Below are 55,018 nucleotides of genomic sequence, written 5' to 3'. Positions count from 1 at the left end.
CACGCGAGAGGAGCCCGACGCTGTCCCTCCTCCCTCGCATTCTCTTCTCCTTCGCTTTCCTCTTACCGTCTCTTCCTTACCCACGACCGGAGCTCAGGGAAGAAGGCGACGGCGACGGCGGCGGCGGCGACGGCGGCGACGGCGGCGACGGGCGGCGACGGGCGGCGGCGACGCGGCGGCGCGTTGAGGTGAACCCTGTCGTCCCCTGCCTCTTCCTCTCTTCTCTTTTCTTCTCCTTCCCGTTTTCTTTCCCTTCTCCCTCTCCCACTGTCTCTCGTCTCCCCTCTCCACCGAACGACCCTCCCTCTCCCACTGTCTCTCGTCTCCCCTCTCCACCGAACGACTCTCCCTCTCCCACTGTCACTGTCTCACTCTCCACCGTCTCTCTCTTCTCTCCCGTCCTCTCCCCTCACTGCCTCTTTTCCCCTTTTGACCGAACCCTCTCCCCATTTTCTGACTCGTTTTCTATTTTTCTCCAATCAAGCACTTTCTCTCACTGATTTTCACTATGCTATCACTGTTGGATCCTTTTTCAGCCTGGGGATTTGTCTTCCCCCTCGTAACAGCAATTAGAGAAGGCCTTGGTAGTGGCGGCATTGGAGGATTTTAGCCGTTTGGGGACCACTTGGACGCGTGAGGTGGCTGCCGGGAGGATTACAGCAGTTTTAGACCTTCAATCGGGGTGAGCAAGGCGAAATTGAACCTATTTTATGATATATTTCTCTTTGGAACGCTCATAATTATTGGTTGAGCATGCTAGAGCTTTGAATTGATTATTTGGAACACATGTTAGTGATTTCGTTTTTGGGGAAAAGCTTGCGATTATGTTGGGAAGCGAAGATTCATATTTTTGGATGATCATTTAAGCATGATAGATTAATTTTCGAAGCATTAGGGGAGACATGGTAGAGTTTTGTGAGGTTGTGGGGAAGATTTAGGACCGTTTTAGTGAGCCTGTAGCACGCGTTTTTGTGAACGGGTGCATCTTGGAGTTAAATAGGGATAACGTACATAAGTTGGAAGTATCTTTGGGGTAAACGCCTTGATTTAAGAAAAAGGGAGTTTTGAGAAAGGCGTTAGTGATAGACGGATTGATGGCTTTGAGTTTTGGCATCTATTGGCACGGCTAGGAGTGGGAAGTGACCCTATTGGAGAACTTGTGGGTCGACACTACCCGTCGACACCCTCTTGAGGCGATGACGCGTGCCTCAATGACCTTGTTTTGTTTTTGTTTGAATTGTTGAGGTTGTAGTAGGAATCTTATCTTGTGTTTGTGTCTGCAGGTTCACCGGGTACGTCCCGTCGACCTTGAGTTACCGGATTCGAAGCTCGAGGCATTTTGAAGATTCTTGTGAACGCGCCACAGGTATGGCGACATTCCAGGCAAATCCCTGCCTGGGCAAGTGAATGAATGTGTGTTTCCTAGGATCATGGGATCCTAGGATTGTGATGTGAATTGATTGAGTGTTCCGTGAATGAATATGTGTATGCATGTACATAATTGATATATGATATGAATTGTTTTGAAAGGCTTATAGTAATTGTTTTGATAATGTTACGCATTGTATGTGCATGCTAGAATTGATAACTGTTTAGGACAGATGAGGCGGGGTATCGAATCGAGTGTCTCCTCGACCCCAATTGTGCATTAGAAAGCATTCTATAATGATAACTGCATAGGACAGCTACGAGCCACCACAGATTGAGACTACTCTCTGTGGTTTGGCTAAGTTTTCAAAGATGTGATTGTTATGATGATGAATGTGAATGTTATGTTTATTGAATACTCATTGCCGCGGGCAATGATGCAAATGTTTGCACAGTGGGTAGTTGTACCCATATTGTTATGACGGCTAGCCAAAACTGTTGTGGTTATGTGTAACCCTCGTGTGGAGGCAATTGGAGGTGTGAGTTCACTCGTGAAGTGAACCAACCTCAGGAGCTAGCCAGTTAAATGTGTTTGTGCAAGTATAAGTATAAGAATGAAAGAATAAGAGATGAGAGGCCAGTGGGATGTGACTATGTATATGGGAGTTGTCCCACTTTCGCCACTGGTCTCGCCTATTCGGAGCGCAGGCGGTGCAAGGCCCCAGGGTACTGTTGTGTGATGTGCTTGGAGCGTAGGCTCCCGCCTTCCCAACCTGGGTGTCCTAGGGAAGGCTGAGTATCTCTCCTTGGAATTCACACATCCATGGATGAGTGCTCTACCGCTGCAGCGGATAGATGGATCCATACTGTTCTAGGCCACCACGGGGTTGTCTCTCGGCTGTGGGCCGCCCGCGGTGTGCACGTGCCTGTGTTTGCACCCACAGGAACTGTAAATTCACTGATAGTAATGAAACTGCAATGTATGTGATTGAAATATATAGGATTGTTGTGCATGTGACTGTTGTGCTTATGAATGCAAGTGACATGTTGATGATGCCTTGCATGTGATTGAAATTATGTTATTGTAGCCATTGAGTGGCGTCTGCATGTCGTGTCTTGACACGACATAATGATAGATTGTTCTGATGTTTGTTTGTGTACTGAGCCCGACCTAAGAGGGCTTGGACTTTTCCTGGCTTGTTGCCATACTGCGAAGGCTAAGCCTTCAGTTGTTTCCTTTTTTCAGGTTTTGGTGTACCCGGGGCAGCAGGCTGAGCAGATGGCTACACTCACGTCCTACTGGGGAGGTTTTGGGTTTTGTTTTGTTCTTGTAGTGCCGGCGCGTCGGGTTTTTGGTTTTACTGATGCCTTGTTTTGATGAGGCATCGATGTTGTGATTTTGGGGCATTTTTGTCAAATGTACAATTGAATTGAAATGCTATATAATGGAAAGCTTGCCCCATTGTTTTGAATTGCTTGGCTCATTCCTTTTGAACTATTGTGTAGTCACACCTCGATGTTGGATGTTAGAAAAAAAAAATGTTTGAGTGTCAAAAAGGTCGGGGTGTGACAGTTTTGGTATCAGAGCCATGGCAAACCCCACTATGGATGTGAGTTAAAGCCTATTTGTGAAGCCGTGTTGCCCAGGTACGCATTCATTTGATTAGATTGTTATTGTGGTTATGCTTTTTCACGTATAAGTACGTAATGTGATCTATGTTTTGAACTTCGTGCTAATGCACGTTGTGATTTGATTTGTGAGATTAGTCATAGACTGGATTTGAGATTAAGGTTCTTGTTTGTACAGATGGAATATCATCGTAAGGGTAAGAAGCGAGCTGGGCCGTCCACAGAGGCACAGAGAGAGCCTAGTCCGGCCCATTCTGATGCGCATACCCCACGCGACGACAGTACGTCAGGGCACCAGTATGCCCAATTGGGTGGGGGTGCTCAAACCCCACTGAGGCAGACTCCACCTGTGGATCAACAGTCTATTTTGCTGACCACGTTGCAAACGCTGACCTCCCTTGTGCAGTCCATGGTCAGTAACCAGAGGAGTAATGCATCTCCTTCCGGAGACACCACTGCGCCACTTAAGGAGAAGGCATCAGCGGTGTCGTTTCAACAGTTCATGGCGATGCAGCCGCCTATCTTTTCAGGAGGGTGCAGTCACGATAAGGCAAAACAGTGGATTGAGGAAGTTGAACGCATCTTTGTGCTTCTGAAGATGCCTGAGGAAGACAAAGTGAACTATGGCACTTACCTGCTGAAAGGTGATGCCATGGATTGGTGGAAATCAACTCTTGAGATCCGGTATGCAGGCCAACCGTCAATTTCTTGGAAGCAGTTTAGAGATTCCTTCCTCAACACCTACTACCCAGTGCATGCTAGAGACAAGAACATGCAAGAGTTTCTTGATCTACAGCAAAATCAAATGAGCTTGGAGGAATATATTACAAGATATCGACACTTGGAGGCGTATTGCCCACACTTCTACACTACAGACGGAGCCAGGGCAGGCAAGTTTGTGCGTGGTCTGCGGGAGGGACTGCGAACCAAAGTTTTGACGAGCAGACCTCGTGACTTGGACGAGGCGGTCACTATGGCAAGATGTATAGAAGAAGACTGGGCGAGGACACAGAAGGATCACCAGAAGAAAGCAAGCCAGCATTCACAAGGTGGACGAACCCAGGTGAAGCGCCACCACTTTGCAGGTAGGACAAGGCCTTATGAGAGGTGGGATGATCGAACTTTCAGACGGAACCAGCCAACCCGTAGTGAGGCCACCCAGGGGTCAGTGGCTACTCCGACTTCTCAGAGGTGCCCTACTTGTTCGCGTGTGCACCCTGGAAAGCCGTGCTATCGAGAGATCGGAGCTTGCTTACACTGTGGAAGGATGGGGCACTTTATCAAGGATTGTCCCTTAAGGAAAGAAAGAGAGTTGAAGAAGCCAGAGGCCGGTCCTTCTAGCGCACGACAGACGACTGGACGTGTCTATGCTACTACCGTGGAGGAGTTTCAGGCACACGACCTTGTTGAAGGTACTTTACTTGTTGGTTCTCATATTGCTAGAGTGTTGTTTGATGCTGGGGCGACCCATTCATTTATATCTAGTCGATTTGCTACTTCACTAGAAGTGCCTGCTAGGAAGATGCTGTATGTTCTGAAAGTTGTTAGCCCTATGCATGCTCAAGAGTCGTGTAGTGGGTATCTATCTGATGTGGACGTGGAGATCCATCAACATCACTTACCTGCACAGTTGGTGATCATGAGTTTTAACGAATTTGATGTGATTTTGGGCATGGATTGGTTATATGCACATTATGCTAATATAGATTGCAGGAAGAAGCAGATACAGTTGTTGACTGATGAAATGCAACCTGTGGAGTTCCATGCTCGTAAGGCCAGTCGAACTGATAAGATAATGGTGTCTGCATTAAAAGCTAAACGATTGATAGAAAATGGAAGTGTTGCCTTCTTGGTCAATGTGTTGACCAATGAGCCGGAACCGGTGAGGTTACCGGATGTGGCAATTGTGAGTGGGTACCCTGATGTGTTTCCGGAGGAACTGTCAAGTTTGCCTCCAACACGAGAAGTGGAGTTCAAGATAGAGTTGTCACCAGGGACAGCTCCTATTTCTAAGGCACCCTATCGTATGGCACCAGCAGAGTTAGAAGAATTGAAGAAGCAATTGCAGGAGCTCTTAGACAAGGGCTTCATCCGACCTAGTGTGTCACCATGGGGAGCACCAGTGTTGTTTGTGAAGAAGAAAGATGGGACAATGCGTTTGTGTATCGACTACCGCATGTTGAATCAAATCACCATCAAGAATAAGTATCCGCTTCCTAGAATTGAAGACTTGTTTGATCAGCTTAAGGATGCAAAGGTTTTCTCCAAGATCGATCTGAGGACAGGTTATCATCAACTCTTGATACGGATGGAAGATGTTGCTAAGACTGCATTTCGAACCAGATATGGGCACTATGAATTCAGGGTCATGCCTTTTGGGTTGACCAATGCTCCCGCAGCGTTCATGGACCTCATGAATTGGGTTTTCCAAGAGTTCTTGGACCGATTTGTTATTGTTTTTGTGGATGATATTTTGGTGTACTCAGAGAGTGTGACAGAGCATAGAGATCACTTGAGAAGTGTATTGGGTCTTTTGCGCAAGCATAAGTTGTATGCCAAGTATTCAAAATGTGAATTTTGGCTAGAGAAGGTAAACTTTCTGGGTCATGTAATCTCTAAGGATGGAGTATCCGTCGATCCGGCTAAGGTGTCAGCTGTGCAGGACTGGAGGACGCCATGCAGTGTAACCGAGGTTAGAAGCTTTTTGGGATTGGCAGGATATTATCGCAGGTTCATACAAGACTTTTCGAAAATAGCTACACCAATGACTAAGCTATTGAGAAAAGGAGTGAAGTTTATTTGGAATGAAGAGTGTGAGAGGAGTTTTCAAACTCTGAAGGACAAGCTTACTGCTGCTCCTATTCTGACGCTTCCATCAGGTCATTCGGGTTTTGTACTGTACACAGATGCATCAGGAATCGGTTATGGTTGTGTGCTGATGCAAAATGGCCGTGTGGTGGCTTATGCATCAAGGCAGTTGAAGACACACGAACAACACTATCCCACTCACGATTTGGAGTTGGGAGCAGTTGTGTTTGCACTAAAGATTTGGAGGCATTATCTCTATGGGGCAACATTTGAAGTGTTTACAGATCACAAGTCTTTGAAATATATATTCTCCCAAAGTGATCTTAATTTGAGGCAAAGAAGATGGATTGAATACCTAAAAGATTATGATTTCACGATATCATATCATCCAGGTAAGGCGAATGTGGTGGCTGATGTTTTGAGCAGGCAAGCTAAGGCAACGATGTATAGTATGTTAGCATGTTCTTGGAATTTGTTACAAGATGTGATAGCATGGCAACCTTACCTTTGTGGCGAGAACAAAGCAACGATGAGTGCCGTGATACAACACCCTTTGATGGAAGAGCTTGTATTGAAGCAAAAGGAAGATCCTGATTTTGCTAAGAATGTGGAAGAGTGTAAGAAGGTAGATGCTTTTTGGCATCAAGATGAAGATGGTTCATTGTGGTTTCGACATAGATTGTGGGTCCCTAGAGATGAAGGGGTGAAGCGACGGTTGCTTGATGAAGCTCATAAATCTAAGTTTTCTATACACCCTGGCAGTACAAAGATGTTTCAGGATATGAAGAGAAATTTTTGGTGGCCTGGAATGAAACGTGAAATTGCAGAATATGTGGCAAAGTGCTTGGTTTGCCAACAAGTAAAAGCAGAGCATCAACGGCCCGGAGGCTTGTTGCAGAGAATCGATATCCCGGTGTGGAAATGGGAAGACATTACAATGGATTTTGTAGTTGGATTGCCTCACACCCGAAGACAGCATGATGCCATATGGGTGATTGTTGATCGACTGACGAAGTCCGCTCATTTTCTGTCTATTAGAATTAATCAGTCTTTGGAAAGTCTCGCAGAGTTATATATTGGCGAGATAGTGAGATTGCATGGTGTGCCAAGGTCTATCATTTCGGATCGAGATCCACGTTTTACCTCTAGATTTTGGGGGCATTTGCAGAAGGCTTTGGGTACCAAGCTTAAGCTAAGCACAGCGTTCCACCCCCAAACTGATGGGCAATCGGAGAGGACCATTCAGACCTTAGAGGACATGTTGCGTGCTTGTGTCTTAGAGTGGAAAGGAGAATGGGACAAACATGTGAAACTGGCAGAATTTGCATATAATAACAGTTACCACTCTAGTATTGGGATGGCACCTTTTGAGGCTTTGTATGGAAGGCCGTGCAGATCACCAGCTTGTTGGACCGAATTGGGTGATGGAAAAATCGAAAACCCTTTAGTTTTGCAACACTACACCGACCAAGTGCAATTGATAAGGAAAAAGTTGTTGACTGCTCAGAGTAGACAGAAAAGTTATGCCGACATTCGTCGTAGAGAATTGACTTTTGAGGTGGGTGATCATGTGTTTTTGAAGATTTCCCCTACTAGAGGTGTTTTTCGTTTTGGTGTGAAGGGAAAGTTGAGCCCGAGGTTCGTAGGACCTTTTGAGATATTAGAGAAGATTGGCGAGGTGGCCTATAGATTGTCACTACCACCAGACTGGAGTCATGTTCATGACGTTTTTCATGTTTCCATGCTTCGAAAGTACGTACCAGATCCGACACATGTGATTGATTTTCAAGGTATTCAGGTGCAAGATGATCTGACAATGGAAGAAAAACCTATTAGAATTGTGGATCGAAGAGAGCAAGTGCTTCGCACAAAGAGAATCCCTTTAGTGAAGGTGGAATGGCAGTACCATGGATTGAAGGAGAGCACATGGGAACCTGAGGAGGACGTGCGGAAGAGATATCCGCACTTGTTCTTGCATTGAGGTATGATCTAATTTCGAGGACGAAATTTTTTTTGTTAGGAGGGTAGGATGTAATGCGCGGCGTTTGGGCGGAGCGGGTCGGGTCAGGGTCCAGACCCGGACCCTAGCCCCACGCGAGAGGAGCCCGACGCTGTCCCTCCTCCCTCGCATTCTCTTCTCCTTCGCTTTCCTCTTACCGTCTCTTCCTTACCCTCGACCGGAGCTCAGGGAAGAAGGCGACGGCGGCGGCGGCGGCGGCGACGGCGGCGGCGGCGGCGGCGACGGCGGCGGCGGCGGCGGCGGCGGCGGCGACGGCGGCGGCGGCGGCGGCGACGGCGGCGGCGGCGGCGGCGGCGGCGGCGACGGCGGCGACGACGGCGGCGTTGAGGTGAACCCTGTCGTCCCCTGCCTCTTCCTCTCTTCTCTTTTCTTCTCCTTCCCGTTTTCTTTCCCTTCTCCCTCTCCCACCGTCTCTCGTCTCCCCTCTCCACCGAACGACCCTCCCTCTCCCACTGTCTCTCGTCTCCCCTCTCCACCGAACGACTCTCCCTCTCCCACTGTCACTCGTCTCACTCTCCACCGTCTCTCTCTTTTCTCCCGTCCTCTCCCCTCACTGCCTTCTTTTCCCCTTTTGACCGAACCCTCTCCCCATTTTCTGCTCGTTTTCTATTTTTCTCCAATCAAGCACTTTCTCTCACTGATTTTCACTATGCTATCACTGTTGGATCCTTTTTCAGCCTGGGGATTTGTCTTCCCCCTCGTAACAGCAATTAGAGAAGGCCTTGGTAGTGGCGGCATTGGAGGATTTTAGCCGTTTGGGGACCACTTGGACGCGTGAGGTGGCTGCCGGGAGGATTACAGCAGTTTAGACCTTCAATCGGGGTGAGCAAGGCGAAATTGAACCTATTTTATGATATATTTCTCTTTGGAACGCTCATAATTATTGGTTGAGCATGCTAGAGCTTTGAATTGATTATTTGGAACACATGTTAGTGATTTCGTTTTTGGGGAAAAGCTTGCGATTATGTTGGGAAGCGAAGATTCATATTTTGGATGATCATTTAAGCATGATAGATTAATTTTCGAAGCATTAGGGGAGACATGGTAGAGTTTGTGAGGTTGTGGGGAAGATTTAGGACCGTTTTAGTGAGCCTGTAGCACGCGTTTTTGTGAACGGGTGCATCTTGGAGTTAAATAGGGATAACGTACATAAGTTGGAAGTATCTTTGGGGTAAACGCCTTGATTTAAGAAAAAGTGAGTTTTGAGAAAGGCGTTAGTGATAGACGGATTGATGGCTTTGAGTTTTGGCATCTATTGGCACGGCTAGGAGTGGGAAGTGACCCTATTGGAGAACTTGTGGGTCGACACTACCCGTCGACACCCTCTTGAGGCGATGACGCGTGCCTCAATGACCTTGTTTTGTTTTTGTTTGAATTGTTGAGGTTTGTAGTAGGAATCTTATCTTGTGTTTGTGTCTGCAGGTTCACCGGGTACGTCCCGTCGACCTTGAGTTACCGGATTCGAAGCTCGAGGCATTTTGAAGATTCTTGTGAACGCGCCACAGGTATGGCGACATTCCAGGCAAATCCCTGCCTGGGCAAGTGAATGAATGTGTGTTCCTAGGATCATGGGATCCTAGGATTTGTGATATGAATTGATTGAGTGTTCCGTGAATGAATATGTGTATGCATGTACATAAATTGATATATGATATGAATTGTTTTGAAAGGCTTATAGTAATTGTTTTGATAATGTTACGCATTGTATGTGCATGCTAGAATTGATAACTGTTTAGGACAGATGAGGCGGGGTATCGAGTCGAGTGTCTCCTCGACCCCAATTGTGCATTAGAAAGCATTCTATAATGATAACTGCATAGGACAGCTACGAGCCCACCACAGATTGAGACTACTCTCTGTGGTTTGGCTAAGTTTTCAAAGATGTGATTGTTATGATGATGAATGTGAATGTTATGTTTATTGAATACTCATTGCCGCGGGCAATGATGCAAATGTTTGCACAGTGGGTAGTTGTACCCATATTGTTATGACGGCTAGCCAAAACTGTTGTGGTTATGTGTAACCCTCGTGTGGAGGCAATTGGAGGTGTGAGTTCACTCGTGAAGTGAACCAACCTCAGGAGCTAGCCAGTTAAATGTGTTTGTGCAAGTATAAGTATAAGAATGAAAGAATAAGAGATGAGAGGCCAGTGGGATGTGACTATGTATATGGGAGTTGTCCCACTTTCGCCACTGGTCTCGCCTATTCGGAGCGCAGGCGGTGCAAGGCCCCAGGGTACTGTTGTGTGATGTGCTTGGAGCGTAGGCTCCCGCCTTCCCAACCTGGGTGTCCTAGGGAAGGCTGAGTATCTCTCCTTGGAATTCACACATCCATGGATGAGTGCTCTACCGCTGCAGCGGATAGATGGATCCATACTGTTCTAGGCCACCACGGGGGTTGTCTCTCGGCTGTGGGCCGCCCGCGGTGTGCACGTGCCTGTGTTTGCACCCACAGGAACTGTAAATTCACTGATAGTAATGAAACTGCAATGTATGTGATTGAAATATATAGGATTGTTGTGCATGTGACTGTTGTGCTTATGAATGCAAGTGACATGTTGATGATGCCTTGCATGTGATTGAAATTATGTTATTGTAGCCATTGAGTGGCGTCTGCATGTCGTGTCTTGACACGACATAATGATAGATTGTTCTGATGTTTGTTTGTGTACTGAGCCCGACCTAAGAGGGCTTGGACTTTTCCTGGCTTGTTGCCATACTGCGAAGGCTAAGCCTTCAGTTGTTTCCTTTTTTCAGGTTTTGGTGTACCCGGGGCAGCAGGCTGAGCAGATGGCTACACTCACGTCCTACTGGGGAGGTTTTGGGTTTTGTTTTGTTCTTGTAGTGCCGGCACGTCGGGTTTTTGGTTTTACTGATGCCTTGTTTTGATGAGGCATCGATGTTGTGATTTTGGGGCATTTTTGTCAAATGTACAATTGAATTGAAATGCTATATAATGGAAAGCTTGCCCCATTGTTTTGAATTGCTTGGCTCATTCCTTTTGAACTATTGTGTAGTCACACCTCGATGTTGGATGTTAGAAAAAAAAAATGTTTGAGTGTCAAAAGGTCGGGGTGTGACACTATATGACCTAGGGTTTTAGAAAATTATTTAAAAGAGAGTCTTGTTTTGAAATCCTTTGAGAGGAACCATGTTTTTGAAACTGTGCCTGCATTGAACTTATATGAGTTCGGACATTCACACATCAGTGCTATTGCCTCAGACCGTTCTATTGGGCTACGCGACTTCCTAAGCAAGTTGTGCATGTGTGTGACTTGTGCTTTTAATGTGCATATTGAAATAATTTATGTAATGCATGCTTAATTCTAAATAATGGAAACGAATCTATATGTTTGATGCATATTTGAAATCAAAGCGAAGAAAAGAACTTAGAGATATAGGGATAGAGAGGCATACCTGGCTTCACGCCTATCCTAGACATCAAATCAAATGCTAAACTATGAAAGTAAAGAAATAATAAACTAGTACATGCTTAAAGCAAATAAACTAAACTAATGCATACTGTAGAAAATAAAACAAACCTAGGAGCTAATAAATTGACATAAGCAGATAGAAAGCAGCAAGAAGAAACCTACACATAGTACTCTTAAGAAAAGAAAAGCATTCTAAATTTCTAATGAACAACAAGAAAAAAAAAACAAAAAAACAAAACAAAAAGGGAACAAGGAATTGCCTAAGCCTATTGAAGACGTGACCGAGCCTGCTCCCATAACCCATGCAAATGAGCCCAGCTTGGTTCTTGGCCAAGTGCTACTACAGCTCAAACTAAGGACCCTACAAAGACTCTAAAGTTTTTGCTTAATTTCAACTTGGGCATTCGTCTTGGTTTTGAAAACATTATTTGAAAACCATGTTATTTGGATTCGAGAATTTACTATGGAAAATTAAATTATTGATTTGAGTATTTGGAAATGTGGAACTAGATTTAAATTTGGATTTGAACTTGGCTACTGGACTTGGGAAATGATGACATAATGAAATGTATATTGCCCTGTCAAGGGCACCTAGCCATTAAATATAGTAAGAAAACAAGCTTGACGGGGTCAAGGGTCACTTATGAATCTAGGGACCCAACCAACTTGACCTTGTTTGAGCAAAATGGCCAAGATGATCTAGGCTAGGCAGGGTCATGGCTGAGCGCTCCACCATGCACCCTGACCTGATTTGTTCAAGTTCGGCCAAGAAATGTCCAAGCCACAGTTTTTTGACAAAATGTATTTATTTTATTTATTTATTTATCTTTTTTAAACAACAAAAGGGTATTTGGGAAAATAAAGAGAAAAATTGTGGTATTTTGAAGTGAAATTTAGGGGTATTTCAGGGAATTGAGCATATTTTGCAAGGCAAGGGTATTTTGGGTATTTTGATGTGAGAATGAAGGGTATTGTGAAAATGTACATGGTGCAATTTTGTGTTTGCATGGGTCCAAGATGGGATTTTTGTATCTTGATTCTGGATATAGATTTTAGACTTTAGATCTAATAGTGAAAATGTGGATCAAGATTGCGAAGGAAAGTGCTATTTGGATCCAAAAGTATAATTTGGATCCTAAAGTGGGGCTTGGATTCAATTGGATCCAAAAATGAGACTTGAATATGGATTAGATATGAAAGTAATAGTTTGGATCTGAATTGAATCCAAAAGTGATAGTTTGTATCTGGGTAGTGGCGTAGCCCCGTGTGAGCTAGTGTGGGCAATTAAAATTCCTTCATTTTTAAATTGGCAAATTTAATATTCTTTTATACATTTACAGGTGCCCCTCCAGCTAATTTTTCTGGCTTCGGCACTGGATCTGTGTGGACTTATAAGTGATAGCTTGCATCCAAAGGTGAGTTCTGGATGCAGTTTTCATCTGAAAGTGAGTTTGCATTTGAAATGGATCCTAACATAACAGTTTGGATTTGAGTAGATCAAGAAGTGATAGTTTGGATCTAAAATTGATTAGAAAGTGAGATATGGATCCATATTAGACCTGAGAGTGATAGTTTGGATTCAAAATGCAAATGAAAGTGATATATTGGTTCTAGACTGGATTGGAAAGTGATAATTTTGGATCCAGGTAGATCTACAAGTGAAGATTGGATCTAAAAGCGACATTCTAATGTGAAATTGATAATTTAGATTTGAATGGATCAAGAAGTGATGTCCTAATATGAAGTTGATAGTTTAAACACGAAATGGATCCATAAGTGAGATTTTTGTATTGTTTTAGGACTAAATTATGCTTATGGTACCAATTTGGGTTTGAATTGGGTCTTGTGCTACGATGGAGAACAAAATTAAATTAGATCTATAGTGGGGGTTAGTTGGAGAATGGTAACATAAGGTTTAGGTTGTGCAGAACGAAGATTTTGTAAAAGTGAAATTAGCGGTGTTCAAATTATAGAGCATCTTCCTTAGCAGCATGACCTCCATCGGTAAAAGGTAAGCACCTCATGCATTCGTCTCTGCATACTATGATTTTTTTTTTTTTAGGAAAGAAATTTCATGTTCACCAAATGCTACCTCAAGTATGGGATGAACTTGATGGGTACTTTGTGCAATGTGAATCTTGTGTCATTGAATTTGGGAAATCGATTTCATATTTTGAAGAATGGGCCCACAAATGACTATCTCTATGAAACACCCAATTAGATGATAAGATGCTCAACAAAGAAAATGGTCCTCCACTCGGGCATGAAGTAGGTATGTTCTTAGATTGGCATGGCTTAAGGGATGAGGATGCTTGATTGGAACACACTTTTGTTAGTTCTATTAAGTAGGTAATGTTTGATGGATTCCAATGCAAATTTATATTTTTAAAATATTCATGTGCCCTGTAAACAAAACAGGAAGGTTGTTGGTTTATTCGGGATTCATTTTGATTGGGGTCTGGCGTCAGGCGGGCCTTGAGCCTGTGCCCGTGGGCTGGTCCCGTGCATCAAAGCCCAGAACCAGGCCCCGCCTCTGCCCGACCTCGTTATAATGAAAAATATATAAAAATGTATGCGTTTGACATATAAACATAAAAGTATACAAAATTCGGGTTGGACCGAGGCCTTATTTTAGAGCCGAGACCGGCCCGACGGTTGCTTCGCTTTGGGGTTTCCATCATCGCTATTCATCGGTAACACCCGGCAGCAGAGAGAAAAGGCGACTCGGATCGCTGTCGCACCCCATCTCGTTCCGGTTCACTGATTGTTCTTGCCCTGTTCACTGATTGTCCACGCCGCGCAGCCGCAGGGCAAGCAACACCCTGCAACACCCTCAAACGACTGGCGATCGCGCAGGTAACTTTGCTGCTACCGATCTCTCTCTCTCCCATTATTTCCCCCTTTTTCAACCGTTGCAACGCCCTGAAACGCCTGGTGTCCGACATTTTTGTCTTGATAATTGGTATATCTCTCTCTCTCTGTGCCCCCATTTCCCCCTTGTTTGGTCACCATCGAAGCCCTTTGGAATGCCCGGTAAACGGCGAGCATGTTTCTGCTGGTATCTCTCTCTCTCTCTCTCTCTCTCTCTCTTTTGCTAGCTGCCCTTATTTTCCCCTCGTTTGGCCACCATGGCAACCTGAAACGCTCAGCGATCAATATTTGTCTGTCCTCGCCATCATCATAGTACCCACGCCCCTAATTTTGTTCCCTTGAACGCCGGCCAACGGACATTTCCTCTTTTCTTCTATGTGCCTCACAATCCCAACTTCGTTGGCTGAAACTCGACGTGGCTGAAGTCTTATCTCTGTGCCTCACCGTCGTAGCCTACTCAGTCTCTTTTAGATGCAGTTGTTATGGTTTAGAGTGGAAATAGAAACGTGACAAAAGGAGTGAACAAAAAACTACAAGGTATGATTTTACCTTTAGTCTTTGTGTTGCAACGGAGAGAGAACCAATCTAGAGTTCCTGATTCTCTAAAGCGACATTTTGTCATTATAGAAGAACCTGTTAGTGGTCAATGAATGACTAGTTAATGATGGTATAGGATGATAACCTTAAGAACACTCGGTCGATTTGGAACCGTTTGTTTTCAGTAATTTAAAAATGAATCTGTACAATCTTGTTTAGCGAATCACTTCTTATATCTTTGTACAACATACGTGATGGATCTAATTAATTTAGTATTGATAATAGCTGCAGCATAGTGTAGTTGCTTTTTATTTTTTAAGATATGGATAATGCATTTCTTGCTGAATTTTTCAGTTTACTATATACATGCCTATTGAAAAGGATGTGTGCATATCAGTGAAAAGATTATTAAGGAGCAGTGTCTTCCATCATGTTAACTCAGTTTTTATGCAAAGTATATCTTGATCATCATCCCCCACATATTTCAGTCTTCCTTCTTTTGAGATAATATCATAATAGAACATGAAGGCCTCACTCTTCTTCATCTTTCCACTCAAAGACCTTTTTGATCGCGATCTGTTCAAGATCCTAGTTCAGTTCAAGATGCAATTTCTATTTTTGCCATGTTTTCATGCTATCAGGTGGGTTGTTGCCTTTTTAGAAGGCTTAAAATGTATATGACAGTGAATAAATCATGAAAATTCATCGTTTTGATTGCCCTCTTTGTACAATGAAATACCAGCTTATGTGCTATTAATTTTGGTCTGTTTTTTGAGAGTAAAGAGCAGACAGCTAGCACAAGAGTGCTGCTCATTTTAAATGTACTATAAATATTTATCGCAGAACATGTGCTTTTTTGACCACCATTCTTTGAAGAGGAACAGGAGAACACAGATTGAAAGTTATGTTTGGCATCACAACGAATTCAATTGTGGTTTTCTTTTCTCTTTTGCCTTTCCCACGTTTCTATTCAGAGCCATTGTGGCAAACCCACTTGAAGCACTGTTAAATATTGTTAGTTGACATCTGTTTTAATACAGTTGGCCAACAGTTGCATATTTTTTTCTTACCTATCCATAGTTATGCCACCAAACACCATAAATAAACACTCTCATTATTATTCCTCGCAATCACACGTGAGCTGAACTTGGAACGGGGATTGGCATTCCTCCTCCATTGATTCCAGGATCATAGTCGATTTTAATCCTGTGCCATGATACTGTTTGGTGATATTCAGAAGCCTTATAGGTCTGGCTAAGAAGAAATATAGTACCTTGAGGAAATGTGGAGGGGTGCAAATGTAAAAAGCCAAACTTATTGAGATGTCTTTTCCACCACTTGTGGTGGGCTTGCTTGGGGCCAAAATTTTAGACAATATTATGTGGTCATTGAAATCGTAATTGCACTTAAAAAATAAGGACCAGAGACCCTAGATTGCAAAACATCCATGCATTCAAACAAGCCCTTCATGAAATTCTGAGTCGAATAAGATTTAGGCACGACTAAACACAAAATCCCAAATCAACCTTGGTTTTAAATTTTTAATCAAATTTCGTATCTATTATCTATGTAATAAAAATTTGGTTTAATATAGGTCTCACCCACCAACGTCCCACCATAAAATATTTGGATTTGATAGTTCACATATCAGGGTTGTTTTTCAAACATAGATCAAGATTATATTAAGGGTACATTTGATTGCATAGATTCTCTGCCTTCAACAAGGTGTACCTTCATAGTGAAATGAAGTCAAAAGTTGTAAGGAACTCTCCTTCTCCCACTTTCTTTAATCAATCTCAAGGTTTAGACCTTTTATTCTGGTGAATGTAATGTTTGTCTATTTATTTAATTGATTTATAATCCGTTTTTTGGATAGTTTTTTGTGCATCATTCTATCATCTCATCATATTTAATTCTGGGACACTTGCCGTGCTTCAGATCTAGAGCTAATTTTTTTGGATTAGGAACCGGTTTTAAAATTTTGGGCCATAACTGATTTTTCTGCATCCCTAACTATGCTTTAGTCAGGAAGGACCCAAAGCTGCTTGAGTGAGTCTCTAGTTGGATTCCTTGAATTTTTGTGTTGAAATTTACCAAGCCAATCAGTTTGCTCCAGCCACCAACTAGAGGATTCCAACGGGCCGTCCTGTTACTTTGTGAAAGAATGGCTTTTAGTTTCGTGGTTGGTGTTATCGGGGGGCTTCTTCTCATGCATGCTGCCTATTCCACAATCCAGTGTAAATTGCTATTTACTAGTAGTCTAACCTTTGTTGCTTTAGTTTTTATTATTATTGTCTTTTGCATTACAATCTTCTTTTCTTGTCCCAGATAGAGCTGTCCTGAAGATCACAGAGGAGAAATTTTCCGCTCCTCCATTCAATGTAATTGATGCTCTTCTTGCCCTCTTGTTTTTAAATATCTCTTTAAGATTTGAATTGATTTTTGTAGTTAGTGTTACATATTGCTTGATTTGTTACTTCAGGTGTTTTTGGAGGTGATTACAGGATTGAGCCTCTGTTTATGGGCGGGTCTTGCAGTTCCTGGGAAGTTTCTCTCTATATTGACTGTTTCTGAAGATAACAGGTGCCCTCCTTTGCTTTGTTTTTCTTGGAATTTGTTGATTTCACTTGTCGGCCTGTTGGTTCAATCTTTTTTGGAAAACCATTATCTTTTTATTAGGTTTCACATCATAGTCACAAATGACGTCTCGGAGTTTTAAGGGGCGAGGTTTTTCTCGAAGCTTGAAAAAAAAGGGAAAAATAAACTAAATTTTTAAAATTTTTAAAAAACTAAAAATGAAAAAAAAAGGTGAGAAACTAATAACACAAACATCAAAAGATTAGTAGATTTGCAACAAATAAAAAATAGAAAATGATAAAAAACTGTTTTGACATTAAAACAGGAAAAAACTAAAAAAAATGAAAAAACGTGTGTTTTTTTTAAAGTTTTTTAAACGGCTAGTTAATTTATCGCATTTTTTCTTGAAAAAAATGCGTTTAGCTAACATGTGCATTTTTTGTTAGCAGCAGGAGGAACTATCAGTCGTGTTTTTGACTAAGTCACACGGACGCTGCACATTGACTACCGCACCCGTGTCGACACGACTCGGGTGCGGGTGCTTCTCGGATTCGCACCCGACTCGAGTCAACAAGAGTCGGGTGTGGCTGACCACACCCGACCATTTTCGTCCATTTTGGACATGCACTCGACTCGCATTTAACTCGAGTTGGGTGCGGTCAAACCGCATCAAGCCTATTTTCATCCTTTTTTGATATTTTTATTTTAAAAATTTTTTACATTAAAAAGAGGGTTTAGCATTTTTTTTCCATTTCTGTGTTCTGTCCTGGTTTTGTTGTTTTTGTTTACTTGTTTAATATTTGTACTTTGTATGCATGTTAATGCTTAATATGTTACATTCATATACACAATACATTATAACTTATAAGTATGTAATACAATGTTATCCGTATCGAACGATACGCATGTGTATCGTACGTATCGTATAGGTTTAGAAGACCTATACAGTATGCTTACGATACATGATACGCTCGTGTATCATAAGTGCGATACACCTCCGTGTCGTATGATACGAGGAAAAACACAAAATTCTTTATGTTTTAAAGTTTAAACACTCCTCCTTCTCTCTCTTCTTGTGTTTAAAGACTCCAAGAGACATGGGAGTGAGAGATTTTGCCCATTTTCATCAAAAATAACTAAGGATTCATCAATTTGGGAGATATTATCGTTGAATTGTGAAAGATGATAACTATATGTTTTGAACTTATGAAATTGTGATGTAATCTAAGTCATAAGACTCCAAGTCCTAAGATTCTATAAAGTTTTGATGTTTAAAATTGTGATGGATGCTTATTATGTTATTTTGAATCTCTGGTTGGTTATTTTTGAATGCTCATTATGTATGATGATCTTTTTTATATTTGAATACATTTGAAGTGCAAGTTTGGAGGGGTCTTGCGGACAGGTTTAATGTTCATTTAGGCTAGTGGAACTCTATGGAAGAAGTGGTAACATGGTGGTGGAAGATAGCTTTTAAGGAGTCATGGGGAAGGAGAATTTGGAAGATGGTGTTTCCTCTCAGTCTCGAACTTTTGGGAAAGAAGAAAGGCCCTGGTTCATGAGGTGGAACCAAGAATATGAAGGGACTTGGAAGCGAGTATTTGGGAGTGTTGAAATTAGAAAGTTTATATTTAAGTGTGGTAGTTTTCTTATTATTTAAAAGTTAGTCTTCTTTAGTCATTTATATCTTTATGTGTCTCTCTTGTGTAAGGACTCTAGCCGACCCTTATTCTCTCTTTAAGTAAGAGATTAGGGTTAGCAATGAATGAATAATAGTTGATTCTCACTCTGTCTCTCTCTCCCCCTCTCGTGCTCTTGTGTTCCCTCTCTTTTCTCTATCTTTTTCAACATGGTAAAAGAGCCGGTTATCTCCATCCTTCTCCGGTGACGGTTGACGTGATTTTCCGGCGACCTCTTCTCCTATTCTATCTCTTCCTATTTCTTTCCTTTTCTTTCTCTAACCCTTCCTTTCTCTCTTCTCTCTGCTGATCGAGAAATAGTGGACAGCGTGGAAGGGGAACCTAATCACACGTGAGAGGTATGTGTGATTAGGTCCCTAACATGGATGTAGTGCAGCATAAGCAACTACGTGGAAGTTGCGGGTGGGAGTTGCTGTGGAACAATTTTTTTTCTGATCTGGTACGTGACTGTAAAGGGTTGTATCAAAAGTTTTTTTTTTTGGTTGCTACTGTTGAAGAAGAAGTTCAGGCCAGATCACATTGGACGTTGCTGTGTGGGAGACGACAAGATCAGTTCTGAAATGTGGATCATATCAGATCTGATAAAAAGAAAAAAAAAATCAATTTCTGGACATCGATACATTGAAGCTGTGGACATCAACAGAAATTTATATGCACAGCGGTGAGGGAGTCTACATTGGTTAATGTCTTAAGGACGTTTCTCTCTCAAGTCTGTCGGCTATAACATGAACATTTGGGGACCTACACAATCTATTGGTACTTCCTTTCTACTCTTTCACGTCTGATTTTGTAGGGCAGACTTCTGTGAGCAAGTCTGCTCACATCTTGGGCAGATTCGTTTGCTCAAGCTAGGGTTTCTTAAAAACCTAGGTCGATGCATTCTTGAAGTCGTGTGGAGGAAACCAATGTCGTGCAGGCAAGTCTGGTTTTTTTTTTTAGTAGAAGTCGTGGAATGATGCACAACACTGTTTTCTTATGTCGCTGAAGTCTGAGGTCATGTTGGAAGTTCTGAAGTTGTTTGAAAATAAGTTTTTGTGAAAAAGTATACATATACTTAGAAGATGTTGACATAATCATCGCTGTGACATTAGTGGCATGTGGTAGTGGTGCTGCCCGTGATATTGTTGATTTCCACTTTGCTGATCAGCCCCTTGACGTGCGACAGTGGTGCTGCGATTGCGAGTGATAGTGTTGAATTCTGTGTTGTTGATCAGCCCCTTACCTGACTGATTAATTATAAGTTGGATGTTCTTTTGTGTGTTCAAATTGCTACGAAATTGTTTTGGTACTCCTTTCTGTGTTTATTATGGCTGAGATTATCAAACCAGATGGTGGGAATGATTATAAAGGAACTGGGAATCCTTCCCTTTTTGGATCTAAGGTCACAGTTAGCATTGACAGATCTGAGTATGAGCAGTTTTTGGCACACAAAGCCTCACAAGCTTCAACTTCCAGTACTTTGATTGATCGAGCTCTCTCTACGGGTACATCCACGCCTGATTCAAGTATCTCTTGGATTATTGACTCAGGAGCATCGAGACATTTCTGCAGTAGACATGGTTTGTTCACTATGTTGCATAGATTCTCTCAGCCACGTCATGTTAAAATTGCAGATAGCAGAATGTCACCTATATTGGGTTATGGAGATGTGAAGCTTTCTCAGTCTATGACCCTTCCACATGTCTTATACGCTCATGAGTTTCCCTCCAATTTGCTCTCTGTTAAACAGTTGACTACTGATTTACACCGTCGCATTATTCTTGACCCTGGTGCATGCTCATTTCAAGACTTACAAACTGGGAAGACTATTGGTGGTGGCTATGAAAAAGGGGGCGTCTACATCCTGTCGGTCCCTGTAGGTCTTGCTGCTACCTTTTTTACATCAGATTCTACACCCTTTCAGTGGCATCTCAGGCTCGGTCATCCTTCGGGGTCCAAGCTCCGTTCCATCCTACCTCACCTTTCAGTCCCAGAGTCATTTCAGTGTGAAGCCTGTCAACTTGGCAAGCATATTCGTAGTAGTTTTCCTTCGAGTCTTAGTCCATCAAGTCAAGGGTTGTTTGATCTTCTTCATGTTGATGTGTAGGGTCCTAGCAGGGTTGCTAGCCGATCTAAGTTTAGGTATTTTCTGGTTGTTGTTGATGATTACTCTCGAGTTAGTTGGGTATTTCTTTTGAAAGAAAGGTCTGAAGTAGTACCTATTCTTAAAAACTTGATTATTGAAAATAAAAACTCAGTTTGGTTTTCTGGTTAAGTGTATTCGCACTGATAATGCTCTTGAGTTCAAATCATCTACCTTAATGACCTTTTATGCTGAAAATGGTATTTCTCCCCAATTTACATGTCCTCACACCTCACAACAGAATGGAATTGCCGAACGAAAACATAGACAACTTTTAACTGTTGCTCGTACCCTAATGCTTCATAATCATGTACTTGCATACTTATGGGGTGATGCCATACTCATGGCTTGTTACCTGACAAATCGTTTACTATCATCCTCCATTGACAACAAAGTACCGATTAAACTTGTTTATCCCAATCGAAGCTTATTTCCTGTTGTACCAAAAGTATTTGGTTGTACTTGTTTTGTTCACATCCTTGGGCCTAAACGTGATAAATTTGCTGCTCAAGCCATTAAGTGTGTGTTCATTGGCTATCCTCGAAACAAAAAATGGTACAAGTGCTTTGATCCGGTAACTCACAAAGAGTATATCAGTGCGGATGTCACTTTCTTCGAGTCTCAGTCCTACTTTGGTCCTACTTCTGTGTCATCTGAGATGCCATGTCCTATTCCTCTACCTATCCCTCCAGCCCCGTTGCAGTCTTTCCCCTTTCCTACTCCGAATATGAATAGATTCCAGGACCCTCCATTGGAATACACGCGTCGGCAGGAGCCCTCTCATGGTCGACCATCAGAAACTTCTCAGGATGTGAGCTCCATTGAAGTAAGTATACCTGACATTGATCCTTCTTAGGACTTGCCTATAGCCCTGCGCAAAGGCAAGAGACAGTGTATCCCATCTCACAATTTGTTTCCATTGACCACCTTGATGACAACTTACAACAGTTTCTTCATGCTATGACAGTCTATACTGTACCGACTAGTCATCAACAAGCACTACTAGACTGTAAATGGCGAAAAGCCATGCAAGATGAGATGGATGCTCTCTTATAGCGTGGTACCTGGGAATTGGTTGATCTTCCTTCAAATTGTGATATTGTTGGCTCTAAATGGGTCTTTACAGTCAAGTACCATTCAGATGGGTCTGTAGAGAGATATAAGGCTCGATTAGTGGCTAAGGGTTATACTCTGACATATGGAGTTGACTTCTTTGAGACTTTCTCTCCTGTGGCCAGGTTGGGTACTATTCGACTCATTATCTCTATTGCGGTACACTTTAATTGGCATATGTATCAGCTGGACGTAAAGAATGCCTCTCTATGGTGATCTTGAAGTGACTGTATATATGCAGTAGCCCCTAGGGTTTCAAGCGACAGGGGGAGTGTAGAAAAGTGTGTCGTCTGAAGAAGGCAAAGGTCGTTTCACAGTGTGGATTTGAAAGATCTCATTTCGACCATTCTCTATTAATCAAGAAGAGCTCCAAAGGTATAGTGGTTATGGTAGTTTATGTTGATGACATTATCCTGATAGGTGATTGCGATAAAGAAATTTCGGTCACAAAGAGTTTCCTTCAAAAACACTTTGTCACGAAAGATCTTGGTCACTTGCGATATTTTCTTGGGATTGAAGTTGCTCATAACAAAGAAGGTGTAGTGTTGTCTCAGAGGAAATATGTACTTGACCTACCGCAGGATACAGGGATGTTAGGAGCCAAGCCGGCTAATCTTCCTATGAATCCATGTCTTCATCTTCATGATGATCAATCGGAACTAGTGGATTCACGATCTTACAGGTCACTTATTGGCAAGCTTCTGTATGTCACTGTGACTAGACCAAACATTAGCTTTGTTGTTGGAAAACTAAGTCAATTTATGGAAAAACCTAGAAAAGTCCATTGGGATGCAACATTGATGGTTTTGAAATATCTAAAGTCATCTCCGGGCAGGGGGAATCTCTAGAAATTGTTGCTTACAGTGATGTTGACTATGCAGGGTCTGTTGATGACAGAAAATCCACCATAGGCTTCTGTATCTTTGTTGGGGGCAACCTAATATCATGGAGAAGCAAGAAACAAAATGTAGTTTCGAGATCAAGTGTAGAATTTGAATATAGAGCAATGGCTCAAACGGCTACTGAGATGACTTGGGTTAAGTCTATGCTAACAAATATGAGTATTCAAGTTCCTTTTCCTATGAAAATGTACTGTGATAACAAGGCTGTCATTTACATTGCAAATAATCCAGTATTTCATGAGAGAACAAAACACATAGAGGTCGATTGTCATTATATTCGGGATTTTATACAAGGAGGTGTTGTGTCTACAGTTCATGTAACTTCTGAAGATCAGGCATCAGATATGTTTACTAAGGCTCTTCCCATTGGTGATTTCTCTAGATGTTGTAACAAGCTGAGCATGATTGATATCTATGCTCCAGCTTGAGGGGGAGTGTTGAAATTAGAAAGTTTATATTTAAGTGTGGTAGTTTTCTGATTATTTAAAAGTTAGAGTCTTCTTTAGTCATTTATATCTCTATGTGTCTCTCTTGTGTAAAGACTCTAGCCGACCCCTATTCTCTTTTTAAGTAAGAGATTAGGGTTAGCAATGAATGAATAATAGTTGATTCTCTCTCTCTCTCTCTCTCTCTCCCTCTCGTGCTCTTGTGTTCCCTCTCTTTTCTCCATCTTTTTCAACAAGGAGAATGTATGGAATATATGCTGTAATGCCAACTGGCTGATTAAGGGGAAAAGGATCTTGATCTTTGGGCTGCAGTAGGCCTAAGACCAGACCTTTGGCCATCATTTGGTAGGGCAGACTACATTATTCAATCTGTGTGCAGGATGGAAAATGAGATGCAAAAGATTCCATTTATAGTAAAGACAAAAGTCGAGAGCATTAGATTTGCAGGTGTTAGATGCTCTTCCCGAAATAAGAGTTGGGAAGCAAAGGACTTTATAGGTGAAATGGTCAGGAAACTAGCCCTGAATAAGTGCTGTGTAGGCGTGGTGGGAGGGCCTTTCAAGTGGAGAAGAAAGTTAAAACAAAGCATCCAGAGATTATGGCGGTGAAATGGGGAGAAACATTCTGCAGAATGGGAATTATAAGCTTCTGCTCAGGAACTGTTGTCTTGTGAGTGAGGTTTTGACGCTGTGTACAAAAATGTTCAGGTTAATTCTTTAGTATATTGGGATGAGGTTCCATCTTAAATGGGACCTGTTGGTCTTTTAGTTTGAGGCTTGGGATCGGTCAGTCTTATTTTTTTTGTATTTCTGTTTGTTGTATTCTGTGCACTAAGGGAGGGCTTTCTCTCAGAAGTGTTGATCTGGAAAAGGAATTAAAAGTTGACTTGATTTTCCTAAAGTTCTCTTTAATTCAACTGCATCTTCAATTTGAATAAGGGGCTGGAAAAATCATTAAATCTGCATGATGACCGGAAAAATGGGTGAAATGGAAGTATAAGCATACCTGCCAGAATATTTAGGTTCTGGAGAGACGTGCAAAGTGCTAGAGAAGGGCAGTCTTTGACCATTCGGTTGAAGGCTGCAAAAGCTCACCATGTCTATACCTGGGTGGGTTAAAAAGAACCTTAAAATTTGGACAGAAGTGGACTTGATTAACTTTGAACAAGTCCTAAAATGGATGGACATGACCTTGGGTGTTGACTGCACCAACCACGCCGTGTCTCGGCCATGTCCAGACGTGCACCCATACCCTCCCTCAAACATGACATCCTGTTGACATGGTGCGTCACCTTTTCAGATGCACCCGTGTTTGATACTTCTACAAATGTGCAACTTACAAATTTTGAGCATATGCACGAGTCTTGAGATGTTGCTCACTGTAGAACATGCAAGGTTTCAAACCTACAAGAAGGTGATAAATCTATCAAGGAGTCTGGGAAATTGTCTCCATTATAGGATGAGTTGACTGTATTTGAATCCAAATGGCATGATTCTTAGGCTATCTCACATGAGTGCGGGGTGCGGGTGTCGGTGTGGCACATCCCGAAAAATTTGGCTGCAGGGGTGCGGTGAGGATATAATGTAATATATATATATATTTATATATATATATAACATATGTATTCTTAATATATCTATAATTTTAACCTTGTTTCTTAGCTTAATTTGTCTTTTTTTTTTAACTTTTGTTATTATACATAAAGAAAGAAAGGGAGAGAAGGAAAAAATAGAAAGTATTTTCAACATTCAAAAGAGAGGGTGCGGTTGAGATGCGTGTTGGAGTCGCACCCGTATCCACACCATCACCAGTGTCGTGTCGACGTGGGTGTGGCCCTTGTTTGAAGAGTCCGTGTGACATAGTCCTTAAGATATTATGTTTGGAGATAGGCAAATACAAGAAAATGAATTTTATGTATTCATTGCGAGGTCAGGATTGGAGGTTCAATATTTTAAGGACTTTGCTTCTTCATGTACGAGGCTCCCAATTCACTTGTTGAGCTTGTCATGGAGGAGAATATACTTCTTTATTGTAAAAAAAAAATGTATGGTGTCTTGGTGGTCTCAAAGCTAGAAACAGTTTGAAGCCATATAGGCCTCCACATTTCAGAAAGAATGCTGAAAAAACAAGAAGAAAAATTAATGTTTTCATTGTCATGATCTAGGTACATATTGCTAAAATGTCAAAAATGAAAAAGTATGATAAGAAGGTCATGGTTGCAGGGATGCAACCAAGGAAAAGAAAGGTCCAACTCCATTGGAGTGATGTCATTTGCTCAAACTTCCAATTAAAGTTAAAAATATTGGAGATTTAGAACCAAAAAATGAATATTTGTGCGATACGAATGGTAACAACTTGAGTCACTCCTACACCAAACACATGTTAAGATATGGGTCGGGCCTAGTCAGATCAGACCCGACTCGACTCATCTTAACCACACGCATGGGCGGTGACATACTTGTAATTTTAGTATTGTTTTATGTAGTTTGTTTGTATACTAAACTGCGATTAGTATACAATGATAACAAGAGGCAGGCGTCACGGCTGCTGCCCTCTTTCTTCTCTCTCTCTCTCTTGCACGAGCAGTCCATTCCTCTTCTCCTCCTCTTGTATCTACTAAAGACTCCATCCGGTGGTTTGGCGTTACATATCTAAAGTCTTACATGGTATCAAAGCAGGTTTTTCTACTGAGAATGTCCGGTAAGAATCTCTAATTTCTGCCCTAATCTTTGTTTTTCTGCCCTAACCATAGAATCTCTGTTTCTACCCTAATCTCTGTCACCTAAGTCCTAACCCTAATCCCTGTCGTCTGCCCTAATCCCAAAATTTCTGTTTAATCTCTGCTTGCCCTAATCCCTACCGTCTGCCCTGATCCCAAATTTTTTGTTTTATCTCTGTTTGCGCTAGTCCCTACCATCTGCCCTAATCCCAAAATTTTTGTTTTCTCTCTGTTTTCTAATTGTTGCAACTATGGATCACAACCACAATTCCACCATCTTGTCATCCAGTTTCCTCTCTCAACTCATCTCACAATAGTTAAACCATACCAACTATTTGACATGAAAACGTCAAATAGTCCCTTTTATCAAGAGTCACCGTCTGTATAGACATCTCAATGGCACCACACCTGCGCCACCAGAATGGACCATGTGAGAGGTGAAAAATGCTGCAAGGAAAGTTTAAGAAACCGTTGCAGAAATCAATCCTGAATATGAAACGTGGATGGCTCATTATCAATCTCTTGTTACATATATCACTTCCACATTATCTGAAGAAGTTCCGACTAGCGTTGATGATGATCTTTCTGCACTTGAGTTGTGGAATGTACTCGCTACGACGTTTTTTCAAGTATCAGAAGCGAGATTCTTGCAACTTAAGAGGCAATTTCAGGATATCAAGCGAGGAACATGCTCAGTTTTGGAGTACATACATGAAATAAAAAATGTCAACAACCAGGCTTGCAATCATACGGCACCCAGTCAATGACAAGGACAAGAGACAACAGGCTCTGAGTGGATTGGGGTCAGATTTTGATGTTTCCTGCACTGCTTTGGAGGTATTACATGTTCTTCCCTATTTTGAAGACTTGAAAGCAAAATTGTTTTAGCATGAAGCAAGTCGTATACAACAACAAGCATTACCTTCTTCTGGTAGTCTTAATGTGCTGGTCACTAGCACCCATGTTTTGCAAAGAAGAGATTTTGCAACACGCAGGCAGGGATGGGGACAGATATTCTTCCTACACCATACACAAATGCACAGACAAATGTACCACAAAGAATATACCTATTGTTTTTATTGCAATAAGAGGGGTCATGTGAAATCAGATTGTTGGCATAACCCCTAAAATAAAGGAAAATAGGTTAGGCATGACAACAAGGCAGCAGGGTCAACTGTGTCGAACACGAAAGCAGCATCAAACGTTCCTCCTAATGTGCAACAGATGTTTATGACAGTTTTGTCCAAAGTCAATCTTAAACAAAACGAGGAAAGACAATGGTATGTGGATCCTGGTGCCGCAGCTCACATGACTAATGATGCAGGTAAGCTCTCTAGTGCTCTCCCTTATTTAGCTAAAGGCTCAATTGTCACAGGAGATGGTTCCCATCACAAAATATCTCATATTAGAAATGCACACATATCCATGGCCCATTCCTCCATACCTTTAAAGAATGTTCTTCTTGTTCCAGATGGTTCAAGAAAAATATCATTTCCGTGTCAAAGCTTATTGATTATACTCATTCTTCTGTTGAGTTTACTCCTTCTTCTGTTTATGTCAAGAATGCTCGAACCAAGATGACGTTCGCTGAGGGTGTTCACAAAGGAGACATGTACGTCATTGAAAAAGCTCCAAAGTTGTTCGAATCATATGTTTCAGATCCATCTTTTTCCAGTCATAGTGACGTCAATATTACAGAGTATGATAAGCCATTCATTTGGCATGGTCATTTAGCCCATTGTAGTCGGTCTTTCATTCAAAGTCTTGTTGTAGACAGACTATTACATAAGTCCAATCATTGAGTCTAGCATGTGCTCAAGCTGTCATATTTGTAAGAGTCATGCTCTTTCTTTCCAATCAATAAATAAGCGGCCTTCAAAGTTATTTGATACCACATATTCTGATGTTTGGGGGCCTGCTCTTATTTCTTCTGCTTTTGGGAGCAAATATTATGTTGTTTTCATTGATTCTTATTCACGTTACACATAGATTCACTTCATGAAAAGCAAATCAGAGGTTTTCCGCTTGTTCACTTAATTTCATGTCTTGGTCCAAAACAAGTACTCTAGTAATATTGTGCATTTCCAATGTGATGGTGGTGGTGAGTTCATTTCAAATGAATTTACTGAGTATTTATAAAATCATGGGATCACTAGACAGATTTCCTGTCTACACACACCACAACAGAATGGTATTACTGAAAGAAAACATAGACACATAGTTGAAAGTGCTCTAAGTATGATGCATAACACAGATGTGCCTATGAATTTATGGACTGAAGCCTTCCATATGTTGTTGATGTTATTAATCGACTGCCACTATCCATACTTAAAGGAAAATTTCCATTCTTTATTTTACATATAGAACAACCAAATTATGATGAACTATGTGTTTTTGGATGCATATGTTATGTTCATGTTGATGTTTTCTTGAGAAATAAGTTTCAAGATCTAGGTATTATGTGCAGATTTGTGGGTTATGCAGAGAATTATAAAGGCTATCGCTGTTACAATCCAAAAATTGGACATGTGCATATTTCATGACATGTTGTTTTTGATGAGCACAAGTTGAAAGACTTAAAGGAGCCACATGCGATGTTCAATACAAGCAATAATACATATGATTCATGGTCGAGCGCTGAAATATTAGGCCAAGAAGATGATGCATACCACACATACAGTGACATAATTATAAATGATTCTGAGGCAGCCTCAAGTGTTCAGATGGACAACATGCCTCCACCTCCTCAGACGACTAGCACGTCTTCGCCTAATCGGTTTTCAGGAATAGTATATACTCGACGATCAGTTCCAAGAATCGCTCCAGAAACTGTCATCACTTGCTCACGTAGATCAGAACGTGTGCGACACCCTATTGATAGATAGGTAAGTTATGATAATTTTTCTTTAGATTTTCAACTTTTTATGACAAAATTGAGCAAAGGGGTAGAGCCAAAATCTTATGAACACGCATGCAAGAACAAGTATTGGGTCGAGGCCATGATTGAAGAAATTGCTGCTCTAAACGAATGTCAAACTTGGGAGATTGTTCCTCGTCTGGATAATAAGAATGTAGTGGGTTCAAAATGGGTTTACAAACTCAAATATAAATCCAATGGAAGTATTGATAAACATAAGGCTCGTCTTGTGGCTAAAGGTTTCACTCAACAGTACGAGAAAGATTATGATGAGACTTTTAGTCCAGTTGTCAACATGAGAACAATACAGGTTGTCATTTCTCTTGCTGTCTCACATGGATGGACTTTACGTCAGTTGGATGTTAAAAATGCTTTTCTCCATGGTTTTCTGAAAGAAGAATTATACATGAAACAACCTCCAGGCTATGCTACTAATGATCCAACCAAATGGGTGTGCAAGTTACAAATATCATTATATGGGCTTAAGCAAACATCTCGCTCATGGTTTGATAGATTTTCTATTCATGTAAAGCAGGCTGGTTTTCTCATAAGTTCCCTTGATCATTATATTATTCATATACCATTAAGGTGAAATTACAACTTGGCTACTCATATATGTAGATGACATAGTTCTCACTGGAAATTCTTCATGTCATATATCTCATGGTAAGGAAGTACTAAAGCAACAATTCAAAATGAAGGATCTCGGTGAACTACAATAACTTTTGGGTGTCGAGATTGATAGAAAGGATAGCATGTTTCTTTTACGTAGCACAAATATACTCTTGATATATTGGACAAAGCATGTATGACAAGTTGTAAGCCCATCAATACACGTAGTGTTCTCAACACAAAATTAAATGCCTTTGATGGGAGTAATGCATATCAAAATCCTAGTTTTCATGGGAGCATAGTTGGCATGTTGCAATATCTCACCTTTACACGCCCAGACATAGTATATGCAGTGAATCAAGTTTGTCAGCACACACCCACAGAAGGACATATTGATGCTACTAAACGCATTTTGCGTTATCTTAAGGCTACTCTTGGGGTTGGACTCGTCTACACAAGAATGACAACTGATTTGAATGGACATACCATTTTCACCTATACTAATGCAGATTTGGCCTGATGATCTAGATGATAAACGATCAGTTTCAGGTTATTGTATCTTCCTTAACTCCAATCTTGTTTGCTGGAGTAGCGGGAAACAACGTGTAGTTGCCAGATCGAGCACTGAGGTAAAATATAGGGCAATGGTTGCCGGCATGGCTGAAGCTTCATGGTTGCTTAATCTCCTTGGGTAAACTCTCTCTTTCTATTGCCCATTCATCTCTATTTTGTGATAATCAAAGTGCCATCAAGATTGCTTTCAATCCTATCCTACATAATCGTATTAAGCATATAGAGATTGATCAACAATTCATTTGCCAGAAGGTTGAGGAAAACAAAATTGTTCCTACTTATATATGCACGTCTCAACAAGTGGTTGATCTATTTACCAAGGGCCTCACCGGGCATCATTTCTAGGAATTGAAGAATAAGTTGTCCATGATCAAACCTCATGCACAACTTGAGGGGGGCTGTTAAGATATGGGTTGGGCCTAGTCAGATCAGACCCGACCCGACTCATCTTAACCACACTCATGGGTGGTGGCATACTTGTAATTTTTAATATTGTTGTCTATTGTTTTTGTATACTAAACTATGATTAATATATAATGATGACAAGAGGCAGGCGTCAAGGCTGTTGCCCTCTTTCTTTTCTCTCTCTCTTGTATGAGCAGTCCATTCCTCTTCTCCTCCTTTTGTATCTACTAAAGACTCCATCCAGTGGTTTGGCGTTACATATCAGAAATCTTACGACACATAAGTTTGGTGGATCCTAACTCATCCCCTAACAGCTTCGGTTCCACCTGAAAAAGGCTAGGAACCAAGACAACTAATTATTTATCCAACCCCTTTTCAAACCCTTAAGATTTCTGACAATTTTCAATGTGAGGCTCAACTTTCTCATAATGGGGTGTTAGACATTCTCTTATATTATTTTTAATTTGCTTTTACATGCATATATGAGCAGATCGATTCTGATTGTTTTTCATTTTTGGGACTGATCTTTCTTTCCTTCATTTACTTTTCAATATATCTTGATGTTAGACATTCTGTTTTATTATTTTTATTTTGCTGTTTCGGGTAGATATGAGCAAATTTATTCTCTTGTTTTCCTTTTTTGGCACTGATATTTCTTTCCTTCAGTTACATTTCAATATATCTTCTTTCCCCGAGTCAGAGTAATCTCTTTCTTGTGCCACCTTTCCTTCTTCAAGACCTTTGTCTCTTCTACTCTCCATGCATAAGCCATACTATTTTTTACATTTCAATATATCTTCTTTCCCCGAGTCAGAGTAATCTCTTTCTTGTGCCACCTTTCCTTCTTCAAGACCTTTGTCCCTTCTACTCTCCATACATAAGCCATACTATTTTTTCCTTCATGAGCAATAACATTGCTGCCATTTTCCCTTGTATCACAGTTGTGATCAGTTATCAGTTTACTGCTAATACAGGCATATCTGTCATGAAAACTTACAGAATAATAAAAGCGTCCTATTGGATATACTATCTATGGTTGTCTAAATGATAATCTTGAAGGCAGAGAATGATATGAACTGAAGATATATAAAAAATGGAAATTCTTTGGGCAAATACCTCAATCTAGAAGGCATTTGTATTCCAAATATTTTCTGATGAAGATACTGATTCTAGTAAGACTCTGTAGTCCAGCTGATTATGTTTTAACTTTAAAAGCTGTCATCACATACAATGTTCTTAGCTGAATATAGAGCCAACAGTTATCTATGATCTATGTAAAGAAGGTCTCTACACATCCGAATAAGTGGATTGGCTTAAAGCCTCCAAGTTCACGGAGCTTTGTGGGATGCGATATGCATGCCATGCATCCTTTGCCTGAAGGGAAAATGTTTTGGGGAGATTTATTGGTGGAGAGGGAAGGAGTATTAAGGTTTTATATCGAGGGACAATAGGAACAGGGCATGGTAATGTGCACCTCTTAGGTGAGAAATCCATCACATGCAAAAATCCTAGCGATTTCCTTTATCATAAAAGAAAGATCTAGGTGCTCACTACAAACTATTGCCCACAAATGAACTTGGGCAAGTCATGATTAACATTGTTCCTGCTTTGATAATGACTCCGTCTGTGAGTTTAACTTGTCACCAGTGATTCTTCTAGTTCTAATCAACTACAAGACATGTTCAACCGAAGCAATTACTGGATCTGCAAGATATAAATCAAAGAGAAACTAATTGTGATAATATCTGCATCATAGGCTATTGAACTAGTAAGGACAAAAGGATTTGAAGCACGCGGAGCTCAACTTGTTCTAGACTTGTCCTAAGTTCGTTCAAAAGATTGAGTAAGATGGAGCCTAAGCACTTGACACATACTTCAGTTCATCAATGAGTCTAGTTTGAACATAAAAATGCATATTATAATATATATCTATGTCTAACAAATATGATATAAGATACATAATGTTGCATTTTGTAGAAATAGTCTCTTTCTCAAAAAACAAGTGGTCAAACATCTTTTGCAGGTTAGCCTACGATAGGTTCTCAAATATGGTTAAGCAGGGATTGTTGCTTCTATTAAGCCTCCCACATTTGCAGGCATCAGGATTCAGGATAGTCAATGTCATATTTGCGTTCTTATTTGATCTTCCTCTTTAGTCTTTACAGTTTCTCTATTATTCCACCTTCCTCCATCATTGATTGTTTTTTTTTAAGGATATTCTAATGGCATGCTGTTGCTTTTGCTAGTGTCCATACATTTCGAGCTAAATTGGAGCAAACAACATATACATAAAAAATTGTTTTGGTGTTGTTTCCAGTGTAATGAGTTCCTTGAATCTGCAAAAGTTCTCTTGAAACTCTTGGCACAAACTGATAGGCATCTAACCCCTACTAGCTATCAAAAAAAAAAAAAAACGTGTTATAATTGTCTACCATGCCTTCAAGGGCAATAGTCTCATTATGATGTCTAGAGCATTGTTTTGTAAACATCTTATATGTCATTAATATATCTAGTGTGTAACCACTTTGAAATACAATTAACCAAGTATAGCGAATGGTAAAAAGGAAAAAAAAACATTAAGGTATCATTAGTTTAATAAATGTATAGAATGACAAAATACAATCACAAATCTTCATCAAGGGCTATATGATGAGTAGGTTTAATACTTTCACATGCACAAAATCGTGGTTTGTGAGTTTTAATGGTTTTCTATACAATGTGCAGGTTGGCTTCTCTTCCTGGAAATCTAGACTTTATGATCTTTAACCATCGTGGCAAAGTTGTAGCCCTCAAGAGGGATCTGAAATTCAAGTGTTGAGCTCCTGTGGTTTTTCGTCAAAGTTAGAATTCTGCACCTCCCCATCTGTGATTGGAAAGATGTTTTCTATTGCTTGCTAACTTGGAAATAGCTGCTGTTAACACCTATAATTCATGAAATTCTTATTCTTGTATAAGTGGAACTCATTGTGGACCTTTGTTGCAGATTTGAAGGCCGAGCATGAGAAGGTTGCCTAGTTGTTGAATACCATCCATTTCCTAAATTGGACATGTTTGACTATATAACCCTCCTCCTCTCTCCGTCTCTTTTTGAAGCAATGACATTTTTTCTAGTTCTTTTCGTTGAGACCTTTTCAGCTTGACAAGTAGTGCAAAGAAATACGAAGTTTGTTGATTATAATTTGCTGTTGTGTGAGGAGGGCGGTGATTTTTACTATTCATGAAACTTATTCTTGCTGAAATGAGCCAGCTTGGGATGTAGTTAAGCATGTTTGAAGTTGTCCATTAACAACTTCCTGATGTTGAAAACCAAAGGTCTATGTAACACGGATATTGCTTTGAAGGGGCAGTACACGCACCGGTACATACTGGTATGGGTATGCACTTGTACATACTGGTATGGGTATGCACTTGGGTACGCCCTGGGTATTGTGTTGACCAAATCAGGTACGATTAACGTACCTGAGTTCTATCGGTCCATTTTTGAACTTGGTCAAAGTTGACCGAGTCCAAAAACGTCTATAGGCTAGGCTAGGTTTACTTTTTTTTTCTTCTTGTTAACATTAAAGAGAAAGCATTAGAGATAAAATGCAGAGCCCTTGACAGTTTCTGCGTTTCACCCACAGCGATCGACGGCAGCACGCTCCTCTCCAGCGAACGACTTTTCCAGCGAACAATAACTTCTTCGATCACCGATGACTTCTCTGGCGAAGGGTGACACCTATAACTTTTTACAATATCGCACTGAACTGCAAGAGTCCAGTCTTGTTAAAATCTTGGAGAGAAAATAAGTTATTGATGGAGAAAGGGGTCTTCAACGAAAGTTGAAAACTTTCGTCGATGATTCTATTAGACTCTCGAGGAATGACACTCAATACTTTCGTCGATGATTCTATTAGACTCTCGAGGAATGACACAATCGTCTTTCTTTGTGTATCATTTGGTGTTTTTTTGCTCAATCATTTGATTATTTGAGGTAATTTTTCTGGGTCATTTGTGCCTTTTTTGTCTACTCAATCTTTTGATTCATTTAAAGTAGGGCTCAATTCGGTTTTTTTTTTTTCACTTGGTTACGGTTCCTTTTTTTTTTCGTCTTGGTTTTATCTGAATTAGGGCTTGATTCTGCGGTTTCGTTGGCCTTGTTAAAAATTTCCTCTTTCTTTCTCTCACATTGATGAAAATATGCAGAACCAGCGGACAATGTCGTTAATGATGGTTCTTGTTTTTCACTAGTTTTACGTTTCGTAGTGATCCTCTTCTGTCATGGAAGTGTTCCGTTGGCCGCTGCGTTTCTAGATACCCAACACGTTACTAATAGAAACATTATGAATCCATTTGATTGTAAGTCTTTGACTGGAGATATTGAGTGTTGAACGAAATACTTAATTTCTGGCTTGGTTCTTGTTGGGGGTTGTGCAATGTTACCTCAATGAATGGTTGCCCATAGGTCGATGAGCATGGTACAAGAGCAATAGTTGATCTTCCTACTTGAATGGTTCCAACTTTTCATTGGAGGGGTGGGCTCATGATTTATGAATATGCTATGTTGTTTGTTTGAATTCTAATTTTGTGATTATATAATATTATGTGTCTGTTTTTGCATGACCGTACCCACAGCCAAGTTTTTTGAAAATGGTCCGTACCCATACTTGTGCTGGCCCACACTAGCACCTGCAGCCATAGTTATGTGACAGCCAAAGGTTCATATGATGGAGAAAAAAAATCAGAAACAGAACACAAGGATGCCTGCTCCATCCATGTATATTGCATAGTCAACACTACACTTGTTTGTCTTTCACCTGCATGCATGCTCACTCGCTAGACTTGATTCAAGGGTGAAAGGGGTCCATAAAAGAACACATACAAACTTGAAGAAACAATGAAGAACTCACCGAAGACATATGACATTGGTTTGAAAATTTTGAACTTATTAGAGTTATCAAATACTTGTATTATTTTTGAAAATCCTTTCATCATTATGTCGATGCATGAATGCAGCTCAAGTCCACCCTACTTTCAAAAATTGAAGTCTCAAGACTAAGCTTTGAAATACAATTAAAATTTAAAATCATAGTTAGGACCTAGGTTTTGAAACTAGCACAAAGCTAATTAGAAATTAGAAAAATGAAGGGTCTTGAATGGTTTTCTCTAGGTCAAAGTGACTAAGTCCAAAAACATTCACAGGTTAAGGTTTACGGTTTTTTTTTTTAAACTTAAAAGAAAACACAGAGCCATCGACGGTTCCTGCTTTCACCCACAATGATCGACAACAGCAAGATTCTCTTCAGCGAATAATGACTTTTCCAGCGAACGACGACTTCTCCGATGACCGACGACTTTTCCAGCGAGCGATGACCTTTCTGATGATCGACGACTTCTTCAGCGAATGACGACACCTATAAATTTTTATAGTATGGCACTAAACTGCATGAGTCCGGTCCGTTAATTTATCGACAGAGAAAGGGGCCTTCAACGAAAGTTCAATGGTTTCGTCGACGATTCTATTCGCCTCTCCAGGATTTCGAGTGAAACGATCGTCTCTCTGTCTATATCATTTGGTGCCTTTTGCTCAATCTTTTGATTATCCAAGGACCCCCAGCGGCCTGATCATGATCTTCAACATACACGTCTTCCTTAATGATCTAAGGAGCATCATCGATCTGGTCTGCACTCAGTCGTAATTCGGCAGGAACACTATCAATTTCAATCTTCTATTCCCATTGATCTCGTTGCCTTCTATTCATTAATGTCTCTGCCAATTCCATGGCAGAATAATTCCATTTGTGAGGTCAGGTCCGACCGATCATCAGATTGTCAAATGGATTTTCAAATCTGTTATTTTCCTGCTTAGATTTCCTACCTATTTCCTGGCGATCGGAATGCTCACATGAGCAGGATGATTGCAGGAGAAAACAAAATCAGGTCTAAACTTAATTTCTATTCTAATGCCGAATTTTCGGCAAGGTCCATGTGTGAATCATGTTTGTCCTGATTCAGATATTAGGCACAATCTCCTTCGGGACTTCCACGTGATTCGCTGAAGGCTTTTGTGAGTATTTGTGCTGTCATCTAGAGGATTACAGTCAACATTGATTCCTACTTGATTACATTCTTATTCCTAAATATTCATCATTTTTCCGATTTATGTTGGCCCTACTATAGATTGATTCCTGCTCTAGGCTTTATTGTCTGATTGCATGCTCATTGATTTCTACAGTATTGTTTACCAAAGCTGTTTTGGCTATTATCCTGAATTCTATCTTCTGGTGTTGATCTGGGCTGGTCGAAGACACCTGTATTGTGCTTGTCGTTCAAGGGACAATATTGTTGCATGAGGGACAACTATAATCGTATTAGCATGAATCCTGTTTTCATTTGTTAATCGGTGTAGTCAGGGAATTTCTATGGTGTTGTTTGTTGATTATCATATTCAAACTCGATTTGTTTCATGCTCTGATGTGAGATGTTCTTCCTAATTGGAAAAACTATGATGTTGTCATAGCTCAGTTTGTCTGAATGTGTTCCACCTGAGAGCCTTTCTATTGGCCAGCATTTTGCCAAGAGCTCAGTCTGGTTGCAGGTACTGGAAAGTGTCGGCTCCATGCCTTCTCTGACGAAACCAAATGGTGTGGGTGAAGAGACTATTCCTTGGATGGGACAAAGTGTTTGGGTAGACTATGGGCTGCTTTTCCTGTGGCATCGAGCTACCAAACGCGGCTGACATCAAGCTGGTTGCTAATACCCAATTATGGCTAGGAGCTTCCTGTTATAGATGTATTCCCCCATAAAAAATGTTTAAGAAGACAATAACCAACAAAAAACAACTTTCAAAGCTAGCATAAATGCTCACAAATTTCAAAAATTGATGTGCCCAATAATTACACAGCTAATGGCAGCTTTCAACAACAATAAAACAGCCCAAACCAACTAGTTTGATAGTCGGACATGCACAAAACTGCTAAAAATCGAAATCACAAGGCTGCAAGCATAAGATAGAGTTTCTAACAACAATGTTGCAACAATATATATCAAAATACAGGCTAAATAATGTAGAAAATAAGAGATACCAATTTACATAGAAAACCCTCCAATAATGGAGTAAAAAACCATGGGCAAGAGAGACTTTATATATATATGTAAAGAGGCAATACAAACACATCTATATGTGTTATTCTTCTTGCAGAGAATAACATAAATCATTCTCAAGAATGAATGCACAAGAAAACAACAAGAAAAGAAATCACCGTATGTTCTTTTTTTTTTCCTTGTTTTCTTCACTCTCTCTCTCCACACTTGCACCCACACGACTGCACAAACCCACAACTATGCTCTTCTTCCTCTTTCTTTCTTGCCTACCTCCTTTCCTTCTCTTCATTGATGTCCTCTTCCCCTTCTCCTTGCTTGGTGTGAGACACGGAAGAGCCCTCTTTTTCTTTTCCCCGAAAGAAAAGCACGAGAGAGAGAGAGAGAGAGAGAGAGAGAGAGAGAGAGAGAGAGAGAGAGAGAGAGAGAGAGAGAGAGAGAGAGAGAGAGAGAGAGAGAGAGAGAGATGGGGGCACCATCGTGTGCCCTCCCCTTTCCTCCGTTCGTCACTTAAGTGACGGGTCGGGTTGAGTCCTCACTTGAGGCTGGACCCGACCCAACAAACTCCCCCTCTATACCTGCAAAATAAACAAAATTAATACACTGCCTTAAAGACAGTCACCCCAACTAAGTCTCTACATATGTCATGCTTATCTTTAGTAGAGACTTCGTCATCATATCTGCAGGATTCTTCTTTGTATGTATCTTCTCTAACTGAATCAGTTTTTGCTCAAGCACATCACGAATCCAATGATATCTGACATCAATGTGCTTGGTCCTTGAGTGGAAACCTGAACACTTCTGTAATCTGGACTGTCATGATACTGCTCCCCCTGCTAAAGTAAAGACATAACCAGAAAGAGACTTTTTAGAGTTCAAGTCACCTGCCATGTCTGCATCAACAAATCCTTGTATCTCTGAATTAGATTTACCAAAACACAAACAGTAATTGAAAGTATTTTTAAGATACCTTAGGATCCATTTCACTACTACCCAATGCTCCTTGCCGGATTTGATAAGAACCTGCTAACTACACCAACTGTATAAATCAAGTCTGGGTGTGTGCAAACCATAGCATACATGAGACTCCCTATTGCAGAGGCATATAGTACATTCTCCATTCTTTCTTTCTCATCCGCTGAAGATGGACATTGCTCATTTCTCAATTTAAAATGTGATGCTAAAGGTGTACTTACTGTTTTGGCATCTTTCATGTTGAACTTGCTACCTTCTCAATGTATTTCTCTTGTGATAACCACAACTTATTGGCATTCCTATCACGAACAATCATCATGCCCAACAATTGTTGTGCTAACCTCAAGTCTTTCATATCAAAGAACTTGTCCATGTCATTCTTCAATTGGCTAATCAATTGACAGTCCTGTCCAACAATAAGCATGTCATCTACATATAGTAACAAGATAATGAAGTTACCTGATGAGAACTCTCTGATGTAGACACAATGATCTACAGCTGACATGTGATACTTTTGATATATCATAATGCATCAAATTTCTTGTACCACTGTCTAGGTGCATGTTTAAGTCCATATAAGCTCTTCTTTAACTTACAAACCATATGTTTTTTTATAGAAACCACAAAACCTTCTGGTTGTGTCATGTAGATAAATCACAAAACCTTCTGGTTGTGTCATGTAGATAAATCACAAAACCTTCTGGTTGTGTCATGTAGATTCTTTATTCTAGATCTTCATGAATAAAAATAGTTTTTACATCTAACTGCTTTAACTCCAAGTCTAGACATGCCACAAAACCAAGTATTACCTTGATAGATAACATTTTAGCCACATGAGAAAAATTTCATCAAAATCAATACCTCTTTCCTGCTTGAAATCTTTCACCACTAACCAGGCTTTGTATCTCAACTTGACTTGACATTCATTTTTAAGCTTGTATACCCACTTGTTTTGCAACACTTTCTTATCTTTTGGTAGCTCTACCAAATCAAAAGTGTGATTTTTATACAAAGAATTCATGTCTTTCTGTGTAGCTTTAATCCATTCATCTTTATGCACATCATTTAGCACATCTGCATAGGATTCCGGCTATCCACTATCTGTAAACATAATATATTCATTAGTATAATATCAAGTAGATGGTATATGTGTTCTTTTACCTCTTCCCAATTGCTCCTTAATTGGTTTTGAATGAGGAGGAAACTCCCCCTCCAACTCATGCTCATGATCAGTTTGAGTCTCCATAGGGCTACCATCTGTATACTACTCATCTGCCTCTATTTCCTCTTCCTCTACATTTTCATTAGTCTCACCATGCTCAGATGAAAATTCTTCAGGTTTTGCACAAGTTGGCTTATGAACACCACTAGCATTCACACATGACTGTGTGTCTCTCATGACATCTTCAATAGTCTGATCCTCTTTGAAGACAACATCACGACTCCGATAGATTTTGTCATTCTTTGGATCCCACAACCTATAACCAAATTCATCATCTGCATAACCAATAAATATTGAAAGAATAGCTTTATCATCTAGTTTGGTTCTATGTTCTTTAGGAACATGCATGAAGGCTTTGCAACCAAAAACTCTGAGGTGATCATACTTAACATCTTCATCTGACCAAACTCTATGTGGAATATCTTCATCTAGAGGCACTGAAGGAGATATGTTTATCAAATAAACTACGGTATGCATTGCCTCTGCCCAAAAATACTTGGGCAACTTAGAGCTAGATAGAAAGCTTCTGATTCTTTCCATTATAGTTCTGTTCATCTTTTCTGCAACTCCATTATGCTGTAGAGTATATGGAACTATTTTTTCATGTCTAATACTATGTTTTAGACAATATTTTCTTAAAGACAAAGCTATGTACTCACCACCATTATCTGTACGCAGTCCCTTCATCTTCTTACCAGTCTCGTGGTCAACCGCTGCATGAAAAGTCTTGAAGTTATTACTTACTTCACTTTTGCTTTTCATTGTAAAGGCTCACCACCTTCCTAAATGCATCATGAATAAATGTAACAAAGTAGGATGCTCCACCTTTAGATGTCACATTTATAGGTCCATACACATCTACATAAACTAAATCTAATACATTTTTAATTTTTGAAGAGTGTTTTTTTTTAAAAGAAACTCTATGCAACTTACCAATCAAGTAATTATCACAAGGATATAACTGTGTACCATTTGCCTTTGGTAACAAATTCTTCTTGGTGAGCAAATCAATTCCTCTTTGACTCATGTCACCTAACTTCTTATGCCACAAATCTGAGGAAGTGCCATTAGTAACTGCATTTACCTCAACATTACTGATTCGAGACTTCATATCATACAAAGAGTCAAATCTGATGCTTCTAGCCAATACTAATGTACACCTTTGTCAATTTCCAACCTATCTAACTAAACGAAGTACAATATCCATCTTCACTTAGTTTTCCTACAAAAATCAGATTTATTCTAAGATCTGGAATATGTCTCACATCTCTCAAAGTCAATTTGCATCTTGTGCTTGTCTCAATGCAAATATCTCATATCCCAACAATCTTTGAAGTGTCACTGTTGCCCATGTGGACTACTCCAAGGTCACATGCTCTGTAGGAAAAGAACAACTCTCTACATGGTGTGGCATGATATGATGCTCCAGTATTTAAAATCCATATAGAATCACCATTTTGAACTGTAAGACAATCATTTTTCTCAGATAAAAAAAATACTACCTCATCATTTAAAGCAACTGAAGTGTACTATTTTGGCTTCACAGTCTCTTAACTTTCTTTTTTTCTATTCTTTTTCTTTTTTTCATTTCCTGTAATCAATCTTCTTGTGACCTGAAATACCATAGTGAAAGCATTTACCTATCATCTTGGGTCTTGATTTGGACCTAAATTTTGATCTGTCATGCCATTTGTTACGGTTCTTCTGTCTGTCCCTATTTCCCATCACTAGCACTTGTGATCTAGTAGTACCAAGAGACTTTCTCCTTGTTTCTTCATTTAGAATGTTGCTGACTACATGTTTCATCATTAGCACACCATTTGGAGCGGAGTTGCTCAAAGAAACAACTAAGGTGTCCCAACTATCGGGAAGAAAACTGAGTAATAAGAGTGCCTGTAACTCATCATCTAATATCATTTTCATGGCTGACAACTAATTGATTATGCTATGTACTTCATTCAAATGATCTGACACTGGTTTTCTCTCTCTAAGTTTCAGATTTACCAATTGCCCAATTAAGAAAGTCTTGTTCCTAACTGTTTTCCTCTCGTAAAGATCATGCAACTTCTGCCATAATGACTTTGCGCTCGTCTCTGCAGATACCAAATGAAAGACACTATCATCTAACCATTGTCTGATGGTGCCAATAGTTTTCCTGTCCAATAACTTTTATTTTTCATTTGTCATATTCGCTGGTTTCTGGTTTTCAATGGGAGCATACAAATCTTTACAGTACAGCAAATCCTCCATTTTGGCTTTCCATATAGTCCAATTATTTCTATTTAGAGAGACCATCCTAGTGGGGATCGACTTCATCCTTCAATAAGAATGCACACAACAAACCTAGCTCTAATACCACTTTGTTATAGATGTATTTCCCCAGAAAAAATGTTTAAGAAGACAATAACCAACCAGAAACAACTCTCAAAGTTAACACAAACACTGCCAAACTTCAACAATATATGTGTCCAATAATTACGCAGCTAATGGCAGCTTTCAACGACAATAAAACAGCTCAAACCAACTAATTTGATAGTCAGACATGCACAAAACTGCTGAAAATCGAAATCACAAGGCTGCGAAACATAATATTGAGTTTCCAACACCAATGTTGCAGTAATATATATCACAATATATGCTAAATACTACAGAAAATAAGAAATACCAATTTACGTAGAAAAACGCCCAATAATGGGGTAAAAACCAGAACAAAAGAGACTTTATATGTATTTAAAGAGACAATACAAACACATCTATATGTGTTGTTATTTTTGTAGAGAATAGCATAAATCATTCTCAAGAATGAATGCACAAGAAAAAACAAGAAAAGAAATCACTGTATGTTCTTGTTTTCTTTCCCTTGTTTTTTTCACTTTCTCTCTCTACCTTGCACCCACACGGCTACACAAACCCACAAGCGTGCTCTTCTTCCTCTTTCCTTCTTGCATACCTTCTCTCCTTCTCTTCTTTGCCTTCCTCTTCCCCTTCTTGCTTCGTGTGAGACACGAGGGAAGAACCCTCTTTTTCTTTTCCCCAAAAGAAAAACACGAGAGGGAGAGGGACGTGAGAGAGATGAGGGCACCAAGGGGTGCCCTCCCCTTTTCCTCCACCCGTCACTTAAGTGACTGGTTGGGTTGGGTCCTCACTTGAGGCTGGACCCGACCCAACACTTCCTACCTTCTCAAGCTGACATTGCACCTGCTTGTTGCTGACTGTAGGAGGTGATTGGCTAAGCCTTCGATCCCCTTCGGATGCAAGCTGCTAGATGAGTAGCAATAGTTGCGGTCTGGGAATAGCTCATGGAGGTGACTTTGCTACTGTTGTCGAACATGTGAATGAGGACTTGGAAGCCGATCAGAATCGACATAGCTACTTGCTGTGTGTTCGCTGGACAAGGCCCCGAAAGGTGAGGATCGCCATGGCTGGTAGAGTATTCTCTTCTTGAAGGGCCCTATGTCTGAAGAGTTGAGTCCCAAGCCTTTGAACCCGAAGTTGGAGAGTCATCCTATTGGTAAGGGGCGTGGTCTGCTCGTAGGCATGGTTAGTGCATGGATGTTATGGTTGGATGTATGCACTATTGGGTAAGTTGCGAGGGATTTACTCATTGTATTAGACACAAATTTACTTGATATAGCCTCCCTTTCTATATTCGCTGCTGTATTAGCTAGGTTGGAGAGGTATTGGGATGCCTTGTATTGACTCATGAGGTTGCATTTAGCCGGGGTTCCTGTTCAGGGGATTCGTATACTTGTACTAGCCTAGGACATATTGAGGTTTGGATCTAGCTATGCGAGGTCTACTAGGTTTGGTATTAGAGTTGGTTAGACTAGTGTCATGGTCAGTTGAGTCCATAGTAGATGGATTAGGTGGCTGCAGGCTGCGCGTGGCTGAGCAACACCGACCACAATCATGGTTTGCCGTTCGCAGTTGGCCACACATCGGCCAGACTCAGGCCGCACGTCTCACCCAGTCCGTTGCCAAGTTGACATGAGCCAGAAGCTAGTAGAGCCTATGATGGGCCAAGACGACAACATCATAAGATCACTAGCCCACAACTAGTTCAGAATGAGACTGGAGCTCATTTCAAACATGAGGAATTTGTTTATGATAGTGAAAATGAAGTAATAGCTGTTGGACTGTGTAGATGAGTGCCTAGATCTAGACAGGCAGATGCAAACCCATTTCGGGATATGCCTCAGCCCAACTGACCTCATTCAAAGGTTTGATTTTCCAAAGTTTTGATGGGTGTCACGCGATGGAGTGGAACATTAAGGTGCAAAGATATTTCAGTTGTCAAAACATTCCAAGGTATCAATGGATCAACTTGGCCGTAGTCGATTTCGAAGGGGAGGCCATGTGATGGTATCGATGGATCACACGTATCCGGCCTATCTTAGAGTGGGATGAATTCTTTGATGAGGTCATAATCTGCTTTGGGGACACAAGTTTCACCAATTATGAGGTGGAACTCAAGAACTTAAGGCGACGAGGCAAAGAGTATTAAGGAGAGTTTGAGAATTCTAGTAGCATGGTGAGGGATAGCCAAAAAAGGCACTCATTGGCACCTTTATTGGGGGTTACGAGAGGATATTCATATTGAGATGTTTGCTCAAGGCCTGCCCGAATTGCATGACTGATTTAAAGTAGAAGATCAAAGAAAAGTTAAAGAGGTTAAGTGCACTTCTAAGGCAGAAAGGGAAGGCAGATATTTAGTCAAAAAAACTAGACAAGAAGTTTGGCTTGCTTAGATTGGAGATGGTTGGCTGATTCCGAGCAACAATCACCATCGGGTGCAATTTTAATCAGAATATTGGAGGTCTCAGCTAACGGAGTTTGGTTGCATCCCAATTGGCATTTTTGAGCTAATCTTATAGCAACACCCTACACTAACCTATGAGAGAGTTCAGCATAAATTGGAACTCACATCAGCCAAAGGGAAGGAGATCAGATGGTCCCTCCTAAGGCTACATGCATCAGCAATAGTAGGAGAGTAGGCACTTCCAGTCTTGAACGCAAGCTACATGCATCAGCAATAGTAGGAGAGTAGGCACTTCCAGTCTTGAACGCATACATCTTTTCCTTGGCTATTTTCACTTGGCCCACTACCATGGTGTGGCCGTTGAATAAGTAAAGGGTCTGCATCAACAATTAGATAGGGAAAATGACTATGGAATGGCCGTGGGCTTGGGATGTAGGCATCCAAATTTATGGTAGCAAGTGGAAGTCTAGCTGGTCAATGGTGAATGCTAGGATCAAACCAAAATGGCAAGATCTGGACATTCCTTGGCCGGACGAGAGGAGAGGGGCAGGGTCTTTGGAACAAGTCCCATTCAAGGGGGGTGGATTTGATAGACACCCATTTTTGGCAGGCCAAATGGCCCAAACATTACTGGCTAGTGTGACCGCAGTGCCAGACTTTACTCGATTGCCTAGTCGACTCTCCACATTAGATGGCTCAACTGCAAGTGGTCATGAGTTTGGAGCGTCGTAGCTGGCCATGGCCTGGTCTGCAGTCGACCACGGCTAGCGACGGTTGGGCCATCTATGGCCTCGACAGCCCGAGCGGTCGACCGCTTGCGACTGGCCTTAGCCAATAGCTGCCTGACTCTAGACAACGGGGATGTAGTATTCTGAGCAGGCCTTCAGAGACAGGGGCAGCCGAGAGAGTGCCGGCCATGCTTGGCAGCATGGCCAGATTCATTGCGAGCGCAGCCCACCCAGAAAAAGCATAGCCGATAGGTGGCCGACTCATGCCAATTTATTCTGAGAGCAGCCTTCTTTCGTGTTATGACCCTTGCTGAGGGTTATTTGGTCAGGCTTCCAATTATGTCACAATGTACTTGGCACTCTGGAGGCGCCATCTGTGTTCACTTTTCAAGTGAATAGTTATCGGCATATCAGGTCCTTTAGGTGATGCAGAAGGACTCAGACACATCGGCATTATTCGGAGGGAGTCACAACAGTACCATCCCAGGTGGAGGGCCAAACTCGAACCGGGTTAGTTTGGAGAAAGGGCAGGAGTCTTTCTGGTGAATGAACTTGTGGCTCCCCATCATTCTTCGGTGACTTCTCTACAGCGTCGGCTCCTTCTAGAATGGATTTCTGGCCAACGAACTGACGTCAGGTGGCTTGCTTGCTGATATGGGAAGCAACACCAATCTGGTCTGCACTCAATCGTAATCCGGTAGGATCCCTATAAATTTCTATCCTCTATTCCAGTTGATCTTGTTGCCCTCTGTTCATCTGCAGATTCCCGATAGAAGAAGTCCATCTGTGATGTCAAATCCAACTGATTATCAGATCATCAATCAAATTCGCAGATCTGTTATTTTCCTATTCAGATTCCCTGCCTACTCCTAACGATCGGAAGGCTCGTTGAGCACGACGATCACAGACGAAGACAATGTCAGATACGAGCTTAATTTTGGTTCTGCTGCCGATTTTCTCGCAAGGTCCCTATGTGAATCTTGATTGTCCTGATTCCGATACTAGGCATAGTTTCCATCGGGACATCCTATTGAGTTTAGGTGTTTCATTGAGAACTTTTGTGAACGTTGGTGTTATTATCTAGAGGGTTGTAATCAACATTGATTCCTACTTAATTGCATTCTTATTCTTGAATATTCGTCATTTTTCTAGCGCCAGGCCTGTCGAAATTCTGTTATGTTGGCCCTATTGTTGATTGATTCCTGCCCTGAGGTTATTTTCTGATCACATGCTCGCTGATTGCCTGCACTATTGTTTACCATAGCTGTTTGGGGTATCATGATGAATTCTGTCTTCTGCTGCTGATCTGGGCTAGTCAAGGGACACCTGTATTGTTTTCTGATGGATAACAGTAATGGTAGTAGCGTGAATCTTGTTTCCTTGTATTGATTGGTGTAGTCAGGGAATTTCGGTGCCGTTTTTTGTTGATTCTTATACTCAAACTCAAGTTATTGCATGCTTTAATTCATGTACTCGTGATCTAAGATGTTCTTCTTGAGCCGGCAAAACTATGGTGTCATCTTAGCTCAGTTCGTCTGAGTTTGTTCCACCCGAAAGCCTTTCTATTGGCCGAGATTCTGTCGAGAGCACAATCTGGTTGCATGTACCGAAAAGTGTGGGCTCTATGCCTTCTCTGTAGAGACCAGATAGTGTAGGGTGAAGATATTGTTCCCTAGATTGGAGTGAGTGCTTCTGCAGACTACGAGCTGCTCGGCCTGTGGCGTTGAGCTCCGGACACGGCTGGCCTCAGGGCGGTGGCTGAGACCCAGTTATGGCGAGGTGCTGCCTACCATCTCAATCCGAGGTTGCACCTGCTCATTGCCAAATGCGGGAGGTGGTTGGCTAAGGCGACTAGACGACTAGCAATTGGTGTGGGCCGGGAGCAGCTTGTGGAGGTGACTTTGTTGCTGCTGCCGGGTGCATGACCAAGGCCTTGGGAGGTTGAGCAAAACTGATGCGTCTACTTGCTGCTATGTTCACCAGGTGAGGCCCCGATGGGTGAGGATGATCTTCCCCACTATAGAGATGGGGTGGGTGGTTTCGCCATATCGCCTCCGCTGGCAGGGTTGACTCTTTTTGGAGCATTTAGACTTTTGTTGTTCTTCTTGATGTCTTTTTAAATTTTATTAGAATGATTACATCAAAAGCCTCATTTTCGATCCTTGTCTCATTGCATTATGCTCTCTTAGTGAGATCAATTTATGATTTGATTAGAGAATTAGATATAAGGCTCCTCAATGGTTGGGTTAAAGTGTTGGTGATTAGTCCCAATGCTCCCGTATCTTATTACGAGTGGACATCCACCTCTGTAAAGTCCATGACCTTATCACTCTCTCCCTGCTTGAGATGATACAAAGTGGTGATTGTAGGTGCAGTTTTGATGTTATTCTCAATAAAGAGATTGATCTACTTAGCAAAACTTTCAATTCAATAGGGTTAGTATGTTCCTTGTACCATTGAGCTCCGATCCCTTCTAGGCTCATGGAGAAGCAATGAAATAGAGCTCCATAATTGTGACAGAATTTGTAAAATTTCATAAAGAACATAGCCAAGTGTGCCTTTGGCTATGTCACCTAGGTACGGGTACGGATGCTGGTACAAGTACGGGAAAATGGGTATGGGTACAGTGTTTTTGAAAATCTTGGTACGGTGGTATGACAATACTCTTATTTTTTAATTAAAAAAATTGTAAATTTTGAAAAAAACAAATGATATATCATCACATCATTAAAAAACAATGTTCATACTTCCCTACATACAAGCTCATAAAAAAAAACATAAAATGTTCCTTTCATAGTTCCTACATATAATCTCACAAAAAAGAAACATAAATAAACTGAGATCATTCTTTCGATTCGTCTTCTTCTTCCATGTCCACCTCCGCAACATCCTCCTTATCCACCTCTACCTCTTGTAATGTACATGGTTCATTTAACCCTGAATTAAGATGGCCTAAATCCTCGTCTCCTTTGAAGTGAAATTCCTCACCATTCACATCTCTATTTTTACTGCTTCCTTTCCTATAAAAAGATAAGAATTAAGAATATAATTATGAAGTAATCAACAACATAGATACGAAGAGAGTGCAGCTTTGGAAGTCAGGCCTTCCAAGCTATCTACAATCCCTTTCAACGTGGCCCTTAACAAGCTCCAAGAGATTGAATCTATTCTGAGTTGGCCAACCATGAGTCTTCTAATAAACTATTTAGGATTACCTCTTTTCAGTGGGAGGTTGAAATGTAACATGTGTGTGAGGTGGTTCTTTAATGGTGTGGGGTGGAGTATTTCCAAACACACCGGATGGGCTGTAGAAACATGTGAAGCTAAGTTCTGGCAAGATAGATGAGCTGAAGAGTGGTCGGTGGGATCAAGGGGAGAGGAACCCTAACAACTATACAAGAAAAAATCAAAGGAACGTCGCCCACTCACTGTCTGTCGCCGTCGCCGTCCACCGGTCATCCATCGCTAGTCGCCATCCGCTGCCACTGCCCAAAAAACCAGTGAACCAAGAAATGGTCATTCGGTCGAATGAAGAAACAGAGGCGGAGAGGGAGAACGGAGAAGACGAGCTCACGAGCGTAGCGTTAAGTTTTTTTTTATTTTGATATGGTTTGGATCTGGTTTCGACCCGAAACCATATCCAAACGTACCACCACATACCGGCGTACCGATACGGGTATGTGGGTCCACTTGGCATACCACAGTGACATAGGCCTTTGGATCTCCATGGTCATCAAATTTGATAAATTTTTTGAGTAAATTTTTAATGTGATTGTCAATGTTGAAGCTTCCATAGAAGTCATCACAAGTAAACTTTCTTTTGTTTTTGCTTTGAAGCTAAACTGCATTCAGCTATTTTCCATCTTCCTAGGTTTTGGCATTCTAGGATTCTCTCTTCCTTTCGTTTTTGAGAGTTTTTTGTCCCTCATCACTATTTGATTCTATACTAGTATCTTTCTGAGGCTTTTTGAACTGCTCGAAGAAGACTTTTTTTTAATCTTCTTTTGGTTTTTTTTTTTGCCTTTCCCACCTAAGCCTATATTGGTTGAACATTATCATAAATTACCGTAATAGTTTGTATTCTTCTAATTCTAGGTCATTTGTCTCCATTCTCTAAGAGGAAGATTCTTCCTTGTCTCTTGTGATAAGATGTTCGCCTTACTAGAAGAAAAATTGCAAATGTAAGAATTTGGTATGACAAGATAGAATATTGCATAGATTATAATTTGGAGAAAATGAGAAATTCTGATTGGATATTGTGATGAAAATGGAATTGTTTGTGATAAGGCTCGGCAATGGCATGACTTGGTTTACTAGAATGTTTGGATTAGACATAACCATTTAGGTAAGAAGGATAGATGGGCGGATATTTTTCCACCATGTGACATATTCAGGAACCAAGGTACAAATGGGAAAATGATTCCCAACATTTTTGGGGGGCATGGTGTATGTTTCATACCACTTTTCAGTACACAGTTACACTCCTTAATGATTCCTTTTGATTTATTTTTGTAAGCTTGTCTTTGATAGTGTGAGAACTATTAGATGTAATGCTCTGAATGGTAGTGAACCATGAAAAGTGGACACAATAGAAGACTTCCACTAACTAGGTTGTAAGTATATTTTGACTTAGTGTTTTCTTTGTCAAAGAAGCCCCAAATGATGACTGCATTATTCACCTTCTCCATTTTTCCACAGTTTTGCTCTACACTGGATAGCTGGCCATCAATGTTTTGGAAATGAAATTATTGTGGTCCCACATGCTTGTAAAACCATGATTGTAGTGAAAAGAGACATCTTCTATTGAGTATTGTTAGCACCCCAAATTTTTCTCTCAATTGATGGAAGCAATTTCAAAATCTATAAGAGAATTTCACAAAATAATTGTGAAAAATTGTAATTTCATAACAAATTTTGAATCTAAGCACAATATAGGTTCAAACATGAATTTAAATCATAGCACAAATCTCAAAGCAATATTACAAATCCAAATCCTAATCGAGCACTCAAAACTGGATCCAAATTAGGTTTTAAAACCCAAATCCATTTGCAATGGTCATTTTGAATCCATATCCAATTTCAAAATCCAAGTCTAGGTTCAAAATCCGAATCTGAATTCAAAACCAAAATTGGAGCCAATTCAAAATCCAAATTGTTGAGTGGGACCCACATGTAGGCCCACCTAGCTCGTGTGGCCAAGGGCCCACCAAGAGGCCACATACCCCCTTTTTTTCAAAATGTCTCCTTTCATTTTAACATCTACCATTTTTAATGAAATTATATAAAATCATCATTGAACTGCATGTGAATTCTTTCTCTTTCTCTCTCTCTCTCCATTAATTAAAAATGAACTCCTAATTAAAGAGAGGCCTTAGTTCCAAAAGATGCTAGGATTGCTTCTAACAAGCCTACTTAATGGCAAGTAGGTTTGACTTAGGTGGGCCAAAATTTGGCGCCACACCCTCGCTGAGCTCAGTCAACATGAGCTAAAGCTTAGCTGAGTCAAATCCAGTTAAACAGTCATGTCTACCCCATGATCCAGCTACTGGATAGGAACAAACCTGACTACCCCAAGTCTACTTTGATTAAACCTAGTGAAAGTAATTGAGCTCCATCAAAGCATAACCAGGTGCTTTCTAAGCTCAAATTCATCCAATTTACTCAAACCAAGCCAACATTAGCGCACGAAAATAGCTTTATCTTTGGTCAAATAGTCAAAACCAAATTTGGACAACTTTATATTCCCATGATCAAATTCAATTTGAAGAATCTAAAATTAGGATTCTATATAAATCAAATACACATTGGAGTTTGTCAAATGTACAAATCAAATACAAATTGAAAATCGATATGTTAAATTGAAATTTGATTCAATTAAATCTATTTTCAAATTAATTATAGACAAAATGTTCTTTTTCAATCCAAATTTGATAAGATTTTCAAAAGTCATTTTAAATTAAATTGAATTGTCAAATAAGAATTTACAATTCAATGACGTTTACATCTTGATCACTAGGTTCAAACTTAGCATGCTTGATTTCAAATATTCAAACCCGTGGTAAGGGTATTTTCATGGAAGATTTTTTAGTCAAAATCAAGTGTTTAGAACCTAAAGTTTGATCGAAGTTAAATTTTACTAGGTCTGGAACATGGTTGACTAGAACTAGCTGAACACACTGTTCACACCCCACCCCATCCTTAGGGGCATTGATACGAATCAGTAAAAATTTCAAATTGCGTTTTGAGAAAAAATTTGAAAAAGGGATCCACCCATCATGCCGCCTTTAACAAGGTTAATCAGAATAACGACTAAGGATTTTTGTGATCATGTACAAGTCATTTGATTGGTGCAAATCTTGTATGCCTGTGCATAGAAGATTTGGATTTGAAATTGATCATTTCAAACTTAATTTTGAATAAGTGATTTGAACTTTGTTTTAGATAAATTGTTGTAAAATTGAAACAAGCTTTTGGGAAAATTAACTTGCTTTGACAAGTTATTTGGAAATTGAACTTGTTTAAGAGAATTTGGATAAATTCTTTTTAGAAAAATTTAAAAACATCTCCAAATTGGTTTTAAATTGAAGACCAGTATTTTGGACAACCAACCGATCATGTCGCCTTTAACAAGGTTAATCAGAATAAGGACTAAGGATTTTTGGGATCATGTACAAGTAATCTAATTGGTGCAAATCTTGTATGCCTGTGCATAGAAGATTTGGATTTGAAATTGATCATTTCAAACTTAATTTTGAATAAGTGATTTGAACTTTGTTTTAGATAAATTGTTGTAAAATTGAAACAAGTTTTTGGGAAAATTAACTTGCTTTGACAAATTATTTGAAAATTGAACTTGTTTAAGAGAATTTGGATAAATTCTTTTAGAAAAATTTAAAAACATCCCCAAATTGGTTTTAAATTGAAGACCAGTATTTTGGGCAAAAATGTACCATTTGAATTTGATTTCAAAATTGGCGAGGATATTGAAAATTGATTTAGATCGTGGTTTTGATATATGATTTTGGAAATTGCTTGAGAATTTATAAATTTGGTTTGAAAATTTTGATAGATAATTGGGAATTTGACATGGAAACTTGGAGATTTTAGTGATTGAGATCTAGTTGCATGTTATGAACTCATGAACATTTCATGCATTTGGATTGAAATTGAGATTCACTAGTGATCAAATTTTTAAGAAAAATAGCAAAGTTGACATAGGAAATGGACCAAATTTTAGACAACCTGGCTAAGTTTCTTGCAAATGATTAATTAGATCCCTTTTTGCCAAATCATCTGATTAAACATATGAACTTTATTTCGAATGAATTCTCTTTTTAAAGAAGAGCTACAAGCAAGTAAAACTCACTCTTTTGATGAAGGTTCTAAAATGTTAAAAACATGTTGTGTTCAAATGTATTTTGGTCAAATTAGGATAGGATACTATTTGTGTTTTTTTTTTTAAACTAAGCATGATTTTCACATTTTTATTGCAAAATGACTTGGTCACTTTTTTGCAACTTAGAACACGATCACTTAATTTCTTGATAATGTGCATGTGTGCAATTTGATTTGGTGTATGAAAATACGTAAAGGAAAAAGAAAACTACATGAGACATTCATTCTTCCTTCTCTCATGATATCTCAACATTCATTCAACATAAACATTCAATACATGATCTACATACTCAAAGATTGATTTTTAAATGGGATATAGGACTTTCTCTATATATACTTAATATATTATTAAGTATAAGAGTTAGAGACACAGTCCACAAGCTAGAGAGTTGAATTAAAATATCAAAATAATTAAAAATCATATAAATAAAATTAAAATCAATCTTTAAAATATATGAGAGTCGTATATAGTATCCACTTTTGTCTCAAAATAGCCATAAAATTAAGTTTTATACTAATTTAAATGGCTGAAAATCAGAAATGTTGATTCTATGGAAATTTGATTTTAAGATAATAACGATAAATTATTGAAATTTGCTTAACTTTTCATGAGTTAAACATCTAGATCAGCGAGCATAATGTTCCTCTTGAGAACATGCTCCTGTTCATGTTAGGTGTTCATTTTGGGCTTAGACATGAAGTTTAAAAACTAAAACCAAATTAGATTTTAGATTTTATGCTAAAAGATTCATCCATTCCTTAACAACTTCATCATGTTTGATATTTTCTTTTGGGAGAAATGAATATTAGAGTTTGAATATGATTTTGGAACATTTTGAGATGTTGATTAATCCCATGCAAGGTCTGTAAATGTATGAATCAAACCAACGACTCCTAAAATGTTCTTAGGATGCCGGTTTCAATGAAATTAGAGCTTTTTCTTGTTCTATGAAAGATAGTCACTTTGTGGCTGAAAATTAACATTTAAAGAGTTTAAACTTTAGAGTTTTTAGCTAAATTTTATAAAAGTGTGGTCTGATTTCAACAATATGCATGCATTTTGTGCATGTATTACTGGAATTGATAAAGTTTTAAGATGAAATATTGAGCAAAATACTCATTTCAATTTCAAATCATGAGAACAAGAATAGTGAGTGAAACACTAATTTTAAAAAAATCCCCCGCTAATTCAAATAAATGAGTCATTTGAATATTATTTTGATCATTAATATGATTTAAAGCATCCTCACATGATTTATAAAATACATTTGAATAAAAAATACTTTGATAAATAATCATTTGAAATTACTGATGATTTTGAACTATTGTTTGTAAAAGAATTTGCTTTGAATAGGAAGGATTCATTTCAAAAGCATTATTTGAATGAACCAATAAATTGCAACATGAAGGATCCAACTAGGTTTTAAATGACATACGGAAAATGGCTGAACAATTTGGTAGAAAAACATGAATGAATATTTCAGGATTTGAAAAAAGGTTTAGGCATTCAGATTTGGATATTGAGAGGACTAAAGCCCAATATTAGGTCCTGGAAGAAGAGATTTTTAGAAAATGATTTTGTGCATTCAAGTTTGGATCCTGAATTTGGATTTTCATCATTATAGTCTCAAAAAGGAAATATTTAAAATAGATTTCAGAGAGGCTTATACAAATCTGTTTCAATAACAATATTCATATTTAGGATATTGTGTGCTCATACGAGAGTTGAAGGCAAAACAGTCCATCCCTATGCCGTAGCTATCATTTGTGGCATGGTTAGATGCAATCCCTTAGGGACGATGCATAGTGCCATTTGTATCATCAATCACAGTGCATTCCTATGAAGTGCGTGTGGTGAATTATAATTTGCTATGATCTATATACATGCACCCTAGAAGGAAAGAAGAAAAAACCAAATAAATGCAAACAGATGTGGGCTGCTGAGGTAGGTATTTTTTATGTTATAAGTGCAATCCAAATGCACCTTTTGAATTTTGGAAAATTTTATTTGAAAATTGTGTTATTCTGCATTCAATAATTTAATTTGAAAACTACATTCTCGGACTTGAAAATCACATTGGATTTGGAAATTGGATCTGCGGAGACA

The 55,018-nt window shown here is 40.0% G+C and overlaps 1 protein-coding gene and 1 long non-coding RNA gene across 4 annotated transcripts; both read left to right on the top strand.

The window, feature by feature from the left end:
* Positions 1-13,904: 13,904 nt before the first annotated feature.
* LOC116258362 (membrane magnesium transporter) lies at positions 13,905-33,930 on the top strand. 3 transcript variants are annotated; one of them, XM_031635485.2, is made up of 6 exons: positions 13,905-14,114; positions 16,695-16,903; positions 16,995-17,047; positions 17,149-17,249; positions 33,477-33,592; positions 33,736-33,930. In XM_031635485.2, the coding sequence occupies exons 2-5, from the start codon at positions 16,831-16,833 to the stop codon at positions 33,568-33,570; spliced, it is 321 nt and encodes a 106-aa protein (XP_031491345.1). In that variant the 5' UTR covers positions 13,905-14,114; positions 16,695-16,830; the 3' UTR covers positions 33,571-33,592; positions 33,736-33,930. The 3 variants fall into 3 exon arrangements, with proteins under 3 accessions (XP_031491345.1, XP_031491343.1, XP_031491344.1); XM_031635483.2 differs by having other exon boundaries at positions 16,691-16,903; XM_031635484.2 differs by lacking the exon at positions 13,905-14,114 and adding an exon at positions 14,121-14,316 and having other exon boundaries at positions 16,691-16,903.
* An 11,777-nt stretch (positions 33,931-45,707) lies between these two features.
* On the top strand, positions 45,708-46,702 carry LOC126410306 (uncharacterized). Its single transcript, XR_007574093.1, has 2 exons — positions 45,708-46,191; positions 46,279-46,702. It is a non-coding gene; the product is annotated as an uncharacterized LOC126410306 (long non-coding RNA).
* Positions 46,703-55,018: the final 8,316 nt, after the last annotated feature.

The sequence above is a fragment of the Nymphaea colorata genome, chromosome 8 (genome assembly GCF_008831285.2).
Source record: "Nymphaea colorata isolate Beijing-Zhang1983 chromosome 8, ASM883128v2, whole genome shotgun sequence".
NCBI classification, from domain to species: Eukaryota; Viridiplantae; Streptophyta; class Magnoliopsida; order Nymphaeales; family Nymphaeaceae; genus Nymphaea; species Nymphaea colorata.
Note: the sequence above shows the minus strand (reverse complement) of the source record. Positions and strands in the feature narration are given on the sequence as shown.

What these genes read in the sequence shown, in the direction of transcription:
- LOC116258362 (XM_031635485.2), top strand. Translation starts at nt 16,831, where the DNA reads ATGGCTTTTAGTTTCGTGGTTGGTGTTATCGGGGGGCTTCTTCTCATG. An exon ending in TGCCTATTCCACAATCCAGT is followed by an intron (nt 16,904 to 16,994) that starts GTAAATTGCTAT and finishes TTCTTGTCCCAG; the next exon opens with ATAGAGCTGTCCTGAAGATC. An exon ending in TTTCCGCTCCTCCATTCAAT is followed by an intron (nt 17,048 to 17,148) that starts GTAATTGATGCT and finishes TTGTTACTTCAG; the next exon opens with GTGTTTTTGGAGGTGATTAC.